Here is a 72,089-nt window from a genome sequence, read left to right as displayed (position 1 = left end):
TCATTGACTTACCATATATGCCAACTAGCAACACACCCTTATGAAATAATAACATTTGAACAAGTAACACTTGTCAATGAATATTTATTTATTATTCCCTGATAATACAAAACCTTAAAGATGTTTATATCAGTTCAAATAAATGCATTCCATTTAATTATTCTTTTATGATAATTTATTGCTGAGAAGCAGGTGTGTATAATCCATTGATGTTTCACACTGATTGTGCCACATGCTAATCGATAGCTACTGGCACTGCTGAGGGTTGTCGGCTAAAAATGCAGCTGTCAACGTATGTATCTGATATGAGTTGAGACAGAAAATAATTGCTTTGACTATGCAGCCTGAAGGAGTGATGCCTTGGTAAAGTTCATAGCCACTTACCGGGAGCTAATTTAGACAGTGCTGGAAAGCAGGCATGGAAGTCATGATGTGTGATTAATGTATACATGTTTTATCTTGCATAGGAATGACGGAAAAGTTTGTGGAGGTCGATGCAGTAATTGAATCCCCAGAATCCTGAATGCAGCTTTTCAAAAATGTTAATGTCCTCTATATGTTGTCAAGGTCAGTGATTGCAACTTCAATCACCAACTGCATCATTAGCTTGAAAAGACAAAAGCAAAAGTGGGTAGAGCTGTGATGGGAAGTTGACTGAGCTGAGGTGCATGGTTGTACCATGTTCTGTTTATAAATAAGTAGATAAATGTGTTAGTGGTTGGAGTGTGAGTAAGGTGTAATTAATATAGTGAACCTCTGCTTTATCAAAAAATGTCTATTAATCAAGGTTCAAGGTTCAAATACGTTTATTATCAAAGTATGTATACACACTGGCTGTAGCCAAAAAGGCTATTGCAATTACTTGGAAATCAGATACATATTTAAGTATAGATTGTTGGAAAAAAGAAATCTATGGCTGTATTCCATTAGAAAAAATTACTTATAATTTAAGAGATAAATATGAAACATTTTTGAAAATCTGGGGCCCTTATTTACAAAAGACAGGATTAAATATATAGGCGCTCTGAAGAGGAAATTAATGGTTACTTGGGGAAAGAAATAAATATATATACTAAAGTTATTAAGAACTCCATGGAGCATGTGGAGACCTTCCAACAACCAGGCACTCTTTCTTTCTTTTTTTTCTTTCTTTCTTAATTTTTTTTATATAGGGAAGTTAGGGGGGAGGGGTTAAGGGGAGGGGGGAAGGGACACATACTTTTTTTTTCTACACTTGTAATCATTTAAAAATGCAATTAAATAAAATTTTTTAAAAAAGTATGTATACAGTGTTGGCGCATGGCCAAGTGGTTAAGGTGTTTGTCTAGTTATCTGAAGGTTGCTAGTTCAAGCAAGGCACTTAACCACACATTGCTCTGCGGCAACACCGGTACCAAGCTGTATGGGTCCTAATGCCCTTCCCTTGGACAACATTGGTACTGTGGAGAGGGGAGACTTGCAGCTTGGGCAACAGCTGGTCTTCCATAAAAAAAAACCTTGCCCAGGCTTGTGCCCTGGAAACTTTCCACAGTGCAAATCCATGGTCTATTGAGACTAATGGAGGCCTACACACACAGTATATAACCTTGAAATTTGTCTTCTTGCAGGCAGCCACAGAACAAAGAAACATCATAGAACCTCAAGGAATTTCATAGAAAAGTTTTATAGAGTACAACAGCACGGAACCTGGCCCTTCAAACCATCTAGTACATGACCTGGTCTTCTGCCTTGTCTCATCAACCTCCACTTAGGCCATACCCCACCATTCCTCCCTCATCCATGTACCTATCCAAACTTCTGTTAAATATTACAATTGAACTTGGAATGCATCTCATTCCACACTTTCACCACCCTCTCAGAGAAGAAATTCCCCATCAGTTTCACCTTAAGTATTTCACCTTTCACCCCGTATCTGTGTAGAGATCCATAATTTCTTGCACGTGTCATCACAAGTCATAACGATAGGGTCATAACGAGGGATTTGGTACATTTGTCTTCATGAGTCGGGCTGTTCGGTATAGGAGTTAGAATGCTATGTTGAAGTTACGTAAGATGTTAGTGTGCAATCAGATAGTAAAACTGAAGACACTCTTAACTCTGAGAGAGTTCAGCCACCAGCTCAGCTACAGAACTTAGCCTACAGCCAAGATTAGCTTAGTGGTGGAATCTCCAATCTGGTGACCAACTGGGGATGAATAGAAGTAGAATAGATGCCACCTACCCAGAAGATGTGATCAGACACATTCCGTTGCTGAGAACGTACAGGAGAGCTTTAGTGGAGCGATCTGCAAGAAGTATCTGACGGATGTGCTCAATGAGAAACAGCAGAAAGCTTTCTTGTAATGTCAAGCAGATAGGCAAAGTAAATCCACAACTGCACACAGATCTTATGACCAACCCTCTCCAGTATCAAAGTGAAGGGAAACTGACCCATGTAAAGTTATATCACCAGTGCCTTAGGTTTGATTGTGCTGCCGATATTTGGGAGCTGCAGTGGAAACTGAAGCTTTCATCGTAGAACTCCTGCTTCTGCCATGCAAGTTCAGACTGCTTCCTTCCTGCTGCGACTATCGGTGCTCAAAGTGGCTCAGCTGCTGTCACAGACCGCCTGCCAGTGCTAGTTCAGTTTTTAGGAATGTGGTAGAACATTTTGTGCTATTACAAAGAAAATTCAAGACAACTGGTTTAAAACAACAAATTTCATAGCAGCCAATGACCTTATATTACATAATGGAATGGAATGTCGAAAAGAGCAAGGAGAAATTCCCAGCAAGTCTTTCAACTTCCTACAAATTTCAATTTCCTGTAAAAAGTTATTAAATCATGTCTAAATCAGACTGGAAACCGTAATTGCACGTACTGCCAGATGAATAAATCATTTTTCATGCGAACATTCTGATTATGTAAAATGATTAAGTCTCTTCCTCATTTAGAATCCAGGTGAGAAACATTGCTCTTTGGTTACGGTGTTGAACACATTGCACTGGAATCTTATGGAAGTGACTGCAACTGTTAGTTAATATCTTGTGCACATTTAGAGGACCAAGCAAAGACAAATTCTTCTGCTTGAGAAAATCTAATCAAAAAAATGTTCAGGAGCGCAGCTTCTTTTGTGTGAAAAGCTGAGCAGAGAAGATGTAATTATTTCATGTAATGGGAATATTTGCATCAAAAGTTACTTACTCATCTGGCAATGAATGCAATCACAGTTTCCAATCTGATTTAGTCATGATTTAATAATAATAATAATAATGATGATAATAATAAAAACAAAAATAACAATAATAATAAATGCTTTATTGATCCCAAGTGGGAAATTATTTCATTACAGCAAAATTATTGCAAAGTTGTTATAACCATCCAAGTAGGAATTCTAAAGAGTTACTAGGAATTTCTCACAGCTCTTTTTAACATTCCATTCCATTATACAATACAGGATCATTTGGCTTCTCTGGTGCCCATTGATTAAACGAGTTGACTAGAATTTCATTGTCATGTGGGTATAGCACAAAACATTTTTTACTGCGTCTCTATGAACTAAACTGGTACTGCCTGAAAAGCTATGACACCAACCGAGCCACTTTTATCACTGATAGATGCAGCAGGATGGAAGCAATCTGAAATTTTTGGACAACACACACAAAATGCTGGTGGAACACAGCAGGCTAGGCAGCATCTATACGAAGAAGCGCTGTCGACGTTTCGGGCCAAGACCCTTCGTCAGGACCCTATAGATGCTGCCTAGCCTGCTGTGTTCCACCAGCATTTTGTGTGTGTTGTTTGAATTTCCAGCATCTGCAGATTTCCTCGTGTTTGAAATTTTTGGAAATATTTTGCAGATCAGATGGAGAGGGTAAGTGAGTTAATGTTTAAGATTTATGTATTTGTTACGTGTACATTGAAACATACAGTGAAATGTGTCAGTTGTGTTAACAATTAACGTACTGGAAGGTGTGCTGGGGCAACTCACAGGTGTTGCCACGCGTTCTGCTGTCAACCTAGCATGTCAATAGTGTTCAAGGCAGGCAACAAGCAACAAACAACAAAAACAAGCCCCATTCTTCTCTCGCACCCACACGTATATACGGTCCTTTAACCCACCAGCAGACAAGGACTCGGGCTTCACCCTCCACAGTGGACTTTCAGAGATATTCAGACTTGGCTCTGGCCACTGAGCCTCAATCTCCAAACTTCTGACCAAGGCTCAGGCCGCGATCCTCAGGATCGATTCACACTTCAGGCGAATGACCAGAATTGGGGTAAGTTAGAAATGAAACTGGGTTTAAATTACAGAGCCAGCAAGAAGATGAAGAGGGAATGAAAGGGAAGCTCCCTCATGTTATGGAGACCAGAGGAGATTAAGTTGATGGTAGCCACATGAGGGACTGGAAATGGTCATGAAAAGGGAGGTATAAATCAGAAGAAGAGAGGAGAAAACAAAATGTTGAAATTGTGTGTTATAAATCTAGAATGGCTGATTATCTGATATTGTTGAATTTTATGTTGAGTTCTGAAAGCTCTATATGGTTCTACAGTGCAAGTTAGGAGCTGAGAGACTCCTACTTGAGATTGCATTGACTGGAAAGTGCAGCAAGTTGAAGTACAGCAAGGCCAGAGTAGGAATGGGAAGTGATGGATAACTGGAATCTCATGGTCAAGTAAACCAGGGTTTGGACATTTGGGCTAAGCCAAGCTGTTTTGCTACTAAACAGGGCAGTGCTTTCCTGGTTGTCAGATCAACATTGTTGGACTTCAAAATGAGTGATTTTAATTCTGAATGCTCTGAAGGTGAATATAATTTTCAAAATTATATTATAATAAATGCAAGAAAGTCTGCAGATGCTGGAAATCCAAAGCAACACTCACAAAATGCTGGAGGAACTCAGCAGGTCTGGCAGCTTCTGTGGAATTAAATAGATGGTCGATGTTTCGGGCCGAGACCCTTCTTTAGTCCTGGCCTGCTGTATGGCTTTCTTTAGTCCTGAAGAAAGGTCTTGGCCATAGATGCTGCCTGATCTGTTGAGTTCCTCCAGCATTTTGTGTGTGTTGCTTTGCATTATTAATGCATTTCAGTGCTGCATATTTCAAAGTTCTACAACTACCATGTATGCATTTACTGTCTGAATTATTTTGGATTACTTCACATTTGGAAAATTGAATGTGATTTTAAGTGGCCCATTAAAGGACAGTGGAATCCAGAACAAAGGAGCACAATATTCTTTTATAAAAGGTACTTGAACATGTACTTAGATAGGTAATGCGTAAAGGGATGGGGCTGATGCAAGCAATTGTATTAATGTAGATATATGTCATGGTCAGCATGGATGAGCTGGATTGATAGTATCTGTCTTGGAGAGTCCTGATGAAGAGACTTGGCATGAAACATCGACTCTTTATTCCTTTCTGTTGATGCCGTCTGGCCTGCTGAGTTCCTCCAGCATTTTGTGTGTGTTGCTATGGATTTCTGCAGAACCTCGTGTGTTCATGAGCTGTCTCTGTGCCGCACGACACTATAAATCATAGCATTAGAGCCAAGCCACCCACGATTATAATTAGTACGTGAAAATCAGAAATTTTTAAAAAACACAGAAAATACTATTTTATAAAGGAACAGAAAGTACTAGCCGCAGTAGTGTAGTAATTAGCGTGATGCTATTACAGCCCGGGATGTCGGATTTCGGAGTTTAATTCTGACGTCATCTGTACATCCTCCTAGTGGAATGCATGGGCTTTCTCTGGGTGTTCTGGTTTCCTCCCATGATCCAAAGATGTACTGGGTGGATTAATTTACTATTGTAAATTGTCCAGTGCTTAGTGTAGGGTTAAATTGGGGTTGTCAGGGGCTGCCTGGGAGGTGTGGCTTGAAGGGCTAGAAAGGCCTATTTAACAAATAAAAAAATGCTCAGCAGGACAGACGGTCTCTGTATGAGGAGAAATAAAGTGAACACTTCAGATCAATGACCTTTCATTAGAACTGGAAAAGAGAGAATATGTTTATATTGTAACACACAAAATGCTGGAGGAACTCAGCAGGTCAGGCAGCATCTATTGAAATGAATAAACAGTCGACGCTTCGAGCCGAGATCCTTCTTCGGGACTGAGAAGAAAGGGCGAAGATGCCAGAGTAAAAAGCTATGGGGGGTGGGAACGGGGGCTAGCTGGCAGGTGATAGGTGAAACCAGGTGGGTCAAGGGTTGCAGAAGAAGGATTCAGATAGGACAGGTGAGTGGACTGTAGGAGAAAGGGAAGGAGGAGGGGGCCCAGGGGAAGTAATAGGCAGGTAAGAAGAGGTAAAAGGACAGATTAGGGAATAGGGGAATGGAGAGTCGGGGAAGTTTATATTTCAGAGACATGGAGAAGAAAGAAAGTGCCTGTGAGTAGGGTACAGAAATCAAGAAAGGCATTCTTACACACACTGAAGAATTCTGAAAGAATTTTTCCAAAAGATTGCGGATGCTGATTTAATTTTGTCTTTCAAGGATGTGATTGAATAATTGTTCTTTGGTAATGGAACCAGGGTTGGCAAATGAGGTGGAAATAGAGTACAATCATCCATGTCACAATGGTACAGTAGAATCGAGACCGAATGGCCTGCAGATATTTCAAAAGCATTTCCTTATCCTTTCCTAATGGTGAGACACCTTGCCAACGGTTAGATAATGCATCTCATTTTGCATGAATTGCCAGGGACTCTGTGACACAGTTGGCTGCTATATCACATGTGATAAACGGACATACATATCCTTGCTGATGAAGCCAGCTTGGGACTTAAAGCGACAAAAATAAATGATTCAAACTACCTTGTGGGACTATGAACATAATAAATATGAGCAATTTAAGTAAAATGATGCTCCAGTAGCACCCCTGATTTTCAATGCAAATCTTCAGAGCTCTGTTCCTTAATTTGTAGTGCCCACACTATATGAGTTAACATATTGGATACAAGTAAGAGTTGCTGCTTTGATCTATCAGTTATTGTAATGCTGTCACAGTATTGTTTAACTTTGACCAAATATGGCTACACCCAGGCAACATATTTTCAAGAACAGTGATGATCAAATGAGAAGCAGAACACCTGTAAAGCTGGTCTTGCATAATAGCGACATAACTATTCTCATTATAACTAATTTAACACAAAATTGCTAGGGCAACTATATCAAAGAATTTCTGTCTTTCTCTGTGTTGAAATATGGTTTAACCACTGGACCTTAATGCTTTAAAAATCAAATTAAAATAATTATGACTCAATTCAAAATTGTTTTTCTTTCTTACCTCTACCTTAATTTTAATTTTGAGGAGTGAAACAACAGACACTAATGATGTCATCTGGTTGCCAGTCTTACAAAGTGGGAGCTACATTAACATCAGCTGTTTCATTAACCCAGACTGCTTCAGGAGGTGTCACTTCAGCAAAGAGATCCATTCATCTTCCTAATGCTATTGCATTCAATGGCTCCTTTAAGTTAGTCCTCCAAAATGTGTAAGCAGCACTGTCATGGCAACACCATTATTCTAAATCTGTTGCAGAAATAAGGAAGGATATATACAGCAACACACACAAAATACTGGAGGAACTCAGCAAGTCAGGTTGTGGAGAAGAAATAAACTGTTGACGTTTCAAGCCGAGATCCTTCTTCAAGACTGAGAAAGAAGAGGGAAGATGCCAGAATAAAAAGGTGGGGAGAGGGGGAGGGAAGGGAGGATAGCTATAAGGTGATAGACGAAGCCAGGTGGGTGGGAAAGGTCAAGGGTTAGAGAGGAAGAAATCTGATAGGAGAGGAGAGTGGGCCATAGGAGAAAGGGACATCCTTGTTTTATATTCTAGCATTGAAATAAATGCTAACATTGTATTTGCCTTCAGTACCACTGACAACCTGCAAATTAACCTTTATGGAATCCTACATAAGAACCTCAAAGTCCCTTTGCACCTCTAATTTTTGAATTTTCTCCCCTTTTAGAAAATAGTCTATGCCTTTGTTCCTTCTTCCAAAGTACATGACTTTCCTACACTATATTCCATCTGAAACTTCCTTTCCCATTCTCCCAATCTGTCCGAGTACTTCTGCAGACTCCCTGCTTCCTTAACACTGTCCCTCACCCTGTCTTTGTATCATCTGCAAAATTGGCCACAACACCATCAATTCATTCATCCAAATCATTGAAAAGTAAATCAGTGAAAAGAAGAAGTCCCAACACCAACCTGTGGGGAACACCACTAGTCACCAGCAGCCAACCAGAATAGGCCTCCTTCTCATTCTTCATCTTCTGCCAGTCAGCTAATCTTCTATCAATGCTAATATCTTTCCTGTAATACCATGTTGTTAAGCTGCCTTATGTGCAGCACCTTGAATTTAGTGATTCTTGTCAGATAACTACCAATGGCTCCACAATTTCTTTTAGCTATGCTACCTCTTTCAGAACTCTGGGGTGTTGTCCATCTGACCCAGGTGGGGTATCTACCTTCAGACCTTTCAGCTTTGTAAGTACCTTCTCTTTAGTAATGGCAACTGTCACTTCTGCCTCTGACCCTCTTGAATTTCTGGCATATTACTAGTGCTTTACACAGTGAAGACTGGCACAAAATACTTATTACGTTTGTCCACCATTTCTTTGTCCTACTTTAGTATCTCCCCAGCGTCATTTTCCAGTGGTCCAATATCCACTCTCGCTTCTCCTTTACTCTTTATATATCTGAAAAATAAATTTGTATCCTTTGTCATATTATTGGTGAGCATACTTTTAGACAATCTTTTCTCTCCTCATGGCTTTTTTAGTTGCCTTCTGTTGTTTTTTAAAAACTTCCTAATCCTCTAACTTGCCACTAATATTTGGAATAGTATATGGTCTCTGTTTTGCTTTTGTGCTGTCTTTCACTTTCCTTGTCAGCCACAGTTGCCTCATCCTCCTTTAGAATACATCTTCATCTTTGGGATGCATCTATCCTGTGCCTTTTCCAATTGCCCCCAGAAACTCCAGCCCTTGCGGTTCTGCCATCATCCCTGGCAGTGCCCCCTTCTAATCAAATTTCACCAGCTCCTAGCTCATGCCCCTGTAATTCTCTTTACACAGCAATACAGTTTCCTCTCAAACTACAAGGTAAATTCTGTCACTGGCTCCTAAAGATTCCTTTATCTTAAGCACCTTAATCAAATCCAGTTCATTACACAACACTCAATCGAGAATTGCCCTTTTCCTTAGTGAACTTAAACATAGCTGCTCTGAAAAGCCATCTAAATTCCCTCTCTTGAGATCCTGCACCAACCTGATTTCCCCAATCTACCTGCATATTGAAATCCCCCATGACTATCGTAACATTGCCCTTTTGACAAAGCTTTTCTATCTCCCATTGTAATTTGCATCCCTCACCCTAGCTACTGTTTGGACTCCTGCATATAACTCCCATCAGGGTCTTTTTATCCTTGCAGCTTCTTCAACTCTACCCTCAGGGATTCTACATCTTCTGATGCTACGTCCCCACTTTTCTAAGGATTTGATTTAATATTTTACCCACCCTAACTGCCTGTCCTATCGATACAATGTGTACCCTTGGATGTTAGGCTCTCAACTAAAGTCTTCATTCAGCCATGGCTTAGTGATGCCCACAACATCGTACCAATCTCTAACTGCACTACAAGATCATCCACCTTATTCCATATACTGTGTGCATTCAAATATAACACCTTAAGTCTTGTTTTTATCATCCTTTTTGATTTTGCCCTCATCTTACACTTCAACTCATCCCACTGACTGAATTTTGCCTTGTCATCTGCCTTTCTCACAGTCTCACGACACACTACATCAAGCTTTACAACAACTGCCACATCCTCAGCCTAACATTGCAGTGCCCATCCCCCTGCCAAATTAGTTTAAGCACTCCCCAACAGCTCTAGCAAACCTGCTCCCAATGACATTAGTGCCCCTTGAGTTCAGGTGTAACCCGTCCTTTTTGTGCAGGTCATAAATTCCCCAGAAGAGATTCCAATGATCCAGAAATATGAAACATGCACCATGCACCCATGTGTGCAACAACTTACTGGTAGTTCAAAAGGCAAAGCATTTGGCTAAAAACATTACTAATAACACCTTTTCTGAAGTAAATTGTGGTCAACTACTATCGCTGCAAACAAAGAAGAAGCAAGCAGGGGCAACTTTGATTCGAAGGATGTGGAAGGGCTGTGTGGGCGCATCACAAAGCCAAAACGCAACATGTTCAAAATGGTGTCACAGATGGAGTTGGTTTTGCTGTCACTACTGGAGTGAGTGATTTGGAGAGGTGTTGATGTGGAAGAGTTTCGATGGCCATCCACCTAACCCAGGTGCAAAGTCGGATTGCTCCAAGTACCGAGCTGATTTGGTGAGATTGAGAACAGCTTCGGGCTGTGCAGCCGGAGTATGTCACTGCGCCAGGATTCGGGTCCTAAAGCGGGGCACTACCCAGTGCTTGGACAATTTAAAAGCTGGTCCTGATGGACTGGAAAGCCCAGGGTCAGAATGATTATGTTTGCTTTTATGTTATGCGAGCTGGAGGGGGGCTTTGGGGCTCTAATGCTTAACTGTCATTCATTCTTTGGGCACTCTGTTTTTGTGGATGGTTGCGAAGAAAAAGAATTTCAGGATGTATATTGTATACATTTCTCGGACATTAAATGTAGCTATTGAATTTCCAAGGAACAAGCATGGCTAGTAATATGCATAAATTATTGCCGGAGAAAGGCCAACAATATCATGATGGAACCCATTCACCCCGCCTATGAGCTGTATGTCCCACTTCCATATGGGAAGAGTCTAAACAGCATCCACACCAGGACCATCAGACTCAAAAACAGTTACTTGCCCCAACTGATTAACACCTCCACCCATTACCCAACCCCATCTCCACTACTTTATCATTTCCTGTCAGGGGCATCTTATGTACAGACACTCCAGTGCCTAGTGTCACTTTATGTACCTATGATCAGTCTATGTATAAAAGCTAATCTTATGTATTTAGATTTATTGCGTTTTTAGTGTGTTCTTTATGCTTCTACTTCTTACTGTGTTTTTATGCCACATTGGAATAACAATCATTTCGTTCTCCTTTACACTTGTACTGAAGAATGACAATAAACAATATTGAATTTTGAAATACCCATTTTTCATGTTTGCTCAGGAACTGCCAAGAGTATTGCACAAAGAATTACATTTCACTAAAAAAATCATCACAATTATGTATAAATAGAGTTAGTTACATTCCAAGACAACAGCCAACAGGCTTGTATCTATTTGAATGAGTCATATTTTCCTTTGCTGGATATTATAAGGCAGAATGCATAATGACAGCAAATCAGAGCATTTGCACTACAGATATACAAGCGTAAGAAACAGAAGCAGGTGTGGGCCATGTATTTTGTGCCTGCTCCATTGTTCAATAAGATGATAGCTGCTTTCCTACACTAACTTCACATCCCTTGATTCCATTAACATTAAAAAGTCCGTCCCTGTCTTACAGACTCATTCTCAAGGATTCTTCACAACTCATATATTTTTAACACAGTTTTCTTTTTTTGCATGTAGTTTGTCTGTGTGTGCATAAGCTTTTGTAAATTTTATTGTATTTCTTGTCTCCTCTCTAAATGCCTGCAAGAAAAAGATTTCAAGATCATATATGGTAACCTTTATCTATGTAGTTAATGAATTTACTTTGAACTTTGAACTCATCATCACCAGTATCATTCATCAGGTACCCCCGCCACCCAGAACGTGCTCTCTTCTCGCTGCTGTCATCAGGAAAAAGGTACAAGAGCCGCAGGACTCACACCACCGGGCTTAGGAAGAGTTACTACCCCTCAACCTTCAGGCTTTTGAACAGACTTCGCTTGCCCCATCATTGATATGTTCCCACAATCTTGGACTCACTTTCAAGGACTCTTCATCTCACATTCACGACATTTATTGCACATTTATTTGTAGTATTGTTTCTTCTTTTTGCATTTGCACAGTTCATAGCCTTCTGCACTCTAGTTGAAAACCCTAGTTGGGCATTCTTTCACTGATTTTGTTATAATTATTTTTCTATAGATTGGTTGAGTTTGCTGACAAGAAAATGAATGCCAGGATTGTATATGGTGACATATGTGCACTTTGATAACAAAATTTACTTTGAACTTTGAACTCAGCTGCCCTCTTGAACAGAGAATTCCAAATGTTCACTAGCTGGATAAAGACAATCCTTTTCTCCTTAGTCCTGAATGGCCGACTCATTATCTCAAGACTTACTCAAGAGAATAGGCTGCATTTCTTTACTATATCAACAAACGAGAACCTGACAACACCTACTGTATGAGAGATGGTAAGGAGTATGCGCATTCTCCCCAAGAACAAGTGGGTTTCCTCTGGGTGCTCCGGTCCTTCCACAGTCAAAAGACGTACTGGTAGTAGCTTAATTGGCCATTGTAAATTGCCTCATGATTAGGCTAGGATTAAATCGTGGGATTGGTGGGCAGCACAGCTCGAAGGGCCTGAATGGCCTGTTCTGCACTGAACCTCAATAAATAGATAAAATAAATAAATTTTCTCCTTCGCATGTTTCTTGAATGCAACATTTCAGCTCGGCACATGATCAAGCAGTCTTGCAAGTAAACAAGTTTTTTCTTTCTTTATTTGGATCAAGTCACCTATCCACCCTGGTAAATTTTAAAATCTGTATTACCTTCCTCTGAATGAATAAATAACACTACAATGCATGTGTAGAGTGAATTTAATGCTGTAAAAAGCCTGAAGCACTTTACAATGTATTATCTGACATTTCAACAGTGAGGCCCATAAAGTTATATTAGGGTGAGGACGCAAAACCTTACAGCGGTAGATTTAAATCAGTATCTTAAAGGAGGTTAGGGAGGTGGATAGAAAATTTCCCAGTTCAGAGCTTGGGCTCAACACACTTAAAGCATGACTACCAATTATGGGTGGAAGATGAATGGGTGCCCGAGAGCCCAGATCTGGAGCAGCACAGAACGTGAAGTGGAGGGTGGGGAGTGGTGGGAAGCTGTTGGTGGTGAAGCTGTGTGAGGCCATAAAGAGACATGAACATAAAAGCACGTAAAGGTCTGAAGAAAGGGATAAGTATTGCAGACTTGAGGCATTACTGGATTGGCTCATTAATCCTTATAGTGAATATGGAGGATTTTACAGAGACAATGTTAATGCTATTTTGCCAGTGCCCATGACAGATGCAGTAAGCAGTATTTTGGCGGGCAAGGATCATGGTGTACAGATGGACTTCAAGCCACAACCTGCGGACACCGTATGGGAGATAGGGAGTAAGGGTCTAGAGGAGTTCACGAGAATGATTCTGGGAATGAAAAGGTTAAATTTGAGCAGTGTTTGACTGCTCTGGGCCTGTACCCACTGGAGTTTTGAAGAATAAGAGGGTATCATATTGAAGTATATTTAAATATTGAAAGGGCTAAATAGAGTGGATGTAGAGAGGATGTTTCCTCTAGTGGCTGAGTCTAGGACAAGAGAACACAGACTCAGAATAATAGATGTACATAGATTTAGAACAAAGATGAGAAGGAATTTCTTTAGCCAGAGGATGGTGAATCGATGGAATTCATTGGCACAGACAGCTGTGGAGACCAAATCATTAAGATTACATAAAGGTAATAGGTTCTTAGTTTGGGGGGGGGGGGGAAACAAAGGTTATGCGGGAAAAGGTAGGAAATGGGGTTGAGAGTAATAACAAATCAACAATGATGGAATGCCGAGCAGATTTGATGGGGTAAGTGAGCTAATGCTGCTCGTATGTCTTACGGTGTCACTACCACGGATCCGGCAGCGCAGTAGATACGGCAATTGCGCTTGAGAAGTTGCACGTGTCAGGCAATTATTATTTAATCGTGTTAGTATTTAACTACATTCTTGTTGTCGTAGTGCTTGTCGAGACTTGGACAGAGCATAGCAAAGCTTCACTGCTGTTTTGCCTTCGGCCTTCCCTGAGCCATTGGATTTTCAAAATCAACTGACTCTGGAGACTAGCAGTATTCGTTTAAAGTTTAGACATTCTTTCTGGCCGCATTGTAGGCTTTGTTTCCCTTTTGAGAGTTTTAGTTAACGGCCCTCTTTGGCCCAGCGTTTATTGTTTTCTTTTCCTTTTTTTGAATTAAAGCCTGGGGAATATCGACCTGCGTCAGTGTCTCTCACTCCACACGTGGACCATATCCGAACCATGGTGACATATGGTCTTAGGTGTTGTCTGAGAAGAGCCAGGTATGTGGGATCCTTGATGATAATATTTCAGGGCTGGGTTGATGACGATGACAGTATAGGTTAGGCAGTGGTGTGTCCAACAGTCATGGGTGCCTGTTAAGCTGTGTGGGTGATGTGGAGGTCCTTGTCATCCATCATTTGAATGATGATTTAATCTAGTAGGTTCTGAGTTTGGATTGGTGGTATTGTCATCATGTTTTGAGCTTGTCTCTCTAACAAAACAAGATATTTATTATGACGTGGTTGTGTGTAAAGAATTCATCAGTGGAAGAATCACTTAGGAATCAGCCTTCCTTCCTCTGTCCATGTTGATCATATCTTCTCAAAGCATGGTTTCCCTTATTATCCCAGTGTTGAAGTCAGCCGGGGGATCAGAAGGCCTTCTCTCAGGGTTGTGGACCAAGATTTTTTTTGAAGATCAGAGTAGAAGTCCTCCTTGTCATCATCCAAAGCTTCAGGAATTGAGATGTTAGCACTTGTAACTGTTTTCGACCATAAGACATAGGAGCAGGGCCATTCAGCCCAATAAGTCTACTCCATTCCATCATGGTTGATTTATTATCCCTCTCAACCCCATTCTCCCATGTTCTCCCTGTGGCCTTTGACTGCCTACTAATTCAGAACTTATCAAGTTGTACTTTAAATATACCCAATGACTTGGCCTCCACATCCGTCTCACAACATTCCAAGTGCGGTCTGACCAATGCCTTATAAAGCCTCAGTTTTACATCCTTGCTTTTATATTCTAGTTCTCTCAAAATGATTGCAACATTGCATGTGCCTTCCCCAACACCGAGTCAACCCCCAAGCGAACCTTTGGGGAATCCTGCACAAGGATTCAAACTCCATTTGTCCCTCTGATTTCTGAATTTCCACCCTACTTAGAAAATAAGATTTCATGTTTCTGTGTTGAAATGAAGCAAAGGTGAAGGGTGGGTGCCGGGTCAATTCGGAAGGGTGGGTGCCGAGTCAGAATTAGCTCATTCTCGATAGCAAAGTTCATTTGATAAAGCTGCCATTCCTCTTCCACTGTGGCCAATGTCTTGTTCCTTCAATTGGTCATGCCCTGCTCGTCATGTCTCACTTGGTGTCAATGCGGAAGGTGCTCAAGTGGAATTGCATTCAGCTCTTTCACTATTGGGATTATCTATGAGTTTGCCAAAGGAAGGTCTTAATCCAGCAACAAGAGATTAGCTTCACCATTAGATGCACCATACTGCAGTCAGCAATGTCAATTTACCTAATTAAGGTGAAAGCATTTTTCTGCTGTAAATGTGGTTAATTCTCTTGCCAAGGTCAGGCTTTGAATGACTTTTCCACACGTCTTTAAATGTAAATACGATATAATTGTACATCTATGTTCTTCACAATGGAGAAAATAATGAGCTTATTGTGTTCAGCACATTTCTTTGCCAGAATCAGGCTTAGCGAGATAAGAGGATGCAGTTGCCCCTAGCAAAATGCCACTGTCAGAGCTCACTAATTTCCATTTGAAACTGCTTTATTTCGATTATTTTGTGTATTAAATAACAGAATCAGATTTAATATCATTGGCATATGTTGTGAAATTTGTGGCTTTGTAGCAACACTTTGCAATACATAATAATAAAAACCATTAAGTGCAATAAGTTTATATAAAATAAATTACATACATAATGCAAAAAGAGAGGTAAAATACTGAGGTAGTGTACATGGGTTCATGACCATCTGAAATATGACAGAGGAGGGGAAGAAAATATTCCTAAAATACTGAGAGTGTAACTTCAGGCTCTTGTACATCCTCCCTAATGGCACCAAGAGAAGAGGGCATGTCCTGGGTAATAGGGTCCTTAATGACAGATTATGCCTTTTTGAGGCATCAACTTTTGAAGGTGCCCTGGAGGCTAGTGCCCATGGTGGAGCTGGCTGAGTTCACGTCTTTCTGCAGCTTTACCTGATCCTGTGCAGAGGTAATTAAAGTTTCAGTGTAAGACTCTCCCAGATGTAAAAGATTATTTTCAAGAAAGGCAAGAGAAGTTGGCACTGACTAGAGGGGCTGAAGTGCCAGTTTCTGTGCTGTAGTGTTAAATGACTCTAAGTCCATCCCCAAAATTAATATAACATTAATTTAAAGATTACACATACAGTACATTAATGTATCTGGACTTTGTGGAATTTGTATGATTTGTACTCACTTGGGTTGTGTTCAAATTCTATTCAAATTCCTTTCTTTGTAATAATTGGTGCAAACTAAGATTCAAAAAGAATTTCCTGCTTTTCATGTCACTCTTCCTTCATTTCAACAATGACTGCATTTTACCTCAGGCCACAAATGACTTTGGTCATGAACGACATTACATAGACTGTGAGGTATTAACTCAATGTCTCTCAGTATAGATGCTGACTGACCTACTGAGCATTTCCATCAACTTGTTTTATTTAAAATATAGCACGCAATCCTTTATTTCGTGTTAACCAAAGGTTTTCATATCTTGAATTGTTTAAGTGACATTGTATCAGGTTTCGTATTCAAGGGCAGATTGGACGATTTCGATTGGCTATATTCCCTTACTATAGCGGGCGCGGAGCCAATAAAATGCCTGCGTTCTATCCCCTAAGGGAAGTTATCCATTTATTTAATATTTTCATGGCCGTGTCATAACATTAAATGATTATGGCATCGCCGCCAATATTTTTAGCTGCTGTCGTCTATAATGTAAGTTTTTTTTGTGTGAATGGAAAAACGCCCCCGCCCCTTCACCGTAACTTCCTATTACCCCTTAGTCTCTCCACGCATCCATCCTGATCACGAGCCTTCCGTATATTCCTTCTTTAGCCGGTAAACCTTAGCTGTCATCAAAGATCATCCACGCTAAAACTTGATCTGTTTTGCTCATGTCGGCAGACTGGCTGAATATTTGTAGTATTTACTGTTCGTGGCTGGGGATTTTTTTTTTGGTCTGCCGTATCCAAATGCCATTTCCATTGAAACCACGCGGAAAAAGAAATTGCACTTATTTCTACATTGCTGCCGCCCAGGCCTGGTGACGGGTATTTCCCGGCTCTCGCTGCTTCCAGAAAACACATTCCTTCCAATGTGTCTATTAAAGGCGTTTTGATCTCACACTTCCGAACCCAAAGTCTGTGCTCTGTCATCAGTTTAATTACTTCCCGCACAAAGCTGCTTCGATTTATAATTAAACCTCTTGGTCCAAACTCCAGATTGAGAATAGATGCGCCGCTTTTGTTTTTCTTTGTGCTTGGTTCCCTTCGCAATTCTGGTTTAGTGTTATTGTCCAGCAGACCTACCGATCTTCTCGTGCTCCGATCGCAGACGGAAGAGGGCGACAGTTAAATACGCTTTACCCCGACTCCCACATTATTCGAAATGCTCCTTGCGAACGTCGTGGCAGAAACGTGTCTGGGCAAACCACTCATCTTCTAACTGGTTTTACAAGTAGCGCCTAGAATCTTAAACTTTCAATCTGTCTGGAAAATTCTGCGTTCACCACCGCACGTTGTGTGAAATCCTGCAGATCCACCTTCCTCCCCCACCCCCCCCCCCCCCCCATTTCAGGCGCGATTCTTGTTTAAAAGTTTTACCTTTAGGATTATTTTCCACTACTTAATCCTAGGATTAAGATTGTTCTGTTTGGTGAAGCCGTCCTGTTCTGATTTACATATAAAAACTAGAAACTGATAGTCTATTTATTAGAACCAAATGTAAAAATGTCTAACTCGGATAGTGCTTAAGATATGAAAATTAGTGTGAAAGTATATTGGTACTACAGTACTCTGTGCGTCGCATAATAAAGGTGTATCAGGGCTTACCACATACAATGCACATTTCCTCCAATGTTCTGCAAAGCTATATATCGTGGCGACCCTTTTGTGATAATGCAAACTAAGCCGTGTGCATCCAGACCAGTACTTAGCATGGGTGAATAAAACTATAGGCATGGAAACATTATCAGCACAAGATATACCTCCCTATGTCGAAACAGTAGGAATGAAATGCATTTTTTTACAATAGCAATATCGGTAACATTTAAAATTAATGGAAGCGTATCCGAAGCTAGGAAAATATACAGAATGGCAGGAACACAGGCTGTCTGCTCCTCGCTGACAGGTCACGTTCAACGCACCAGATTGATTGACAGGCAGAGTGACCAAGCGGCTCACCCTGCGAATTGGAGGAAGGCGGGCACTACAACATTCTCAATGGAATTGGTAGAGAGCCAATCAGCGTTTGGCGGAGGCGGGACTTGGCGTCGGGCCGGAATATGATGGAACGCGGTGTCTTTCGGGAGTTGTAGTTGATATAGCTTTTCTCATCGTGACAAAGGCTGAGTATCTGACTACTGTACCCAGCGCGGCATGAGTCATCCCTGTATTTCAATGCTCACCGAATAGAGCAAATATAAAGCGCACTACAATCCTTATATGGGAAGAAGGCGGGGACTAATTGTTACCCATCTCAGTGACGGAGCTCTCGGATTGGCAGTGAGATGTTATATTAGGAGGTGCACACCGCCCAAGTAAGTAACAGTTGTGGGTAGTTACAGAGGTAGGGAACAGGTATAGGCAGGCAGGTCTGGAGCTCTCTATTTGCTGGACGAAATCACCCTTGTTTCTCCGTACAATCCAGCGAAAATTTATTGTTTTAACACCCCCTCCAAATCCACGTCAATGAAGGAAAGAAGATCAAGCCAGAAACACACCAAAAACGCGATGGATAGTCAAACTGTGAAATGCAAAATAGTTGTGGTGGGCGATAGTCAATGTGGAAAAACTGCGTTGTTACACGTTTTTGCTAAGGATTGCTTCCCAGAGGTATGTTACCCATCCGGTTTACTGGGCGGCTGCATGATTTCTGAATAAATCTTGTAGCGCACCTGTTTGAGGACTCACCTAATTTTATACTGTTTTGTTATTATTTCACACTACCAGGTCCTATTTTTACTATTTTTTTAGCCATCTTTTTAGTGATAATTATATATATTCTTCAATTTAAAACAAAATTGTTACGCGAAGGCTTATTTTTAAGTATTTGTTAGTGTTTGAGTTAATTTAATTGAATTTGAATTTTTAATCGATATTTTAAAGCCTTTCCTATTCTTTGTGTTTAGAGTTACGTACCCACGGTCTTCGAAAATTACACAGCGAGTTTTGAAATTGAAACGCAGAGAATAGAACTAAGTCTCTGGGATACTTCAGGTAAGAAGCATGCCGGCTTCTGGATTCATTTTGTAACAAGTTCCGTCTTCCTCGCGGATTTGACCTTGTATGGTGGATTTTTAAAAAAACACGAGGGATTTTAAGCATTCTTGAGTCAAACCTACGTCCGTAAAGTCCTTGGACCTCGACCAGTGGCGAAATTCAGTGTTTCCCAACTGGTATCTAACACAGATCGTGAAACTGTTAGCAGCTGAGTGTTTTTTTTTGGGGGGGGGGATTTTTTTTCCAGTTTAACGATTGTTCCTTAAACCACACTCTCACTTAGATTACGAATGTGCCAAAGATCTGCGAATAAAGACTTCCTCGGGACAAAGATAATTGTCCGGAGTGTCGTAACTGGGCTTGGAGCGTCATTTGCCGGTGGGGCCAGTTAGGAAGGGCGTGGGTAATTACGGATAATAATTCTAGATAATAGAAAGGCAGGTAGATAACCCACGTTTTCTCAGTACTTTGTAAGGGATTGCTAGTGATTGGGGGGATATTGCAGCAGGGACTCGGATATCCACGCTCCCTGCTGTTACCTATTATTCAGTCCAAAGGCATCGGGGACTGGGGAATGTGATGTTAGGAAAGAAAGGAATCCCTTTCTTTTGGTGAAACGATACTACTTTAACCACTACGTATTCACCTTCAGCCGCAGAAATGAAGTCGACATTGCTGATGGAAAATAAAATCGTTTCTCAAATTCTTGATTTCCGTAAAGGCTTTGAGATGTAAAACGAATTGGTTAATTTAAAATACTTATTGTAATATAATTAAAATCCAGATCAGTGAAGTCGTCCACTCTCCGCGCGCACGATGTATTTAATGGAGCGTTTTGTATTTCTGGGTGGCGCATTCTAAGCAGAATTTATAACACATTTTAGACAGAATGCAGTGGATGGTCCCGGATTCTTAAGCTTGCCTGTTCGGTACTAAATTGCCTTTTAAAAGGCATTAGTGCAAAGGTTAGAGGATCGTCATTAAGGCATATCAAAGAGCCGAGATAACCACCAAGGGAGTTTAATTGCTTGCAGAGGTTTGTGTCCGTCAGACATTCTTCAAATGGTTTCCATTTGTGATCCAACACTGCTGGCATTTTCCCTTTCCAGACTGGTATGCCAGGAATTGCGTTGACAACCCATAGAAACTGTCCGGAGCTTAAATCAATCTCTTTACTGGGCGAAGCGGCGGGAGAGGAATATCGCCCCCTATGCAGATTGGTTGCTATTGTGCTGGTTCTCTCTCATCCCCGCCTCTCGGCAGACTTCCTAGACGTCGGTTTCCTAACTCCTAAAAATCATCCCCGTGTCGCATCGTCTGCGTTGTTGCAAAGTCCAGAGATTAGTTACGTAGCAGTGGAATTTTCATAAAGTTGATGAGGAAATTTTCTTTCCTCCGCCACACACACACCTTTCTCTTTGCTCACACTGTGAGGTACGTCTGAGGCTCAGTTCTCTCCTTGAGAGGAAAACACTCGAAGGAGGTCCACTGGTGTTAAATACAGATTAGGAAATGGCACCAACTTCTATTTAAATTATTCATGGTATAATTGCTTCTGCTTTCTCTTGATTAAAATACCTTTTGACAACTGGCTGCATGAACAGACTGTTTAGAGACATTCCAGAGATTACTAAATTAAAAGTTGTGCATTTTAATTATTTTTTTTCTGTAGTTAGCCTTCTAGCACTGGTCGGATTTTCAGTGCCAAACCTGATTATGTAACAGCGTCATACTTCAAGCATTGGTGTGTTAGGAGTTTCAATGACTTTGAGGTCCTTCAACTGCATTCAGATTTAATTAAAAAAATCTGGATAAGTTTATTTAATCATGATTAGCTAAATTTTCATACTTTTAATTGGAGCTGGGACAGGGTTGTCAGACTGCTCCCCATTCTAGGCCAATTAATTGCGACATTTGCGAATGATTAATAATCTTCCAATGCTGCACAGTTGTACTAGCAATGGAATCCAAAACATTGCTCCGCATTGAATCAGAGCGAGCACTTTAGAAATTTTAGTTTATTATTTCAAGATTGCTTGCCTACTAGTACAGAGCAGCAGGGAGATCAAGGTTTTTATATCTGCAATCTTCAAGTTCAAAGTAAATATATGTATTTACAGTGCAAGCAGGCCACCATGTATTCCCTTGAGATTCATTTTCTTGCAAGCATTTACAGGAAAATAAAGAAATGCAGTAGAACTTGTGGAAGTTTTATAGACATACATCCAATGTACAAATAAGTTTTAAAAAAAATAATAGTGAAGCCGGAGTTGTAGGCTCCTTGAAAGAGAGTCTATAGGTTGTAGAGTCTATTCTGAAGTGAATGAAATTACCCACAGTGGTTCAGGAGCCTCATTGTTAGGCGGTATAATAGTTCCTGAGCTTCTGTTTTACAAGAGCACTAATGTGGGATTGATATTCAGGAGCTAGAGAATATTGTTGGAATTGTCCTAGATAAGAACTGTAGATAATCAAATTGTGTTGATTCATTTGCATCCATTTCACCTGGATATCAATCTGTTGGGAACAATGGCCTTATCAGTGATAGAGATATGTTCTGTTTTTATACTTGAACTTTTATTTGACTACATCAGATCACTGCTCATAGTTGCAACTTACTGGCCTTGATGTCAGAGCTGGCTTTTCTGCAAGGCTCTTCTATGTCCAATTCAATTTCTGTGAAAGACATTTAAAAAAAAATGACTGTGCAACTCTTATCTAGAACAATTCCAGCACAATATTCTCTAGCTAAGCCTTTAAATAACTGATCTGCTGTTTTGTGCAGTTAAAATGCTAAGAGTTTTTAGGAAAAGGTTTGATGACATTATTTGAATCTTAAAGCATGGTCATTCTTCTCTGGAGTTCAGTGTAATTCTCATTAGATTCTCATTAGTGGCAGTGCAAACTGCTGTTTTAATGGAAGTATTGTCAAATGCATTCAATGCAGCATACAACACAGCTTGGCTGGCAACTTAGTTTGTTGATCCAGTTTGGAGAAGTCTGTTATTAGAAAATGTAGTGGTCCCAGAAGTAAGACTCCATGTTCAGTTAAATGACTACACATACCTTAATACAGTTTGTAAGTATCAATGGCATACAGTTTGAGGCCAGCTACTTTCTAACATGTAAAACTGCAATTCTGCGCATTGTTAATATCAACTTAAAATAGTGGTCATATTTGATTGCTAATCTTATCTCAACTAGGGTCAATAAAACAGTAGTCCAAATCTATGTCCTCATCCCGTTCTCCTAACAATAAGATGGGTGAAATGTGAAAGACCCATTTCCCTTTGTCTAGAAAATGCTGATTGCTATTCAAGCAATAGGCCCTTTAGTCTAGTATTATGTTGGAATTAGTGTTTCCTTCAAATAGTGATATAATTATGAAATGCATTAATTTATTTTAAGCAGATTACTGCAAAATGTGCTTGTACAACAGCATAAGATAATGTGTAAACACTAGCCACTTGATACCTGTACATTGCATTAGCAAAGAATTTGATTATCAATGTGTAAAGAGGGCAGATTCTTGAGTTCACAAGATTATTGAATTTTCCTCATGATCCACAACTAATGTACTGAGTATAATTCATTCCTTCTTCCTGGAATGAATGTTTTTGGGTTGGGTACTGGTTAGATTGGCTGCATGACATTCGATAAAGCAGTCTGAAAAACAAAGTTGAGATGACAGTTCTTATATACTATCATGGGTTTGATTAATTGCTGTTGAAATTCAAAATTCTATGAAGCTAAGAAGGAAATCCAATTATTTTATAGATAGCAGTGCTTGATATGATTTCATTTGAAAGTGACTGAGAGAATTAGGATTGGAGATATCTAATAACACTGCTTGTACGAACAAGTGTGCTCTGCAGAGAAGTTCAAATTGCCCTTTCAAAAACAATCATTTTGTTTAGCAACTGTTGGGTCTTTTTGTCAGTTTCACTGTCAATCAGCCTTTATTGACCATCCAAAAACAATTTGCTAATCCTGAGTGACAGTTGAGTCAATCGTGATTCTGTGGATCAGGGTTCATCTACATCAGAATGGTTAAGAAATTAGGTTTTCCTTTCCTGAAAAAAACACATTAGAACAGGAGAAATTTTGTAATTTCAGAAGTGGTCACTGTTTCTGATTCTGGCTTTTATTTTATTCAACATTTATTTAGCTGCAGTTGTGAAGCTGAGATTGGAGCACACATCTTTTTTTAAAAAAAATTAAAGATTGGTTTTATTTGTGATTTGTACATTGAAACATGCAGTGAAATGCATTGTTTGCGTCAGTAACCAACAGTCTGGCAATGTGCTGGGGGTGCCGTGCCCTTCTGTGCCATCATTAGCATGCTTTGGAGTTTGGGAGGAAACCAGAGCACTTGGAGGAAACCCTCATGGCCATGGAGAGAATGTTTAAACTCCTTGCAGATGGCAGTGGAGTGAAATGGGTCTCTGGTGCTGTACTTTTAACTGCTGCACATCAGTAATCCAGTTCTTTGTATTTTGCCCTGTAATTTAACTGCTATGTATCTGCATCCTATGAGAAGCATTTAGGTATTGACTCATGGACCTTAGAGGTATGGTGGAGGAGGCTCTATTTTATGTACTAGCAGAATTACCAGCTGTGATAAATGTTGGCTTTTTAAACGTGCTGCAATACCGAACTACATTGCAATTTTGTTCCCTTTGTCAAGATGAAGCCTGCTTTTTATCCATTTTAACTTCTGGAACAATTCTCCCAGTTGTGAGATCTCTGATCTTTGTATCAATATTCTAAAATCTATTTGTGAAACCCACTGATCTCCTATTTCCTCAGTAAATCCTTGTTTAGTTTCAGGACTGAAAGGAAGGGGGAAGATGCCAGAATACAAAGGTGGGGGGGGGGAGGGGAAGGTTCATATGAGCATTGTTCCCTCAAGCCTATGAGTGAGCGCACTGCGCTGGGCCCTGTGAAGCTGCCTGTTGCTTGTTTGCATGTTAAAATTGTGCCCATTCATCTGCATGGAGAGTGCAGCTTGTGCCTCCCTTTCTCCCATGGCTCGTATGCCTCTCCTGTTAGATTCCTTCTCCAACCCTTTACCTTTTCCACCTTGCTGGTCTCACTGGTTTCAGATATCCTCCTTTCCCTCCCCACCTTTTTATTCTGGCATCTCCCCCCTTCCTTTCCAGCACTGAAGAAGGGTCTCAGCACTAAACACTGACCCTTCATTCATTTCCATAGATGATGCTGGCTGACCTGCTGAGTTCCTCCAGAGTCCAGCATTTTGTGTGTTGCTTTGGAGTTCCAGCATTTGCAGAATCTCTTGTGTTTATGGTTGTTAGAAGTTGTGAAATGCTAAAACCATCAGTGTTGTCCAGTGGCTTACTTTTCCTATTTAAGAGTTGGTAGCATCCATGTGTAACTGTTAAGTGCTGTTCTCGGATGATTGGTAATGAGAGATCAGGCTGCATTCAATCTCACATGGGAATGTTGGCAAAATCTAGGTAAATTAGCCTTTGCTTCACTGCAGGAATTTCAATTGCCTTGAATATGGAACAGGAAAGGTTGCATTAATTTTCAAATGATAAACAGTGAAATGAATTTTAAGGCAAAACACTTAATGCAGTTGGTGCCAGAGAAAAGGAGCCAAAAGTACATTGGGTCCTGTATTCACCAGAACACCTGAGTAAACGTTAGAAAATTTTGAGTATGCTTACGAATATATTTTCCTATTGTCCTAATGTAAGTAGTTGATGCACAAGTGCTTATCGATGTGTGGAGCGGCATCTGGTTAACAATGTGAATTTGAAACCTTAATGTTTAGTCCTTCGAAATTGATTAAGTGATTTCATTATGTCAAGTAATGAAAAAGAATTTATTAAAAATGCTATTGAGGCTGGAAATATGAAATAAAAAACAGAAAATGCAGGCAATACTCAGCAAGATGGACAACATCTTGGAGTTTTTCTAGCAAAAATCATACCTGATGAAAGATTATGGACTTGAAACATAAGTGCTTTCTCACCCCCCCCAGTATTGTGTGGGGAAGTGTTGTCATCCAGTAAAGAGCATTTCCTTCACTATGGATCCAGATTCCCAGACCTGAAAGATTCTGGACCAAAGGTAGATGAGCTTTCTTTGAACACAAGATTCTACAGATACCGGGAGTCCTCAGAAAAGCACATCAGGTGCTCGGCAAGTCAGGCAGCATCGATGAAGGGGAATAAACTACAGCAATCTGCCTTTTCCAAACAGCAAAACCTCATGCGGTTTTAAAAATTTCTTCCCCCAGGCAATTAATCCAATCGATCATTCAAGTTGGCCCTAAAATCTGTTTTATTGGTCACTGCACTGTAAACGCTTTAAACCACTTTTTATAATGTTTGCATTGTAAGTATATGCTGGTATTTATGAAGATTTTATTCCTAAAGTGTATTTCTAACATTATTTTCCTCTTCCCCTCCCCTCTTCTGTTCCCCACTCTGGCCTCTTGCCACTCAGCTGCTTATCTCCTCCCCAGGTCCCCTCCTCCTCCTTTCCTTTCTTTTATGGTCAACTCCCCTTTCCTATCACATTCCTTCCTCTCCAGTCCTTTCCCTTTCGTACCCACCTGGCTTCACCATCACCTCCTAGCTGTCCTCCTTCCCCTTTTTATTCTGGCGTTCCCCTCCACCCCCACCCCCCCCCCAGCTTTCCAGTCCTGAAGTGTCCCAGCCCAAAAACGTCGACTGTTTATTCATTTCCATAGATGCTGCCTGACCTGTTGTTACTCCAGCACTTTGTGTGTGTTGAATTTCCAGCATCTGCAGACTCTCATGTTTATTTATATAATTTTTATAATGCTCTTTTTATTGTTGCTTAATGTGTGAACGCAGCAAATTCCTATACATGTAATGTATAAGCTGAGTAAACTTGATCTTGAAACAGTCGACATTTCAGGTCCCTTGATCTTAATTTGAGCATTTAAAATACCTGTTTGATTTCCTGGCAGTAGATTCTCATGGTCTGCGTTTATTTCCCAGTAGTTGTCATTTAGATCTATGGCACATGATTATGCCTCTGCTGTTTGCAGCTTGATGCAATACAAAGGCAACTCTGTGGAGTAAACTGGTCTGACCACATTAGCTTTGTATGTACTGTTCTACTAATGACTGTAGCAAAGTTGAGAGATTAAGACTGCTTTTTGTTTAAACAAAATTCAAGTTAATTGTGTAAGATTGTCTTGGCAACTAAACAAGGATTGATGCCCTACCCACTGTACTCTTCAACCCAATGCCCACTTGGTTGGATTGATGGGTGTTACAATAGAGCTACAGCACAGAGTCGTGCTTGGAAAATGGTGGGGTGGGAGGGGGGATCCTGTGAGAATGGTGATGGTAGAGCAGTCAAAGCTCTTACCAGTAGCTTAATGACTTACCTCTCATTTAAATGTGCTTTCTAAGCCCATTCCATTAAGTTTATCCCATTGTGGTGAAGTGATAATACTGCATTTAATGGCTAATGCCAGCCTTTCAGAGCTCGACTTCACTGGGTTTACTCCTTCACTCTTGACCCACACCTGCTGCTTCGGCAAATGGCAGTGATGATTCTTCAGTCAATGCCTGACTCTGTTCCTGCAAGTAATGCGATCGCTTTCTGAAGAGGAACTTAAATGTGTTGAGCTGTAATATGAAATGGCACAGCTATGATTGGAGTGGCACATTATTCAAATACAGCACTTAAAGCATTCCGAGTGATGGCTTTGTAGAAATAGCTGTTCACAGAATCAAAATTTTGGTGATTCTGATATCATTGGAAGTTGTGTGGTTGGGTGAGAGAACAACTGAGCCAAAGAGGTTATCGGGTGAGTGAACTCAGCGGCTATCTCAGTAGGTGTCTCGTGTACCTTAAAAAAAAAGTGGTCACTGAATGTATGTTTGTGCTCTTCTTGCTGTTCCCAGCCCATCACTTCAAAGTTTGACGTGCATTGAGAGATGCTGTAGTAACACATTTGAGTTGCTGTCAGCTTGCACCAGCCTGGCCATTCTCTGACCTCGAATGAACAAGGTGTTTTCATCCACAGACCTGCCACTCACTGGATGTTTCTGTTTTTTTTTGCACCATTCTCTGTAAACTGCTGGTGAAAATCCCAGGAGATCAGCAGTTTCCGAGACTCAAACCGCAATCATTTCATGGTCAATGTCGCTTGTATCACATTTCATCCCCATTCTGATTGGTCTGAACAACAACTGAACCTCTTAACTCTGTCTGCATGCTTTTATGCTTCGAGTTGCTGCCACATGATTGCTGATTGTATATTTGCACTGAACTGGTGTACAGGTGTACCTAAAAGTGGCCACTGAGTGTATTTACCAAAAGAAGTGAGTTAAGCCAGCTTAATTTTGTCTGCAGTTGCTAGCCCTGTTTGCAATCTTGTTGATAGACTAAGGTACAGATGCTAAAACTGCTTTAATATCAGCTAAGATTCCTACACGCCCTCTTCTCAGTGCTACCATGTAGGAGGAAGGACATTCAGTGTTTTGGGAACAGCTTCTTCCCCTCTGCAATAGATTTCATAAGGACAATGAACCCATGCAGGCTGCAAAACAACAAATTTCATGACATAGGCTAGTGATATTAAACGTGATACTGTTGATGATGAGATCTGTCAATGGCTAAGACCATGAACCTGTAACATGTAGGCTACCAATCTTTGCTTCCTCTCTCATTAATCTCAGATTATACAATGCAAGTTTGTATGTGGCAATAAGTGTTAAGTGCAGACAGTTTTGTTACATGGTCATTGGTTATTTGTACCATGCCTAAAGAGAAATACTTGTGCTTCTCTTTTGTGAACTGAAATGTATCATGGTTAGTAGTTTTAGAAATAGTGTACTTTGATTTGCTCATTTTAGATAATGTAATCCTTTCTCGATTTTCATGTTAGTGATATCTCCTTTCACCTTTAACTCATGACCTCTAGTTCTAGTCTCATCTAACCTCAGTGGAAAAAGCCTATCTATACTGTAGATCTTTGTCAAATCTCTCTCTCCCCCCCCCCCCCCGCCCCCATTTTACTGCACTGCAGGGAATAAAGTCGTAATCTCTGCAAACTTTCCCATTGACCTGGGTCCTTAGGTCCTGGCAATATCTTTGTAAGTCCTCAAAATCCTCTTTGGAGATATCAACACCATCTAGATTGACACTTCAGTGTTAAGCTTTTGGTGGGAAGAGCTGTCAGTACCAACATCATGCATGGCTTTTCATTGTGATGGCATGTCCCATGAAGTATTATCAAAGGCATTTTCGGCATCAATCTATGTGTGGAAGTGAAAAGGGTGTTGGTGAGAGGTATGAAGGCTTGCAAGGGTAAGAAATTTGGAGGGGGAATTCTGGAGTTCGTGGCCAAAAACCTGCTAATTGTACAGCTGCCACTGTTGAAAAGCAGAGCAAGTGTTCAAGGGGTCAAAACTAGAAAACAGATCACAGTTTGTCTGTATTCGTATAGGTTGCAGAGCTAAAGAGGCAAGGGCAAAGTTGAAAATGAAGATTAGAATTTTAAAATGGAGGTGTCCCATCACAGTAGATCAGCACATGTAATGAGTAGGTGAGAAGAATGCACAGCACATTTAGAGTAGAGCAGCAGAGTTCTGTATGTAAATATGGGTGATGCACTGAAAGAGCATGGAATAGGCTATCCACATGTAACAAAGATAGGCTAGGCTTTTTGCATGTTCAGGTAATATAAACATACTGAAAATAGTTGGTATCTATCCCGAACATACAGTGGATTCTGTTTATTTGGGCCATTGTTAATCAGGGCAGCTGCTTATTTGGGACAACTTTTAAAGAACAAAAACAAATTGAGAAAATAGCTGGGATTCCCTTCGTTGATTTGGGACACGATGTTGCTTAATTGGGACAGAAGAGATGCTGAACAGTTTTTAAGTAGTGTTAGTCAAGTGCACTTGTGTGGCCATTAGTCACTACACAGTAATTGGACCAAATGGTTTCTAAATAGTGTCAGTTGTATTTGTTGGTGTTTGAAAAGCAGTGATTTTGTCACTAATAGTTGCTGGGGAAGAAGCAGTAAGACAATTCAGAACTGTTTTGCTTACCGCAGTTCCAAGTATTATGGCTTGGAGATGCCAGAAACAACAGGGACAGTAAATGAAACTATTTCACTGCAAGTTAGGAAATAGGAAAAAAAAGATAGCAACAATCATCTTGAATGAAGAATGAAAATCAAGATTTGGAGAATGCAATCCTCAGTTATCCATTATCTGCACTTGGTGTCTACACTGATTTAGTTCATTTACAGTCAATCGAAAGAGCATAGCAGCATACACTGAATGAATTGAACTAATGCATATGTTTACAGTACTGTGGTACTTGTAGTGTTTGAATTTGTTCTGTATTTCATTTAAATATATAAATTCTTAGTTAAAGTTGGTTTGCCTTTTTTTTATACCTTTTTAACTATTTCCAAGAAACTTCAGCTGATTGGGGCAGCCACTTAATTGGGCCAAAATGTACTGTTTCTGATGTGTCCCAATTAACCAGAATCCACTGTATTACCTAAACAGGTACCTTCATTACTTGTAGTTGACATCTGCATTTACAACCGTTTGACTGGTGTCTAAATGCTGCTATAATGGCTTTAAGAGCCTTGTTGAATCTCTTTGCTTGTGGTTTCTTAAAAGTAAATGTTATTGGAGATTTCTCCAAGAGACCCCAATTTGGGGTGTTGGGTGTTTTTTTTAAAATCAAGCCCAAACTACCTTCTTGGTACCAAGAAGTTCTGTTGCTGAGAGCTGGGAATGGATCTCCTATTTTAAGACGATGGGTGGGATGTGGGGGCGACTGTGAAGAAGTCCCTGGTGATCTAGAACAAGAAATCTTTGTAAAATGCAAATATTTGTGAATATTGCTTAATTAAGAAAAAAACTGCTTCACAGATATGGCTTTGAAAGGTGTCGGCAATTACAAACGTTTGTATTCCATTTGTTTGAAGAATCAGATTGTAATTACTCTGAAGGCTCATTTTGTGGAGTTTAACAAACATGATTTAAAGATTATTTTGTGTACAGTTCCATAAGGAACCCAATGATATCTTCACAAAAGCTTGCTGCATTTTCTTTTTCATATACTTGTCTGATTTGAACTACCATGTCTCCACTTGAAATGTATTCAAATTAAAGAACAAAAGAGCGTTGATACAAGCTGGAAGAACGCAACAGGTCAAGCGGCCTCTGTAAGGGGAAAGTGATGGTCGAGGTTGGGAAGTAGGATCTCAGCCTGAAATGCCGACCGTTTCTCATTAATGCTGCTTGACCCACTGAATTCCTCCAGTTTTGTTTTTGTCTCCAGGCTGTATTTTGCTGTGTGTGCTTTCTGCAAAATGGTGATTGTCTAACTGATTTGGGCTTGCTTTTGTGTCTAGGTTCACCCTACTACGATAATGTCCGACCGCTTTCCTACCCCGATTCTGATGCTGTTTTGATTTGCTTTGATATAAGCCGACCAGAGACCCTTGACAGCGTCCTTAAGAAGGTAAGTGTAATAGAGATGTTCCCTATTTAATTGTGATTTGGGATTAATTAATGGGCAAAACAGAATTGTAACCTGTATTCTGATGCACAAAGGAAGTTAATTGCATTTCACACCAGTGTCTCCCAAGTAGAATGGCATTCCAGCCACAGAAATGCCGTGATTGATTTTATTTGCAACCCCTTGATCAGGGGTTCACAGACTACTTGGTTAATGGTAGAGTTCCATGACATAAAGGTTGGGAACCCCTTCTCTTGATTAACCATCTATATTCAAGACTTTCTTCCAATACAAGCATTCCAACATTCATGTTGAAAACACATTCTTTGGGTGCATTGAATATTGTTCTGGCAAGTCAAAATCCTTGACTGTGTAGAGAATGCTAGCTCCTTTGAAGTTGGTATGAATCCATTTCCCCAAAGGAGTCTGAGTAACTGTTGGCTCAGTTTCAGAGCCAGTGACAGCATGGATCTGGTACTCCCCGGAAATGAGCTGACCTTAGTGGAACGTGGTGATGTAATAGAAAGAGAAATGTCAACACAGCTGTGTCTGCCTTTACGCTGACAACTAATCAAAAAGAGCGGAACACAAAGATAATCAGCAGCACTGAAGGAAAGGCACATTGGGATTCCATAATTTCTTTACAATAAATAAGATAGCCAAGAGTACTATGTGAGCCTGTTAATAATTTTTTTTGATGTTGATTGACTGAGACTCATGATCTATATTTTAGAAATCTATTTAGTTTTTCCTTTAACATTTAACTTCTCCCATTTTTTAAACAAAAAAATAAAAATAAGCCAAAATGGTATGAGCAAAAACCGATGAATTCCAATGATCTAGATTAAATTCAAACATTATAACAGCAGCAAATATCACTAGGAGTTCAAATGGCTGATGTTCACTTCATAGTGGGGGGGAAACAGATGTACCTTTCTAAATGAGCATTTAGAATGACAGCTTTGTGTACACTGTCTGGAATGCTGTACCGCTGAAGAGGCTGGAGTTTGTTTGCAGACTTCTGCGTACCTGTTAAACTTGATTCACATGAAGTGTGAGTGAGTCATCAGAATGACGAGGTTGGCCACTATGGCTAATAAAACAGCTGCTAGATCTTTCAAACTTGGGTATCACTGCGTTGGCAATTATGATAAAGGATGTTTATAACTGATTTGGGGTTCAGCACAGATGACTCACATTTTTAAAATGCTTATGAAATGCAATAACTCTTGGCTTTCAATATATGTGTGATGGTCCTATTCATTTGGAATAATAACATTTGAAAGGGAAAAATGTAATCTTTTTATATAGTCATTAAACCATTGACTAATGTTCTAAGCCTCTCCAGTGGCTGCCTGTTGGTATTACTTATACAGTGCAAGTTTTGAGGCTAATAGGAAAAATGTTCTTCAGCTTCCAAACCTCCCACATACCATTTGTTCTTCTAAACATCCAGTTGGCTTTGAACCTAATAGTATGATCCCTCTTGTGTTTCTGCTGTCTTTCACGTGACCTGTATGATGGTCTTGGTGGAAGTTTGGCTGCTGTATCTCTGCCATTATAGTTATATTTCCTACTGTTTCTCATACATGACCAATATCTTGGCTTGAAAGACCTGGCCAGCAGTTAACAGTAGACTCTTGGCAATGGCACATTTTGTAATCAATTTACCCATTACATTATTAAAAGATATTTTCGGACTTTGAACAATTCATTATGTGTGGAGAAAAATGTTAACAAATGGAGTATTGCCAATTATTTGTGATAGTAAATCACTTTATCACTTTTGGACCAGTTCAGTCATTGTACTCGTCACCCTTGAGCACCTTTTTGTACCTCACGTGATTTGAGGATACCTGAGTTTGCCAGGACTGTAAAATTTAAGCTACAAGGAAAGAATGGATTTGCTGGGATTATTTTCTTTGCAACAGTTAAGGCAAAGTTGAAATTGAGTTCAAGGACCTCTTAAGAAGGACAAGTTAAAGTTAAAAGTTCCTTCTAACAAGTTCAAAACCAGGGTGCAGCTCCCAAGCAGAGGATTTAAAATTCTGTGGCTGATAAGGTGCTGGAAACAGATGTTATTAATGCATATAAAAAGTTCTTGGCTAATTATAAACTGTAGGGCTAGAGTCTCAGTGCCTGAACATGTTTTGTCTGCAACATGCAAGGCTAGCTGGAGGGCTGCTGTGTCAGGCTCAGGCTTTGTTACTACCAGAGCTCACCTCTGATCTCAGGTCCTCCATTACAAAGTTCAAAGTAACATTTCATCATCAAAGTACATATGTCACCATTTACAACCCTGAGATTCATGATTCATGTGGGCATACTCAACAAACCTATAGAATAATTATTAAAAATCAATGAAAGATCACCCATAAGAAAGAAAATAAATAAGCAATAAAAATCAAGAACGTGAGATGAAGAATCCTTGAAAAGTGAGTCCATTGGTTTTGGGAACATTTCAACAATGGGGCTAATGAAGTTATTTCCTCTAGATGCTGACTTTTAGCTCTAGTGTGGGGAGAATTTGGTGGTTCAAGAGGGAAGTGGAGAGTTGATGTTTCGGGTCAAGACCCTTCATCTGAACTGGCCCTCTATAGTTCCCTAACACTTCCTTCCGCTCCCATTTCCCTGCTGCTGCAGCCTGCATTCCTGTTCTTTGATTCTCCAGATTAAACTAATTCAGCTCTCCAGCCTTGCAACTTCAATAAATTAGTGTTTGTTAAATTCCACATCCTGCATCCTTGGCCTTTCTGGCTTTCATTCATTAGTATCTGATTTTCGATGACATTTTAAAAGCTTGGAACCCAGTGTTTGCCGGGTAGACAATCTCTGAAGAGTATTGATAATATCTGGGGTCACCCATCTTGTAAAAACGCTGCCCAGAAGAAGGCAATGTAGAAAAATTTTCTACTTCTGTAGAACAAATTGCTAGGAACAATCACGGTCATGGGAAGATCATCATTACTTATATCATATGGCACGACAAATGGTGTGTTCAAATCCATCTGTCATCTGAAACCTACCTACTTTACAAACCTAGTTTAAAGTCGTCAAACATTTGCCAGTGACTCCAAACCCCAGAGCACTGCATTAGGCACCTAAACTATCTTTTGTTCTGATTATATTGACATGAAGTGCTTTTCGCATGGGTCTCCAATATAAAAGTAAATACTGAGCAGACTATAACTTGTACGGCTGCTGTCAAATTCCCAACATGTATACTATTCTGAGCTCTGTCATAGGAGCAGAGGGAGAGGTTGAGAGTTTCCTTGAAGTGTAGAACTCCCCACTGATTGATTCCATGGCAACCTCTGGTCCATGACTGTTCAGTGGAGATGTACCAGTCAGGATGGAATTGAGACCTTGGCCATGAATTGAAAAACACCAAGTTTCTCAAAACCAGAGTACAAACAAGTCATCCTAGATTTTGAGAGACTAAGAACCCTGAAATTGTACAGTGAGACATGTACAGTAACTGGGATTCAGTACAGTTCACAGTAACAACAAAAGCACAATCAGTTGTAACTTTAATTGCAGTCTTATTTGTACATGCAGCAAGTTACTAAAAACTTCCTGACATTTTAAATATTTATTAACCTGGCTGTGCACTGTACAAGTTTTATGGGTCAAATGGATATAATTTGATTTGTGTACAGGTTCTGTTTGGCAGAAAGATGTGCAGTGCCTTGTTTTCTTACCTTCTGGAATGGTTTGAAAAATACTAGCTCGGTACATTGGATGTATGTCTATAAAACTTCCACAAGTTCTACTGCATTTCTTTATTTTCCTGCAAATGCTTGCAAGAAAATGAATCTCAAGGGAATACATGGTGGCCTGCTTGCACTGTAAATACATATATTTACTTTGAACTTGAAGATTGCAGATTTAAAAACCTTGATCTCCCTGCTGCTCTGTACTAGCAGGCAAGCAATCTTGAAATAATAAACTAAAATTTCTAAAGTGCTCGCTCTGGTTCAAGCAGAAAGGTATGCTTCCCTTTTACAGTGGCACACGTCAAAAGAACCAACATACGCTAAATCCATGCTGAACTCAAAAGAATTTCATTCAGAATCAGGTTTATTATCACCGGCATGTGTCGTGAGATTTGTTAACTTAGTAGCTGTAGTTCAATGCGATATATAATGAAGAGGAAGAGAGAATAAAATAATAAATAAAACAATAATTACAGTATGCATATATTGAATAGATTAAAAACATGTAAAAAAACAAAATATATATTAAAAAAAAAAGTTGAACTATACCTGCACAATTCCACCTGCAGTATATTGTCACAACTGTTGGCATGCTACTGTAATGTTCTGTAATTGTTTAATATTGCATTTGAGAACCACATGCTACCTTGGCAGGTGACTCAGTGTATGGATAAGCTCACCATTTTGTTTGTTTTTTTCCAGTGGAAAGGCGAGATCCAAGAATTCTGCCCAAACACGAAAACCTTGTTGGTTGGCTGCAAATCAGATCTGCGTACAGACCTGACCACATTAGTGGAGTTGTCCAATCACCGACAGAATCCAGTGTCCTATGATCAGGTAGGTCTTGATTACTTAGTCGCGACCATTGTTCTGGCACAGAGAAGTGTGGGTGGTATGCACACAAAACAAATGCTTGGGAATAATGAATTCAACCCACGACACCTCTAGCATGACAAGGTTGCCATGGGGACATCCCATGAGTTTTTGTTGTGCCAGTTTAAAGGTGAAGCAGCAGCCTTGCTGCTCCCATCACCCGGGTTCAATCCAAACCTGAAATGCTGCCTGTGTGGAGTTTGTACATGACAGTTTGAATTTCTGCTGAGTAATCCTGTTTCCTCCCACATCCCAACGACATGGTATGTTAATTGGCCCTGTACATTACTCTTCGTTTTCATGTGAGTGATAGAATTTGAAGATAGTTGATGAGAATGTGGAAAAAAAAAATTAAAGCAGGATTAGAGAAGGTTGATGCTTAGTGACAGGCATGAAGTCTGTGTGCTAAAGGGTTGGTTTGACTTCAGTTATGCAGCCTGGAAATAGGCCCTGAAACATGGCATGTCCATGATTATCTGAGATGGCCCAACTTGCCTGCATGTGGTCCTCATCCCCCTTCTGTCAGAATCACCTTCAACCTGATGGCATGAAAATAGTTTTCTCCATCCAGTAAATAAATCCTCCCCACTCTTCTCACCTGTCGATGACTTCCCCCGCGTCCCCTCCTCCTTCCCTTTCTCCCATGGTCCACTCCTCTCCAATCAGATTCCTTCTACTCCAGCCTGTGACCTTTCCCGCCCACCTGCTTCACCTATCAACAAGCTATCCTCTGTCCCCTCTACCACTTTTTTTTTATTCTGGCATCTTCCCCCTTCTCAGTCCTAAAGAAGGGCCTCGGCCCAAAATGTCAGCTATCTAATCATTTCCATGCATGCTGCCTGACCTGCTGAGTTCCTCCAGCATTTTGTGTGTTGCTCTGGATTTCCAGCATCTGCAGAATATCTCGGTGACTTGTCCCTCTAACCCCGATAGTCAAGATTTCAGTCTTTCTTTCCTTTCTATGCTGTATGGCATCGGATCCGGAGTAACACTTATTTCATTCTCCTGTACTAGAAATGACATTAAGCAATTTTGAATTTTTTTCAAAGTTTTGCATACTTTGGTATATTCAGAAAAAAATTATAAATATTCTTATCAATGTTTTATATGGGAGAAGAGAGGAATCACCAACAGTATAATGAACTCATAACAGATCATAAGACTGAGTTCCAGTGTGAGTTAAATCAAGTAGCATTATCTGGGAGTCTAGGCTCCGTAAATAGTAATATTTATCATTATTTTACTCTTACTGTTTACATTTATCCAAATGTAGGTCCAAACTGATTAAAATCCCCATAACAGGATATTGATCATAGAATATGCTTTTTGCCAGCAGTGCCTGAATTATACAAGCTACTGAATTGACTGTTTTAAAAGATTACACTTTAAAACCTAAAGTTTAAACATTGATTCTTGAACATTATATCTTGGCCATGTTTCAGTCCTTTGTTAATTCAAAATGATGAGGTGTGTCAATAGGGGAAAATGCAAGCAGGCTTTTTCTGCTGAGGTTGGGTGAGACTGTAACGAGAAGTCATAAGAAATAGGAGCATGCTTCACCATTGAATAAGATCATGGCTGATATGACCACCTCCACCTACCTGCCTTTTGCCGATAACCCTTAATTCCCCTACTTTGCAACAATCTATCCAACCTTGTCTTAAATATGTTTACTGAGGTAGCTTCCACTGTTTCATTGGGCAGAGAATTCCACAGATTCACAACTCTCTGGGACAAGCAGTTCCTCCTCATCTGTCTTAAATCTGCTCCCACTGAATCTTGAGGTTATGTCCCCTAGTTCTAGTCTCGCCTACCAGTGGAAACAACTATCCTGTCTCTATCTTATCAATTCCTTTCATAACTTTGTTTCTATAATATCTCCTTACATCCTTCTGAATTCTAGTGAGTACAGTCCCAGGCAACTCAATCTCTCCTCATAGTCTAACCCCCCTCATCTCTGGAATCAACCTGGTGAACTTCCTCTGTACCACCTCCAAAGCCAGTATATCCTTCAAGTGAGGAGACCAGAACCGTACGCAGTACTCCAGGTGCAGCCTCACCATAAACTCCCTGCTCTTAAATTCAATCCTCTAGCAATGAAGGCCAACATTCCATTTGATAGCCTGCTGTACCTGCAAACCAACCTTTTGTGATTCACGCACAAAGCATTCCCAAGTCGCTCTGCACAGCAACATCTTTTACTATAATAATAATCTGATCATGGGATAAGGGTGAAAGGCAAGCTGTTTGAAGGGAACATGAGGGAGACCTCTTCACTCAGGGTGGTAAGAATGTGGAACATTCTGCCCGTGCCAGTGGTGGATATGAAGATTGGATAGGTACATGGAAGAGAGGAGTATGGGAGGGCTATGGTCCAGGTGCAGGTTGTTGGAACTAGAGAATTTAATTAGGTTGGCATGGACTAATGGTCTGTTTCTGTGCTGTCGTTTTCTTCTATAATTCATGGCTGTTTTCTCTTCAGGGCACGAACATGGCCAAACAGATTGGAGCAGCAACGTACATTGAGTGCTCATCGTTGTCATCGGAGAACAGCGTAAGAGACATTTTTCACGTGGCTACACTGGCCTGTGTAAACAAACCGAACAAAAATGTGAAGCGCAACCAATCAAAGCGGGCCACAAAGCGAATTTCACACGTGCCCAGCAGACCAGAACTGTCCTCAGTGGCTCCTGACTTACGGAAGGACAAGGCGCGAAGCTGCACTGTGATGTGAGGACAGTGGGACTGCAGGAAGCAGTTGAAGGTGGTCAGCTCAAGTTACGATGATGTGGAATGAAAGGCTATTTTGAAAAAAGAAAGGACTCCGTTCAGTGCGCAGCATCATTTACATACCAATGTGTCTCAAATCGCATTTGCAAAGATATCCTTCACCTTTTTTAATGAGTGCGACCTTGGGGTTCAACAAATGGAATGACCTGGCTTGGAATAAGCTGGGTGTAGATGCTGCCAGTGGAATTTGTGAGACAATATCCTAAAGGAATCCAGGTCAAAGACTTGCAAAGGCCTCATACCAGTTAAAGAAGGCACGTGAGCTTGTTAGGAGGGGAGGGTGAGAAAAGGAAACTGTTAAACCAGAAAGCATACTAACATCCTACTTCATTCTTGGGAGAGTTCCGAGGATGTCTTTCCAAGACCCTCTGATGGGGCCAATAATCTCCAAATAATATTGAACATGTAACAAAAGCTGTAGTTGCACTTTGTCCATTGTCATTGAAAGAATGAGGTCATTCCAATGTTTTGACACCACTGAACATTTGGTTTCTTCACTAAACAATGCTGTATGATTGGTGCATCATGATGCTTTAGGGTGGTATTATATAATGGCTGGCAAAAGCTTCTCTGTAATAGGTATTGTAACCTTTTAAATTATGTTTTCAAACTGTAGAGCGTCTTACATTTTTTTTTGAATGTTGAAGTTTGTATGTCCATTCTAATGTTTTGGCAGTATTTATTAAGGTATAGTTTTTTCCCTTGGAAAATGTAATCAAGTATTGATGTAAATTATTGCAATAATTCATTTTAAAAACCACAGTTAGAAATATTCAAGCAAACTTCTGTACCTTATCACGAAACTGTATTTTTAATCTAAGCTTATTGCGGCTTAGATCTATAAACAAAGAATACTTATTTCTTTGCCAAATAAAAAAAAAAACTCTCATCTTTTGGTTTTCTGTTGTTTGGTGTGCAGAGATATATTTCTGATTGATATATAGGTGAACTAATCCTCCATTATATAAAGAGACTGAAGAAGCAGCAGCAATTGTGAGAATAGAGGTCACAACCTTGTGGTCTGGATGCCTGTATGTCGCAATGACCTGGAGAGCTATGTTGGCTGGAGTCAGGGCTTTGTTTTCTCTTGCTAGTGTCATCCAAACAGCTCAAAGGGTAGAGGCCAGACTAAGAATAGTCCACTGGTTCTCCATGTTGGGTGGTTCAGTTCAGGACTATCAACCCTGACTAGTAAAACAAAATTGTTATGGACACAGCAATGAGGAATCCTTCCATGTTTGAGTGCAATGGTACTCCAGAGTCTCCATCCAGAACTTGCATGACTGCCGGTAGTGAAAACAGTTACTAGCATGATGAAGGAAGTCCTCTCAGGCAGAGGACCTCTATTGCTGCCTTAAATGCCAACAATGTAACAGGAAGTAGGTAGGGGTGTTCAAAGTTGAATCTACCAAAATTAAAACCTATTGAATATTGAACGGCCTTAGATAGTGGATGTAGAGAGAATGCTTACTATAGTGGGATTCTAGGCCCAGAGGCCACAGCCTTAGTATGTCCCTTTTACAAAAGAGATGAAGACTTTCTTGATTAGTCAGGGGGTGGTGAATCTGAAATTTATTGCCACAAATGGCTGTAGAAGCAAAATCAGTGGATATATTTAAAGTGAGTGTTGACGTCTTGATTAGTCAGGGTGTCAAAGGTTATATGGAGAATGGGTTTGGGGGATAATAAATCAGCCAAGCTGGAATGGTGGAGCAGAATCAATGGCTGAATGGCCTATTCTTCTGTCTCATGATCCTGAAGTATTTCAGATTCGGGCATGGGCAAGTCTGCCAGAGGACCAATGTGAAAATGCAGTGAGAGTTGAGCCAAGATGCTTGCTTGCTCTATGATGCAGTTGATGCTACTAATGGATCATGAGCTGCTAATATCAGCTGGGAATGAAATGGGCTCGGGAAAGCAAACAGGTAATCAAAACAACACAGGTAGGCTTAAGAATCTTATACCCATCTCTTCTGATAAATCAAAGTTAATAAATTTACTTCCAAAGTACACACTATGTCACCATATACAACCCTGGCATACCCATCTCTTCTGATAAATCAAAGTTAATAAATTTACTTCCAAAGTGCACACTATGTCACCATATACAACCCTGGCATTCATTTCTCATGTGGAAGTATTCAAAAAATCCAGAATAGAATAATAACCATAACAATGCCCAACTTGGATGTTCAACCAGAATGCAGAAGACAGCAAAATGCAAATACAAAAAGTAGAAAATAATAAATAAGCAATGCATATTGTGAATATGAGATCAAGGGTTCTTGAAAGTGAGTATATAGGTTGTGGGAACATTTCAGTGATTGGGTGAGTGAAGTTAGCCCCCTTCGTTCAAGAGCCTGATGCTTGAGGGGTAATAACTGTTCCTAAACCTAGTGGTCTGAGTCCTGAGGCTCTTGTACCACCTTCCTGATGGCAGCAGCGAGAAGGGGGCATTTCCTGAGTGGCGGGGGGGGGGGGGGGGGGGGGTCCCTGATGATGGATGTTGCGATCTTGCGACAGTGTTAGATGGTTAGAAAGGTGAGTAGACTATATGAATATGAGAAGCCAGCTGGAAAAAGTAGGAGATACCCAAGTCTGACTGAATACTCAGAGAACTAGAAACAAGTGAGCCACTTTGCAGACCTATAATTCAGCAGAAATTGAGTATGAGACTGCTCTCCATGAATGTAGCTGCTACGGAGATGACCACAGATGAAGAGATCTCTGTAAATTTGCAAACACGGATACGAATAATGCATGAACTCCTGTATGGAGTAAAGTGAGGTGAGTTGTACATCTGATTGAATTCAATCCACTAACAAATACAGCATGTCACACTTGACTGGTGTTACTGCATGTATTCCCACTGTGCAGGAAAATTATTACCTGGATATGGTGATTTAAAGGATTGTTAAAGATTCATGACCACTCACAGGTCTGTAACAGAAATGGATAACATTGTTGTTCAAAATGCAAAGCGTGTTTTTCTTTATATATCCTATTTAGTCTTTATCTTGAATGCTTTGATTCGGAAAGCTGCAATAATTACTCCAGCCCCAGAAAAGTTAACATGTTGGCCAACATGTCTGATCTCTTCCTGTGTACTCTGGGTGGCTTTGACCCAGAAACCATGCTTCGATTCACGGAAGAAGGGTCCAGGCCCTTTGAGCTGGGAGAGTGCCTACAGTGAAAGTATTTAGAATCGTGTGGCTATAAGCTGCAAATTTTACTCTAGAGCCGAGGTTCCCAAACCTTTTCATGCCATGTACCAATGCTATTAAGCAAGAAGTCTGTGGACGTCAGGTTGGGAAACCCTCCTCTAGAGGAGTAAACTTTTAGCTATGATGGTCTTCGTAATGAAAGTATCATATCCAATCTGATCTTCCCCACGTTACTGACCGTTGTGTATTTCTGGTTTATATAGAACTACGATGGATGTTGCGATCTTGCGACAGTGTTAGATGGTTAGAAAGGTGAGTAGACTATATGAATATGAGAAGCCAGCTGGAAAAAGTAGGAGATACCCAAGTCTGACTGAATACTCAGAGAACTAGAAACAAGTGAGCCACTTTGCAGACCTATAATTCAGCAGAAATTGAGTATGAGACTGCTCTCCATGAATGTAGCTGCTACGGAGATGACCACAGATGAAGAGATCTCTGTAAATTTGCAAACACGGATACGAATAATGCATGAACTCCTGTATGGAGTAAAGTGAGGTGAGTTGTACATCTGATTGAATTCAATCCACTAACAAATACAGCATGTCACACTTGACTGGTGTTACTGCATGTATTCCCACTGTGCAGGAAAATTATTACCTGGATATGGTGATTTAAAGGATTGTTAAAGATTCATGACCACTCACAGGTCTGTAACAGAAATGGATAACATTGTTGTTCAAAATGCAAAGCGTGTTTTTCTTTATATATCCTATTTAGTCTTTATCTTGAATGCTTTGATTCGGAAAGCTGCAATAATTACTCCAGCCCCAGAAAAGTTAACATGTTGGCCAACATGTCTGATCTCTTCCTGTGTACTCTGGGTGGCTTTGACCCAGAAACCATGCTTCGATTCACGGAAGAAGGGTCCAGGCCCTTTGAGCTGGGAGAGTGCCTACAGTGAAAGTATTTAGAATCGTGTGGCTATAAGCTGCAAATTTTACTCTAGAGCCGAGGTTCCCAAACCTTTTCATGCCGTGTACCAATGCTATTAAGCAAGAAGTCTGTGGACGTCAGGTTGGGAAACTCTCCTCTAGAGGAGTAAACTTTTAGCTATGATGGTCTTCGTAATGAAAGTATCATATCCAATCTGATCTTCCCCACGTTACTGACCGTTGTGTATTTCTGGTTTATATAGAACTAAGTAATGAAAAACAACGGAAATGCTAAGGGAAGGTAGTGTCTGTGGAATTAGTTGATATTCAAATGGAAGGGTCCTATCCAGAGTTGGGATATTCCGTATAAACAAATTGGTGAAAACATAGACAAATACTAACAGGAAAGACGTGTGAGGAAAATATCTTTGATCATGGAGTGGTTGTTGGTGCCAGATGGGGTGGTTTGAGTATCTCAGAAATTGCTGATCTCCTGGGATTTTCACACACGACAGTCTCTGGAGTTTACAGAGAATGGGGCTGAAAACAAAAAAAAAAAGCATCCAATAAACAGCAGTTCTGTGTGTGAAAACCCTTGTTAATGAGAGAGGTCAGAAGAGAATGGCCAGACTGGTTCAAGCTGACAGGAAGGCTATAGTAACTCAAATAAACACGCGTTACAACAGTGGAGTGTGGAAGAGCATCTCTGAATACACAACACGTCGAACCTTGAAATGGATGGGCTACAGCAGCGGAATATCAGGAACATGCACTCAGTTGCCACCTTATTAGGTACAGGAGACACCTAATGAGTGCCCAAGGAGTGTAAGTACATAAGTATGGGTTTTGTTTCTCTCGTTGGTACAGTCTGTTATTTAAAGCATTCACTTTAATGCTCCTCTTGAGTTAGCTAATGGTCTACAATAAAATACAAAGGAATTTGGGAGACACCAAGCTAGCAACGGGAATGTTCTGACATTGGAGAGGACTCAAAAGAGGTTCATGAAAATTATTCCAAGATTGAAAGGCTTATTATATACAGAGTATTTGATGGCTCTGGCCCTGTACTCACTGGAATTCAGAAGAATAAGGGGAGGATCTCATTGAAGCCTATTGAATATTGAAAGGCCTTGAAAGAGTGGATGTGGAGAGGATGTTTCCTATGGTGGGAAGACCAGAGGACACAGCCTCAGAATAGGATGTCCTTGTAGAATAGAGATGAGGGGGAATTTCTTTAGCCAGAGGGTGATGAATCTGTGGAATTCATTCTCACTGGTGGCTGTGGAGGCCAAGTCATTGAGTATATTTAAGACAGAGGCTGATAGATTCTTGGTTAGTCAGGACATGAAGGGACACAGGGAGAAGGCAGGAGATTGGGGCTGAGAGGGAAATCGATCAGCCATGATGAAACGGTGCAACAGACTTGATGGGCCAAATGGCCTAATTCTGCACCTGTATCTTATGGTCTTTCGGTCTATATTCCCACAGTGAAAATGATGAGTTGCATCTTCAAAGAAATCCAGCAAAATAAGTGCAAGAAGCAGCCTGTGTAACATACACTTAATGCAGCAGAAGTTGCATAAATAGGTTCATGCAAACTTAAGAAATATGAAGAAACAAGAGAAGCTAGTCAGATTGCAGAAGTTGGGTTTGGAATGCCAAAGAACAAAATGCAGTGATGCATGAGCAAATAAAGCTTTTGCTAAAAGAGGGTTTGGTCGCACTAGCTAACATCTTGGCACCATGCAGTGCAGCTGCTGTCCAGCTTAATGAGATGTTAAAGGCTCTTTCTGCTCCTGTGTACTTCAATGTTACATAGGTAATCAGTTCATGTGGGATTGTCGATTATGTTGTACACTGCCGACACCTGATGTGATGTTGTCATCCTGGAATACTTCTGGATCAGGTGTGGAAAGGCACAGGAGCTTATTGACACAAAACGCTGGTGGAACACAGCAGGCCAGGCAGCATCTTCTCGGCCTGAAACGTCAACAGTGCTTCTTCCTGTAAATGCGGCCTGGCCTGCTGTGTTCCACCAGCATTTTGTGTGTGTTGCTTGAACTTCCAGCATCTACAGATTTCCTTGTGCAGGAGCTATTGATTAGCTTTTAAATACATCACAGCTCAGTTTGTGGGATTGCTCTTCCAATAAAGATGGCCCAGAAGAACAAAAAGGAAGCCTGAGCCAGTTTGAAGAGTCAGTGGGCCGTCGAATCCACCTATCATTAATAAAGCAATTGATCACGGATTTGCTTTGCATTTCATATGTTGTGTCAGTAGACTTCCAGGAGTAGCCTGCACTTGTGCAACCACTGTCGGCTAAGCGGAACTGTAATGGTAAACGTTCTGATTAAAACTGAGCTTTGGTGTGTCACCCTAGTAACGGGGATTGTTACTTATCAGAATTTCAATAGGACACCATTGTGACAATATATTGTGAGTGCAGTCAGAGGCTATTAAAGATCCAGGGAGAAATAATGTGCATGTTTTAACAATGATAGAGAGATAAGGTTACCGATGATTAGGTACAGAGCCTTTGAATAGGCTGGGCATGAATCTGCACTATGAACATAGAACTGTGACTGAATAAACTGCTGATGCAATGCATGCATTTGTTTATTTTTTTAATATTGTGACATTGTTGGTGCAGAGCTCAAATCCGAGCCACCAGGACCTTTCTGTGACAAGCCCAGACCTGATTTTTGACAGAACAAGTGAGAGAGGAATGTAAAAGATGGAACAACATGGGGTTTTGGTTGAATCCAACATATTGAGTGGACAACACATTATCTCAAAATCAGATAAAGTGGTGCATTTATGAGATAATTACACATTTTCTCTGAACGTTAATAATGAAATGTTCTGCTTCGGTCTATCTTCTGCTGGTTTGAGTCAGGGCTAGGCACCAGCATGCACGTATGGTCTCTTTGGAAGACTAAACAGACTCCAAAATATTTTGAGGTGGTTATCCTGCAAAAATATTCATTTAAAGATGTTCACACCCAGTACATAGGCATGGTCCACATTAAGTTAAAGGGTTCATCTTTTGGCCAGAGTTTGACCACAATATTAAGCATCTGGTTAATGTTTGTGTAATGTGTTGTGTCTGCAAGAGTGCAGTCAGCTAGAACTCTCATTCAGCTCTGGGAAAGGTCCACTCAACAACTGTAGACAGTACATTCAGATTATTTTCCCCAATGGCCTCAAGGCATTGACTTCAAGAAGCTGAATTGCAGTTCTATCAAACTATGGTTAGAACGCATCAGGAATATTGCACTCAGTTCTGATTGCTCCATTATAAGAAAGATATGGAGAAGACAGGGAAAAGATTTACCAGGATGCTGCCTGGCAGGTGTTCTGAGGAGAGGTTAGACAAACTTGCAATGTTTTCTCTGGAGTTGTGGAGACTGAGGGAGACCCATCAGAAGGTTAAAAGATTATGTGTGGTGGAGAAAAGTACATTTCAAAGTACATTTATTATCAAAATATTAATACTATGTACCACCTTGACGTCCATCTTCTTTCAGGCAGCCACAAAACAAAGAAACCCAACTGAATCCAGTGAAAAAGACCGTCAAACACCCAATGTGTGAAAAAGGAGCAAATTGTACAAACAATAAAAAGTAACCAAATAACGTTCAGAACTATAGTTCACGAAAGTGGATCCACAGCCATGAAGTTAATTCTTTGCTGCAATCATTCCAGGAGCTACTAGTTGCAGGCACAGAGACAAATAAACTTCATGGAGCAGTGAGCTGAGCTGAGCAATGGCCTGTCCATCGCTTCTGGCCCCAACACCCTGATCTTTTCAATCTGGCCCAGCACTCAAATCAGCCGAATATCGGCTCGTTCCTCACTCTCGGACCTGGGCATTGTTGTTTTCGATTTGTCCCTCAGTCAGCTCCAGCAATGGCCAAAGCTCCAAAATGGCTCAGCCCTTGCTCTCGGGACAACTCTGAAAGGGAAGTCACAGGCTCATGATTGCAGTGATCATTGTCCAGAAAGATCTGCAGATATCCTTCTCTCAGGATCAAATTGTCTAATATTGAGGATCATGCATTTAATGTGCAAAAGGTCAAGTTCAAAGGTGGGTGCCTGGAATGAGTTGCCAGGAGTAGTAGTGGAGGCCAATTCAATAGAGATACTTAAGAGGCTCTTAGATAGATACATGAATCAAAAAGGCACAACAGCGCCTTTATTTCCTGTGAGGCATCAAGAAAGCTCACCTCTGTCCCAGTATACTGACGGGCTTTTACCACTGTACCAGCTGCATCTCAGTGTGGTATGGCAATTGTCCTGTATTGGACCGCAAAGCACTCCAGTGTGTGTTGAAAACTGCCCAGCGGATTTTCGGCACCCAATTGCCCACCATTGAGAACGTCTATCATAAACGTTGCCTGGGCAGGGTGAAAAGCATTATCAAGGATGCATCTCACCCTAACCATGGACTTTTTACTCTCCTCCCATCCGGTAGGCACTACAGGAGCCTCCAGTCCCGTACCAACAGGCACAGGAAGAGCTTCTTCCCTGAGGCTGTGACCCTGCTGAACCTCACATCACAGCGCTAAGCAGTATTGCACCCATATTGTACTGTCTCAGTACTTTTATATTTGTGTCCTGAAGCACTTACTTTTTATTCACAATTATTTTGTAAATAACACTATTCTTTGCATTTCTGGTTAGGTGCTAACTGCATTTCATTTTCTCATTCAGGCAGAAGGCCACTCAGAATGGTTTGAAGTGTTGTCAATGGGGCCTATCAAAGCATGCAGTCAATCACTGAGGCACCATCATTATTCCTTTGCATTCATAACCTTGCAGAAAATTTGGTCTCTGATAAGGCACAGTGGCAATGCAAAGTTTTACATCCTTTGTGGACTCGGTGCAATTTAGTGCAGTTTGATGTTTCCTTATTGAACAGTGACCAGCAGTGAGGCTAAATGGTCAGTATGAACAGTGAAGGAGATGTTGAAAACAAACTCAGTTGGTCAAGAGAGACAATCAATCAGTGATCTACAGTATGGGCGCACATAATTCCTTTTCCTGTACAGAAATGGTCCCTCAGTTTAGTCCAGTATATCCTAATTTGGAACAAAGGAAGAACAGCCAGATGGACCAGTTTCTGGCTCAGAGTCAAGACATAGGTAGGAGTCCAGGAGACCAAGCTCTGACTTTTAGGGCAAATGCCATTGTCAAGGTGGATCCATGGAATCATTGTAGAGTGCTTTGAATTGTAACTTTTAGTAAATTGGGGGACTACTTTATCAAGCTCCTGCACTCTATTCCCACTTTAACGTGTTGGTCCATGGCCTCCTTTTGTGCCACAATGGGGCCACCTTCAGGGTAAGGATCAACATCTCATATTCCATCTGGGTAGCCCCCAACCTGATGGCATGAATATAGATTTCTCCTTCCAGTAAATAAAATTTCCCACCCCTCTCCTCTTCTCCTGTTCCCCATATTGGCCTCTTATCTCTTCACCCTACCTATCACCTCCTCCTGGACCTCCTCCTCCTTCCTTTTCTCTTGTCGTCCACTCTCCTCTCCTATCAGATTCCTTCCTCTTCAGCCCTTTATCTTTCCTACCCACCTGGCTTCACCCATCACCTTGTAGCCACCTTCCTTCCCCTCTCCCTACCTTCTTATTCTGGCATCTTCCCTCTTCCATTACAGTCCTGAAGAAGGGTCTCAGCCCAAAATGTCAACTGTTTGTTCACTTCCATAGATGCTGCCTGACCTGCTGAGTTTCTCCAGCATTTTGCATGTGTTGCTTTGGATTTCCAGCATCCACAGAATCTCTTGTGTTTATAGTTAAGGCAGCTGAATTACATTTAATGTTGCCACTGCACTATAGGAAGGATTGGAGAGGATGCAGAAGAGATTTACCAGGATGCTGCTGGATTAAAGGGCAAGTGTTATAATAAGAAGGTGGACAGACAGCGTTGTTTTTTCTGGAGTGGCAGAGGCTGAAGGGAGATCTGACAGAATTTATAAGATGGTGAGAGACATAGATACAGAGCTGATATCTTTTTCTCATGATATATATACCTAATATAATGCCATACATTTAAGGTGAGATGGGCTAAGTTCAAAGGCAAGACCTTCATAAATCTTCATATTGAGTACAGGAGAAGGGTTGATATGTTGAAGTTGTATAAGACATTAGTAAGCCCTAATTTGGAGTGTTGTGTGCAGTTTTGGTCACCTACCTACAGGACAGATAGCAATGAGATTGAAAGAGTTCAGAGAAAATTTCTAGGGATGCTGCCAGGCCTTGAGGACCTGAGTTATAGGGGAAGGTTGAATGGGCTAGGACCTCATTGCCTGGAATGTAGGGAAATGAGCAGAGGTTGAGTGGAGGTATACAAAATTATGAGGGGTATAGAGAGAGTAAATGAAAGTGGGCTTTTTCCCACTGAGGTCCTGGGTTAAGGGTGAAAGGCGAAATGTTTAACAGGGACATGTGGGAGAAACTTCTTCACTCAGAGGGAGGTGAGAGTGTTTGTGACGAGCCGTCAGCAGAAATGGTGGATATAGCTTTGATTTCAACATTTAAGAGAAATTTGGATAGGTACATGGATGGGAGGAAAGTGGAGGGTTATGTTCCAGGTCCAGGCCAATGGGACTAGGCAGAATAAAAGATTGACACTGACTAGATAGGCGAAAAGGCCCGTCTCTGTGCTATAGTGCTCTCTTGCTCTTTGACTCTCTGGCTCTATGTGCAGCACAAAGTATTTCACACAGAGAGCTGTGGGTGACTGGAATGCACTTCAAGTGGTGGGGGTGGAGGCAAATGTGACAGAGGCATTTCAGAGACACACAAATGTGCAAAGAATGGAAAGATATGGACATTATGCAGGCACAATGGATTAACTTAGTTTAATTAGTTTGGCACAACACTATAGGCTGGAGGGCCTGTTCCTTTGCTGTACTGTCATCTTCTACAACAGCATCCGAGAAGTATCACTGTAAGGAACAAGCAACCAGCATGACCAGCATTTAGATGCGAGGTAAACATAAAACATATCTGCTTTGTTAATAAGGTATCAGGGAATTAAAATCATCCTTTGCCATGCATAAATCTCCAATTATATAAAGCACTTCTTGAATGTAAACCAGCACTGTTCATGTTTTCAAAGGAGAAAGCAGTGTGACCATTAGTCATTATACATGCCAGTGGAAAGGTTGATGGGAATCAATAGTACCTTCAGAAATTTGGTCACACAGCTCTCCACTTGGCCTTAGGCGAGAACATCTTCAAACGGTGATGCCTCAGAAAGAGGGCAAATATCATTAAGGACCCCCATCACTCAGGACGTACCCTTTTCTCATTGCTACCATCAAGTAGGAGGTACAGAAGCCTGAAGGCACACACTCAACATTTCAGGATCAGCTCTTCCCCACTGATTTTTGAGTGGACAGTGCACAAACACTTCCTCAATACTTCCCCCTTTTCTTTTCCACAGCTTATTTAATTTAATTTTTAAAATATTTTTAATTGTAATTTATAGTTTTAAAAAATATATATGACTATGTATTGCAATGTACAGCTGCCACTAAACAGCAAATCTCATGGCAGTGATAGTAAACCTGATTCTGAATTATTACAGCATTGTATATAGCATGCTTTAGATTCAGTTGGGACTCATGTGCCTCAATAAATAGATATTTCCTTACAACTCCCAGTCTAAATGGGCTATTTGATATTCCACAGTACAGTACAAGTATGCTTTACAGTGATCAGCTGGAACAGTTGAATTCAGTAATGAATTATAAGATGAATTACTGTGCCTTAAGTTTTTGTTGAGCTGTGTTGGAGTGGTGTGGGAAAATGAGAACAATGAACTGAAACTGGTCCTTATAGGGATTGGTGACTGGAAATTCAGAGTCTTATTTGTGGATAAAGTTGTTCCACGAAGTTGTCACCACATTCATACTTGGTAATGCTTAAACCATTACATTCACTGTTGGTTCTGCTTACATCTAAAGAAACAATTACGGTGTATATATGTGCTCATCACCTGATTGTCATCTTGCAATGGTTTAATGGTTCACTTTAATATCAGAGAATGTATATAGTATAGAACCTGAAATTCTTACTCTTCACAGACAGCCACAAAACAGAAAAATACCCAAAGAACAAATGACAGAAAACATTAGAACCTCAGAGCCCCCTCCTACCAAGCACAAGCAGCAGCAGAAGCATTAACTCTTCCCCCTCCTTTGCCCCCACTTGCTCCAGCAAAAGTATCAATCCCCACCACCTACCATGCAAGCAGTAGCAAAGCCCCCTTTAAGAGGTTAGGCAGATTTTTCCCAAGACATGCATTTCCTTTGACTTTTGTTTCTTCTCAGAAATTATATGACTGGCAATGGAGTGAATTGCACAATGACAGTTTTGGATTAACCCAACATGCCAGAGAATCTTTCCCTGTCCTTTAATTTCACATAATAACTTAGTGGGTTTTTTTTCTGAGCTTGTTTCCTCATTCCACATCCTTGAATCCTCTGCTGGAGGGAATATTGTATAATTTTCTCTGTCAGAATAGTTTGTATTTTTAAAGGTTTTTAATTAAACTGTTCTCACTTTGCATTACTTGTATGGGAATATTCCAATGTCTAAAGTAACTTCACATCTCCTTAGAAAATGAAGCAGTTTTTATTTGCATGAAGCAAGATCGGGAAAATTTTCAAGCCTGGCTCAATCATTGGTAAATAATGTTCACACTGAAAGATCACTTTCATGAGAGTGTATTGAACCAGCCACCCTCGACATTCAGTGGCACTGCCATTATTGAGTTCCTCATCATTAACATGCTGGAAGTAATCGCTGACCAGAAACTCAGGTAAGCTAGGTCGTTAAATATTGTGGATACAAGATTCAGGAATAGCTCCTTCTCCTCTGCCATCCAATTTCTTAAAGGACATTGACTCATAAACACTACCTTATTATTTCTTTTTTTCACACTACTTATTTAATTTAACTATTTACTTGTTACTGCAGTTAATGACTGTAACTCACAGTTCCTTTCCCTTTGTTATTATGTACTGCCGCCACAAAGACAACAAATTTCACAACACTTGCTGGTGGTATTAAATCTGATTCTGAAGAGCAGTGAGCATCTGGGTATCCTGCGGTGAGTATTTTACCTCATTGACAAGGCATAGGACAGGAGAATTTGCTCTATGACTCTGTGATTAATACAGTGCCAACAGCTTTCAAGAGTTGGAAGACCTTCAAGGCAAACCACTCCACAGATGGCACCTCATCTCTTGCCCTAAACATCTATTCCATTAACTCTCTGCACACAATGTATTCACCGACTACTATCTACAAAATGCACAGCAATTTTGCACACTGGCTATCCAACTGTCATCTCTCAATGAACTTTCCTGTTTGAAAGGACATGGACATCAGGTAAATGGGATCAATACTACCTGGAAGTTTATTTCCAAGTAACACAGCTTTGGAAAATACCACTGATGCTTCATTGGTACACCGTCTAGTGCAAGAACTTTATCTGCTTCAGGAGACTATGGGAGTACCTTCACGGGCCAGATTGTAATGCTTTAGGAAACACTATCTTCTCAAGTCAAGTAAATTATGTTGCAGCAGCTCAACACATGAATGCATTCAGTTTTGGGTCAAGAGGTTCAGTTGTTATTCAGACCAAGCATCAGAATGGGGAAGAAATATAATCTAAATGCAAACAGACTTTATTTCACTGAGATTGGGTGGGACTACAACTAAAGTTTAAGGATGAAAGGTGAAAAGTTTAACAGGAACATAAGGGGAAACTTCTTCACTCAGAGGGCCGTGAGAGTGTGGAATGAGCTGCTAGTGCAAGTGGTGCATGCAAGCTTGATTTCAATGTTTCAAAGAAGTTTGGATAGGTACATGGATGGTAGAGGTATGGAGGATTATGGTCCAGGTGTATATCGATGGGACTAGGCAATTTAAATGGTTTGGCATGGTCTAGATGGGCCGAAGGGCCTAATTCTCTGCTGTATTTTTCTATGACTCTATAACTCTATGTGACTTTGACTGTGGAATGATAGTTGGTGAAAAATGGTGTGGTTTGAGTATCTCAGAAACTGCTGATTTCCTGGAATTTTTGCGCACAACAGAACAGTGCCAAAAACAAAAAAAAATGCAGTTAGTGGCAGTACTGACGGTGACAACACCTTGCAATGAAAGAGGTCATAGGAGAATGGCCAGACTGGGTCAAACTGACAGGAAGGTGACAGTAACTCAAATAACCACCCATTCCAACAGTGCTGTGCAGAGGAGTGCACAGTATTCTGTACACTCTCTCAATATGAGGCACCCAGATCTGCTCACAGCTCTCTGACTGTGGCCTTCACTTCACTTTAGATTTATTGTGGACTCCTCAGTATTTTTGTACATTTGTGTTTGCTACATGTCAGCTTGGCTTGGCTGGAAGGTCTGACTCACTGAATTTCACAGAAGAGAGATTCAGTGATTCAGAGAAATTCAGCTGTTCAGCTTTGTGGTCTGGGAAAAAAATAAATGAGAGTGTCAAAGGATACGAAATTACATGAATTCTGCAAGAAAAATTACTGAGTTTAACGTTTGTGGCTGAGTCAGGAGGCTGATGGTTTGAACTCCATTCTTAAACATGTACGCAGGGTCAATGTTTCAGCAATGTTGATAAGAATGTTGCATTGTCACAGACAGCTGCATGCTTGATGGGGCCCTATATCCTTACTGTGGTTTAGGGAGGATTTAAAGGTTCCCATACATAATCAAAGAACCTTCTTGGGCAACATTTTCCCAGCATTAGACCGGCATTTGTGGTCAGTTATATAATAATGGTAACCACAGTAGAAAGTCATTCATTGTATATTGAAAGGCAGAAGGAGAACAATATCCATCTTAAAGGAGGTACAAAGAGCAGCAAGTTGGCTGACCTCTAGAGTCATAGAATGAAGCTGTTAAGGAATTCATCCATAATCTTTAACTCTCACTGTGGGATTTGAATCATAATCCACTTGTCAGAATAACGCAACAAATTCAGGACTGTACACTTGTGAGAAGGACATTAAGTCACTTATTTCATCATTAAATATTTCCCCTCAGATTATAGAGTGCTGAAAGTTATATTTGTATCCAATCACTCCGGAACAAATATCTACATCTGGTTTTATTTCATTGTTGTTTGGTCCTACTTGAGGGGGAAGTGGAGTGAATAAAGGAAATGTTTCCCTCTCCATAGATGCTGCCTGACTCGTTGAGTTCCCCCAGCATTATGAGAGTGTTGCTCAAGATTTCCAGCATCTGTGGAATCTCCTGTGTCCATAGTTTTCCCTTTTGTTCTCTCCACCTTTCCCTCTTTGCAATCTTAAAAAGTATTTGTTTCCTCCTTTTTCAGGTCAGCTTGAATCTCTCTCTCTCTGCTGCTGACCTGTTAAATATCCCTGCCTTTTATTTTTTACTTTTTGATAATGCTTTGAGTCCTCTTCCAGAGACTTAAATGCAGAAATCTAGACTGACTTTCCAGAGTTGACATTGGTGGCTCTGTCCACATCCAGACAGAGAACTAGGATGAATTAGAGTAAGAGGAATACTTAATATTTACCCCTTAACCAACTGCTGAAGTAGATAATCCAGCCATTATCACATTGAAAGTTTGTTGTAAGTGAATTGGCAATGGTGTTTTCTTCACCAATTATTACAAACTGGGGAAGTACATTGTTGAACACCTCCGCTCCATCTGCCAAAAGCTGACTATCCCAGTGACCAACCATTTTAATTCCTATACCCACTCCCGTTCTGATGTGTTGGTCCTCTTTTGCCATGATGAGGCCACTCATGTGGAAGGAACAATACATCTTATTCTGTAGCCTCCAGCCTGCTGGCGTACACATCGATTTCTCCTTCTGTTAAATTTTGTTTCCTTGCCCTTCCCTCTTCTATCCTCCTCCCTGGCCTCTTACCTCTTCACCTCCCACTGCTGCCCCTCCTGCTTCCCTTTCTTCCATGGTCCACTCTCCTATCAGATTCCTTCTTTTCCTGCCCTTGACCTTTCCCACCCACCTGACTTCCCCTACCATTTTCTAGCTCGTCCGTCTTCCCCTCCCTCCACCTTTTTATTCTGCCATCTTCTCCTTGCCTTTCCAGTCCTGGTGAAGGTTCTCAGCCCGAAACATCGACTGTTTCATTCATTTCCATAGATGTTGCCTGACCTGCTGAGCTCCTCCGGCATTTTGAGTGTGTTACAATCGAATCCACCAGCTCTGCCATCAGCTCATTCCACACTCTTGCCACTCTCTGAGTGAAGGAGTTTCCTCTCAGTCAGGTTCCCCCTTAAATATTTCACCTTTCACCCTTAGCCCATGATCTCTCTTTCTAGTCTCATCTAACCTCAGTGGAAAAACCCTATCTATACTCGTAATTCTGTAGATCTTTATCAAATCTGTCCCCCCCCCCCCCCCCCCCACCACCCCATTTTCCTACACTGTAGGGAATAAAGTCCCAATCTCTGCAAACTTTCCCATTGACTTGGGTCCTTAAGTCCTGGCAATATCCTTGTAAATCTTCAAAGTCCACCTTGAAGATATCAACACCTTCTAGGGTGACACTTCAGTGTTAGGGTTTTGGTGGGAAAGAAGAGCTGACAGTACCAACCTCAGTGTGAAAAATCTGCTTGCATTAACCCCTCATAATTATGTTTATCCCTATCAAATCTCCCCTCATTCTCCCACACACCAACACAATATCAATGCAGTTGAAGGAACTGCAGAACCCCTTCTTCATTGAAGGGGTTATGTAATCTGGTGGATTGTATTTGATCCAGCCCGTAATACAGATTTGCAAACCCTGGAGCCTGCCCAGTCTGGGAAGATTCAAAGCAGGCTAAAACTCTGCACGAGGTGAGTCATACTCAGCTGGCCCGCTGCTGAGGCACCTCTTAAAGCCAATTAAACCTTATTCAAGTAGATTTATATGACTAAAACATAATAAGAAAATACATATATAACTGAAAACATGTTGAAATACTAACAAATGGTTGAAAATATAAATACACAGGTGAAAACTAAATAATGCACTCATCTTCATGCAAATGGTCCAAGTTCAAGTTTATTGCCACTCAACAGTACACATGTAGACCACCAAGTGAAACAACGTTCCCTGGGACCAAGGTGCACAGCACAATACATATGACTCACACACATAACACATAGAGTAATATTACCACAAATAATAAGGTGCACATATGATACAAGTAAAAAGTAAACTGTATAATGCTGCTGGCGCCTCATGCAGAATGAGACCTGGGTAGTGACAGGGAGTGTAATGGTCAGCTAAACGCTTTACAGTACCAGCGACCAGGATTCAATTCCTGCCCACTACCTGTATGGAGTTTGTACGTTCTCCCTGTGACCATGGGGGGTTTCCTCCGGGTGCTCCGCTTTCCTCCCACGGTCCAAAGACGTAGCAGTTGGTAGGTTAATTGGTCATTGTAAATTGTCCTGTGATGGGCTAGGATTAAGCCGGGGGTTGATGGGCAGCATGGCTCAAAGGTCCTGAAAAGTCCATTTCGTGCTGCATCTCACGGTCAGTGGGGAAGAAGCCATTCCCTATCCTAATGCTACGGTACCTCCTGTCTGATGGTGGGGGGGGGGGGGGTGGTCAAAGAGATTATTGGACAGACGAGAAGGATCATTGACAATGCTAATGGCCCTGAGTATACATTGCTCCTGATAAATATCTCAAATGGGTGGAAGAGAGAGCCCAATGATCCTCTCAGCGGTCCTCACAATCATCGGCACCCAACTGAGTGACAGATTTCAATCAACCATAGAACAGCCAGCTCTGGTGTGTAACTGAGGGACTTGCTATAAATCGTGTTCAGCCCCTTTCTCCAGCACATCAATTTTGTGAAATGGTTAACCAGAGAAATGGGAGCTTTTGGAATAAATATACTGCAATAGAAAGTAACTATGCAGGAACCTTGAATTACTATCTTCTGTGTTGTATCAAAAAAAATTGCCCTTCACCTAATTGGTGAAGGACAAAGTGAACAGATCAGGCTGGGACAGTGGATTTATCAAAGACAAAACTTCTTACAGGGCCTGCAGTATGGGATTGGTAAAGCAACAATAAAGGAAACATGTACAAGTTCCTGCCAATGAGGAGAACACAGCCTACATAAGCAATCAGGAATGTGTCACACACTGATCGTGTTCCCACCACCATTAGATAATCAGGATACTGCTGTCAGAGGAATAGCTGATCTAATTGGTAGGCAAGTGCAATGTTAGCATTCATTTCAAAAGGACTAGAGTATAAAAGCAAGCATGTAATGTTGAGGCTCTATAAAGCATTGGTCAGATAACAATTAGAATATTGTAAGCAGTTTTGGGCCCCACATCAAAGGAGGGATGTGCTAGCATTGGAGAGGGTCCAGACGGGGTTTACGAGAATGATCCTGGGAACATTATAGTTAATGTATGAAAAGCTTTTAATGTCTCTGGGCCTGTACTTGCTGGAGTTTAGAAGAATAAGGATCTCAGTGAAATCTACTGCATATTGAAAGGCCTAGATACAGTGTACTTGGATAAGGTATTTCTAATAGTGGGAGAGTCTAGGACCAGAGTGCACAGCATCAAAATAAGAGGATGTCCATTTAGAACAGAGATTAGGGGCAATTCCTTTTAATGTAGGCCACAACATGGCAGGTAATGTATTTCTCTTCCATTACCTCACAGATAAATTGGTGCTTATCCATGATAAATCCCTTGAAGAGCTACCATTGGACAGATCTCATTGGGAAGTCCATTGTCGTCATATTGGAATTGGAGGAAACATTTTTAGATCAGAACGATGGGCTCAAAGTTTTCACCTGGGTGTTAGTAGAAAAGATTGTTTGTTATTCCTTTTCATGTCTTGTGGCACATTGGGTGGCAGCCTTGCTGTTCTTCTTAGCATCTTGACTGTTTTTTTAATGAGGGCAAGTTTCTAACTTGATGCTCAGCCCAACACAAATGGAAAGCGTGGAAGGGGCCAGATGGATTCGAACCCAGGACTACTCACCTTGAAGTCCAGTGCTGATGCTACTACACCATTGGCCGGAAATAATAGAAAAGAAGATCAGGAAGAACAGCACAACAACACTTTTACCTTATTAGGACACATGCAGGAACAAGAAATTATTTGCTGGAGGAATTCAACTGGTTAAGCACCATCTGAGGGACAGAAGGAACTGTCAACTTTTCAGGTCGAAATCCAGCACCAGGATTTCCCTTATTTTTATCCTATATCCAACTGGTTGTCCAGCCCAATAAAAGAGGGAATAAAATATATTGTTTTTATTGAGAAATAGTTTATACGTCTTAATTTATTAGCGTGATGGAACCATAGAGATATATAACACAGGAAAAGATCCTTCACAATACCAGTCTGCACTGAAAATCAAATGCCATTTCTCCAAATCCTCGACATCCCATTTTTATCCCCCCAACTCTCTCACTGAATTCTACTATTCACCCACACATGACCCACAATGAGCAACCAATTAACCTACTAACCTACTGATGATTTTAGTTTTTATCAGAAGGTTTGCAAGTATGATGAAAATTTAAAATTACACAGTTGGCATAACTTTACATCTGCATGCACTTGTTTTTTGGCATCAATATAAACTGAAGCTTTAGTGTTTACTCAGTGAAACGTTAATGTAAATTAATTGAAATAATTCTGCCTTCTATTTTGTTGGAGTAGATAATAACAACACCCAGCATAGAAATAAGCTGCATAATGGATTCAATGCTGGGTTTTTTCAGATTGTGGAATGATATTTGAAACTCAACCAGATCCTGTTTGTACAGTTCCACAAACAGATATGGAAAGCCAGCTTAAGAGAGAAAGTGCTGGAAAATCCTCGGCAGGTCAGATGGTGTCTGTGGAAGGAGAAGCAGTCTGTATTGATAGTTAACAGAACCAATTCAGGTGAGAACCTGAAAGCTTTTTCTTTCTACTGCTGCTGCCTGGTCTGCTGAGATTTTCTAGAAATTTTCCATTCAATTTTGTAAAAATATTCCATTTTAGAGTTCCAGCATCTGCGATTATTTTTATTATTCATGACAAGACAGTTCTGCTCTTGAAGATGCTGTGCTCTCAATCCTTTTATTGAGCAGTGATGATCTAGGCACTATCAGCACTCTTTTAGTGGGCCATAATAGAAATGATTCCTTATTTGGCACCAACTGGAACTGTCTTTGTTTGAAATGGTTTGAAGTTGAAGTAAGAAACATACAATTAGATTGGTGCAATACAAATTATCTTCCAGATTTGGAGATCTCTATATATTGTTGTGCTAGAGGAGAACTTTACCTTGAATCAAACCATGTATTTTATTAAAGTCAAAGTTCTAAATAAATTTATTATCAAAGTACAAATATATCACCATATAGAATCATGAGATTAATTTTTTTGTGGGCATACTCGATAAATCCATAATAGAATAGAAACCCTAACAAAATCAATGAAGGACCATACCAAGTTGGGTCTTCACCAGTGTGCAAAAGACAACAGACCGTGCAAATATAAAAAGAGAGAAATAATAAAAATAAATAAATAAATAAATAAATATCAAAAACAGGAGTTGAAGAGTCCATAGGTTGTGGGAACATTTTAATGCTGGGGCAAGTGAAGTTGCGTGAAGTTATCCCCTTTGGTTCAAGAGCTTGATGGTTGAGAGGTAATAATCGTTCTTGAACCTGGTGATGTGAGTCCTGAGACTCCTGTACTTTCTTCATGATGGCAGCAGCGAGAAGTGAATATGGCCTGGATGGTGCAGGTCCCTGATGATGGACATTGCTTTTCTGTGACAGAGCTCTGTATGGACGTGCTGAATGGTTGGGAGGGCTTTAACCTTGATAGACTGGACCATATCCACTACCTTTTTCTGTCATTCAAGTAACCATAAGTATGCCACTGGGTTATGTATGTATATTTACATACTGTATATATGTACTACAAGATAGCATTTATTGCTTTTCCTTAATTGCCTTAGGAGATGGGAATGGGCCACCTACTTGAACTGCTGAATTCCTTTATCTGAAAGGAGTTCCAGAATCCTATGATCTAAACCCAGTAAAGCTGAAGGTTGGTGTTATATTTCTAAGCCAATACCAGATGCATGCATTGAAGGTGAGAGGAGGTAGGTCCAAAGGCGAAGTGAGAGGTAAGTTTTTTTTTGTGTAGAGAGTGACTGTTGCATCAAGGGATATGGTGAGACAGCAGGTGTATGGGGTTGAATGGGATCTGGGATCAGCCATGATGAAATGGCAGAGCAGATTCGATGGGCTGAATGGCCTAATCCTGCTCCTATGTCTTATGCTCTTATCGTGGAAGCCTGGAATGCCCTCCCTAGTATGGTGGTAGAGACAAATAAATTAGAGGTTTTTAAGAGATGTTTTGATAGGCACATAAATATGAGGAAGATGGAAAGATATGGACATGGTGTAGGTAGGAGGGATTACTTTTTGGGGATTTTTGATTTGCTTTTTAGCTGGTTCGGTAAAGCACTGTGGGCTGTTTGACTTGGAGGGGAACCTATGGGTGTAGGTCTTCTCAACTTTGTCCTTCTTTCAGTGAAGCTCATGGGTTTGGTAGGCACTGTCAAACCTAGAGAACGACTGCAGTAAGTGTGTAAGTAATGCAAATGACTTTGATGCGCCCAGTTCCAGTGCATATTCTATTCACCCTCCTGTGCACAGACTTGCAATAATTCAATTCCATCTGAATTCAGGCAGGCTTATGTCTAGAGTTTCTACTAGAGACAATAAAGTTAAGGTGAAAGGGGAACATTTTAGAGAGGGCCTGCGAGGCAGAGAGTGGTGGGTATTCAGACCAAGCTGACAGAGGAAACCGCGTGGTTAAAATTAAAAGACATTTACACAGGTACGCGCATAGAAAAGTCTTGGTTGGGCCAAGTGCTCAGACAGACATTTTGTCACAGTGTGCCCTTGGAGGACTGGACTCAGGTGAGGAGGAACAGCAGGCTTTCTTTGTCACGCAATCTAATTTAAATATATGTTCAGTATACCCAAATCTACCATTTCAAAATATTCACACCTGCTAAAATAACATAGATGTCAATAAGTTCAAATTTATAATGAGTGTAATTAATCGTACTCTTCTGCACTGCTTGCAATGAGTCTATATGTTTTCCTTTGTACCACCACGATGTACTTATATACAGAATGATGTGTCTGGGTGGCGTGCAACAAAAGCTTTTCGCTCTTTCTCAGTAGGTCTGACAATAATAAACCATTTCCAGATTGCTGACATGTTTGCAATCATTTTCTTAAACATCCTGGTGTAGTTAATATGCCAGCTCTATTCTCGTTGTGTCATACTGTGATCTAAACACAACTGTGTGATCACTGTGGATGGAGCAAAGAAAACATTAAATACTGTGGGCACAGCAGCGGTGTTAGTGCAACGTACTGTTGCCCAGGGCGTCGGAGTTCGGAGTTCACCTCTGACGTCATCTGCAAGGAGCCTATCTGTCCTCCGTGTGGAACATGCATCGGTTTTCTCTGGGTGCTCTGGTTCAATTCCAACGTCATCTGTAAGGAGTCTGTACATCCTCCCTGTGGAATGCGTAGGTCTTCTCCATGTGCTCCGGTTTCCTCCCACATTGCAAAGACATACCTGTTACAGGGTTAATTGGTCATTTGAAATTGTCCTGACGTTAATTGGTTATTTTAGTTGCTTAGGCCAGGGCTAAATCGGAGATTATTGGACAGCGGAACTCAAAGGGCCAGAAGGACCGATTCCGCGCAGTATCTCGATAAATAAGTAAACACGACCGAAATAAATGCTGTTTTCATGCTTTTATTACGATCTAAATTTAGTAATCAAATCTCCCAAGACTTGATGCAAACAAAATGCATTAAGAATGTTATATTGAATAAAGAACATGGAGGTTTCAGTTCAGATGTTCTGAAGCCGCATCAACAAAGTAGCTGTCTAATTGCCTGAGGCACCGAGGTACCTAGCCAAAAGCAATGTAGTTACAGTGCCAAGACTGGAGAGGCTGAGGGGGGCTTTATGCATCCCGAATGCAATGCTGACACTGCTGTAAGTTGAGGCAAAACTGTTGGTGGCCTGCCAGTAAGTTCTTTGGTAAGAATAACACTTCATTCCCTAGATCTTCTACTGTTGTTTGACAACAGCTGCTGCCAAAATGGAGATTCTTCGGTTGTGTGCATTTGCCATTGTTAGGCATGGCTAGAAGTTATTCTGCATGGAAATTCTGTCTCGTTTTACTTCACAGGCACGGTACATAGCGGCTAGCACAACACTTTACAGTACAGGTGACTCAGTTCAATGTCTGCCACTGCCGGTAAGGAGTTTGTACGTTCTCCCCATAACTGTGTTTCCTCCCACAGTCCAAAGAGTTACCAGTTGGTAAGCTAATTGGTCTTTGTAAGTTGTCCTGTGATTAAGCAAGGGTTGCTGGGTGGTGTATGTCAAAGGGCCCAAGGGCTGTGTCTCAATAAATAAACATATTCTGCTCATATGTAATGTTGGAGTATCAGATTGACTTGTTCTCTGACTGAACTATTTTAATGGCAGCAGGTTTTAATGCTTTTCAATTTGGCCACTAGTGTGGTAACTGCTATTAACGATTAATGTTGCATGTGAGGTTTCTGCAAACTGTAGCGAACGTGACATTGGCCTTCAGCATAGATAAGTGTTAACATTCCCACAGAAAGGATAATCTCGCACCCTCCTCTCTTCTTCTATTCCCCACTCAAACTTTTTACTTCTTCTCATCTGTCTATAACCTCTCCCCGGTGCCCTCCTCTTTCCCTTTTTCCTATAGCTCATCCTCCTCTCCTAACAGATTCCTTCCCCTCTTGTACTTTACCTTTCCTACCTACCTGGCTTCACCTATCGCCTTCTAGGTACCGTCCTTCCCCTCTGCCCACCTTCTTATTCTGGCATCTTCCCCCCTTCCTTTCCAGTCCCGATGAAGGGTTTCGAGCCGGAACATTGATGGTTTATTCATTTCCATTGACGTTGTCTGACTTACAGAGTTACTCCAGCAATTTGTATGTGTTGCTTAAGCTAATTCAGCAGTTACTGAAAAACTGAGTGGCTTAGTTAAACCAAAAAGCAGTTTTAATTATCTCTGGGCATGGCTGAGACCAACAAATATCTGTGCATTAACAGCATATTTTCATAATTGTATTCTGTCCATTTGATATAGTTTTGAACATATTTTGGAGACAAAGGATTGATCCACAGGCACATAAGCCTCGAATGCTTGCTTCATGCCCAGCAAGAGCTGCTTTTTCCTATCTGTAATTAATGTTCAGAGCCAGCTGCCCAGTGAGAAGGAACCACAGATACAGGCCCTGACTTGGCGGCCTGATTAGGGACATTTCTCACACTCCTTCCATCTGGCCAACCTGCAGTCCATGTGATCATTGCACAGCTGGGGTTCTTTGAGGCAGTTCTGGCTGTGGTTCAAGCTGCAATGATGTTGGGGTCACTGAAAATCATATTCACTTGCATATTACTGTCAGCGATGATGAAAAGATCTCATGCTGGCATTTGTGTGGCCTCGGCCTAAATATTTTAGATTGTTAAATTGGCAGAAGCAAGATTTAACGTGATAATGCATTTAATTGTTCTTCTTAACACCACAGGGAGGCCAAATTATAAAACCTCTAAACCACGACGTTTATTGTTTCATTTTATTTAGAGATACAGCGCAGAAAAGGCCCTTTGAGCTGTTCTGCCCATCAACTCCCAACAGCTCCAATTTAACCCTAACTTAATACTGGACAATTTATAATCACCAATCAGCCCTGAAGAGGGTCCGGCCCGAAACTTCGCCTGTTCACTCTTTTCCGTAGATGCTGCCTGACCTGCTGAGGTTCTCCAGCATTTTGTGTGTGTTGCAACTGGTTGATCTACCTGGTGTGTATTTGGAATCTGGGTGGAAGCTGGAGGACCTGAAGTAGATCCACACATTCCACGGGGAGGACATACACAGACTCCTCATGGTGGATGCCAGGATTGAACTTTGAACTCCGTCGACCTGAGCTATAGTAGCAACACGCAAAGCGCAGCGCCCAAAATGAAGGACCATGTTAAGTTCTCACTCGACAGCTTAACATTCTTTACAATATCTGACTTCTCTTGAATGCATATGTTTTTATTTAGCAGCTCTTTATATCACATGAAGGAAAAGCAAATCACAGAAAAGCTAATACATAGATGAAAGGTAGCAAATGTTATAGAATTTTAGAAATAAAAAGTGCGGTACCACATGAGTGAACTAATAAAGACACTGGCAAAATGCTAGAACATGGGTCCTTTATGTATTTACTAATGAATAGCATTGACTCAGAAGTTATTTTGCTGCATTGCCTTCAATAGAACTAATGTACTGTACTGGTTTTATACAGAGTAGTATAAATTGACACTCTCTTAGCCAAATTCTACAATAGCCTCAACTGCTATTAACACTTAATTGGGCCACTTGTACTGATTGTGATTATGGTATATGTCTGAGCAGGGAGCTGGAATATTTTTCTGGAGACAACACGCTATGTGATTGCATTGGAGATATGGCTGTTTAATTGTCTGCCTTGAACATTTTTGTTCCCTTTATGAACTGTTCATCATCACAAAATTAACTTTCATTTTCAAGACTGGATAATGTGATTCAGAAAAGTCTGAGAGACTGTATCAGTGCAGTCAATTAATCTGTGCTTTTATTGGTATGTGTGTCACTGTTTCTTCCTGTCTCTCATACAATGTAGGAGCAGATTTAGACCACTTGGCCCATCGAGTCTGCTCTACCATGGTTGAGATATCTTCAACCCCATTCTGCTGCCTTCTCCCTATAACCGTTGATACCCTTACTGATTAAGAGCCTAAATATACCCAACGACTTGGCCTCCACAGCAGCCTGTGGCAATAACTTCCACAGATTCACCACCTTCTGGCTAAATAAATTCCTCCTCATCTCTGTTCTAAAGGGATGTCCTTCTATTCTGAGGCTGTACCCTCTGGTCCTAGATTCCCTCTGTTGAATACATCTTCTCTTCAACCACTCTATCCAGGCCTTCATTCTCCTAAATTCCAGTGAGTATAAACTCAGATCCATCCTTGGACATTTACCCTTTCATCCCAAGAAAATTTTCGTAAACCTTCTCTGGACCCTCTGCAATGGCAGCACGTGCTTTCTTAGATGTAATTCCAAAGCTGCACAGAATTCTTCAAATGCTGTCTGATCAATGCCTTATAAAGCCTCAGCATTGCATCCTTGATTTTATATTTTATTGCTCTTATAATGAATGCTAAAACTGCATTTTCCTTGTTGGTATTGACTCAAGCCCCCTTGAGTTAACCTTTAGTGAACTCTGCACTCAGACTGCCAAGTGCACGTCTGATTTCTGAATTTGCTCCTTGTTCAGAAATAGTGCCTGTCTTGATTCTTTCTAGCAAGGTGCATGCACCTCCCTACACTGTGTTCCAGCTGATTCTTAATTTCTCATTCTCCTACTCTGTCCAGGTCCTTCGGCAGACACCCCAGCTCCTTAACAGTACCGGCACCTCCACCTATCTCTACATGGACTTGCCCATTAGCAATTGGTTCCATTATCCATATCATTGACATACAGTATTATGTGAAAAGTGGCAGTCCCAACATTGACCCCTGCGGAACACCAGCAGCCAACCAGAAACGGCCTACTTTTTGCCTTCTGACAGTCAGCCAATCCAGTATCTTTCCTGTAATATAATGGAATCTTATCTAGTTTTGCAGGCTCCTGTGACTGGAACATCATTCCTTCACAAGAGTCCAGTCTTCAACAGGTTGCTAGGAACTTCTGAAAAATAGAAAAGCAAGCAGGAGATGTCTAGTAGCCCTCTTAGCCCGCATATCTCACGCCTTCACCATTGTTCAGTATTGTTCACGTCCATATTTATAATTTAGAAAATATGGAAAATTAATGGAATAATTCTTGGGATCTTAACTTTCTGTGTTTCTGGTACCAGGAATGAAAGGGGGCTGTCATTATGCATGCAGAGGTGACAAGCTTGAGATCTTGCCCTTCCTTGGTATCCACCCCCTCTGAATATTTCTTTGTCCTATCTGGGACACAGGACATATCTTCCACCTATCACTCTGACAGCCTGTCAGCACTTAATACATTGGTCATATATGGATGGAACTATCGTAGCAAAGACATCATTTAATGTATTTCCCATTATTTATGCTGCAGGAGAGCTGCATCCCAGAGATATTGATAGCTTCAGTATACTGCATTGCTATGGCAACAGAAAGGTGATTTACTCTCTTAAATTCCAAAAGAATGTGTCATCAATCAATAGAACATTAAACAAATTAGTTGTAATGAATTTGTCAATGCCAGTTTTGCTCCACTGCCACATTTACCAAGGTTATTTTTTAAATTCAGTTTTTGGTCACTGGCAAGGCAGGAATTCATTGCTCATTCATGGATTCTTTGAGAATGTGGTTCCAACTGAGTCATGCAATTTATGTGTGTTTGTGTGTGTGTGGAGGAGGGATGTCAATTCAGTCCAACTATCCCTACAATCCTCATCACTGCATGTTTATCGCGGGGATCTCAGATGTGGAAGTTCTCTCAGCCTCACAAGATGGTGGGTTAAGTGGAATGATCCAGAAGTAATCATAATTGTGTTTTGCTCAAGGAAAACAAAATCCATTGTGAATTGTATAATGCACAAAACAAAACAAAAAAACTCTAGACACTTCTATTCCACCTGTTTCTTTCTTTGGCTATTCCTTCAATGAAACCTCACGTGTTTACTCCAGTGTTGAATATTCCAGGCTATTCTGATTTATCCTCCATATGGTCCCTCCATAGACGTCTGGTCATATGAGAGTCTATATTTTGTATTGAACCAAGCTATAAATTCCCTAAAATTACATTGGCTCTGAATCTGTCAGATATTCCAATCTTGCACAGTCCTCCATCCCCTTAACTTCGTGACCTATAACTCCCCTGATACTTTCTGATCTTCTGTTACCAACCATTTTTGCAAGTCCTTCTTTCACCATGTCATTGGCAACTATCTGGGAGTAATTCTCCAGATTTCCCTCCTTTAACTTAGCAGCACCTCTGAGCTGCTGTTCCCTTCTTTGCAATAGTCCTTGGATCCAAATTCTTTGCTCAGTTAATTGTTGTTACATTTTTTCTGATTCTGATTTAGACTTGTTTATTTATCACATGTACATTGAGACATACAGTGAAATGTGTTGTTTGTGTGAACAACCAACACACGCAAGGACTTGCAAGTGTTGCCACACATTCCAGCGCCAGCATAGCATGCCCACAATGTTCCGCAGAACAAAAACACTACACACAACAATACAAAGAGCAGCAGCAACAACAACAGGAACACAACCGCCTTTCCCACCCTCCCACCCTCTTGCAAACACTGGCCTCCTACATCCAAGTTGTTTTCAGATGTGAAATTGCTTACTTTCTGCCCATTATGCTGCTGGCATTTTGGACAGCAACGAACGTCCTCCATCTCTGTTCAGATGTGAAACACGCTATAATATTGTATCTCGTTATTGGAGGTGTTTAATGTAATTGTTCATTGGATATGAATACCACTGTCAAAGCCACCATGTGTTTGCTCATCCAGTGGTTAGTTTAGAATTAACAGTATTGTTATCGTTTATACTCACATATAAATCAGACGGTGTAAAAATGGCAGATTTCCTTCCGAAGGGGATATCAATGCACCAGACACATTTTTAATGACAGTCTGGTGATTTATAGCCAACTCAACTCACATTAGCTTTTTATTCCAGATTTATCTAATTATTTGAATTTGAATTTTCCAATATAGCGGCGGGATCTGGAATAATACTCTAGGCTTCCAGTCAAGTCTGCTAATTCAATTACTCCTTTACCAAATAGTGAGTTGATTTTTCTGTAAACAAAAGGGGCTAAGTATAACTCATTTGATGGCTATAATCAGTTAAGACTCACCATTCCCTCTTTGGAGTTTCAGTCATTGTTTCTAAAAGTGAAAAGAAGTTTATTCTAAATTTATCCTCCTGCATTGGCTTCCTTCAGTATTAAACTTTTCTCAAGGCATTGAGACCTGAGAGGAATGTTCAGTAACTTCTGAAAATGAGTCCCCAAGGTTTGGATTTGGAATATGGTACACGGATACTTCAGACACATATTGGTAACAGGAATAAAGCAAACATCATCATTTCGATGCTATCTTTTGTTAGCTATGTGGTTGTTCTATGCTGGAGTATAGAAGAGTACAGCACAGGACCAGGCCCTTCAGTCCACAGTGTTGTGCTGAACCAGTTAAATTAGTAGTCAAATGGCTAGTTAAACCAGTCCCAATGCCTGTAACCTTCCACTTCCCCTCACAGTCACGTGCTTGTCTAAACGTCTCTTAAACGTCCCTGAGGTATCTGCTGCTACCACCACCCCAGGCAGTGCATCTCAGGCACCCACCACTCTGTGTAAAAACTTACCCCTCACATCTCCTTTTGAACTTAACCCCTCTCACCTTAAATACATGCCGTCTGTTATTGGACATTTCAACTCTGGGAAACAGATACTGTCTGCTTCCTCTATCTATGCCTCTCATAATCTTATAAACCTCAATCTCCACTTAGCTTCTGTCGCTCCAGAGAAAACCACACAAGTTTGTCAAAACTCTTGTTATAGCACATGCCCTCTAATTCAGAGCAGTGTGACAAAAACTTGTAATGAAATGACAAGCTTCTCCTAGAGTTAACATAGCGAAACTCTCACAGTGAATTGAAAAAGTGGATAATTGAAGTTGGAATAATGGACGGTTACTATATGCCTTATTAATACTTAGACCTTGAAGTTTGAAATTCAGTGTCTCCAGCCTCGAAATGACACTGATTTAAGTAATTTGTTCCTCTCTGCTCTTTCCGAGCGACTGCCTCTAATTAAGTACAATGTTTCTGAATCCACTAATGTGCACATCACTCGAGTTGGCTTCTTCAGCTGCAAGGGTGTCATCTATCATCACTGTAATGCTGATTGTCACATTGGTTACACGTAGACCTGTGTGGTAGTGAGAAAGAGGCCTCGATATTCTCCCAAGCATGCACACTCTATTTTGAAATAAAGATTGAATAACTCCAAGAGTCTTTTCATTCCTTTGATTAATCAATAACAAATATTCCATGAGTATGTTAGACAGTGCAAAATTTATGATTTTGAAACAAGTCATTAAATAAAAGCTTCCTCAACTCATCTATCAGATTAATGAAGGAAATCAATCATCATTTAAAATCTGATAAAAATATTAATTATGCCGGGTGCTCAGTGTCAATGATACCTAGATTCTCAGGTGAAGAGGTAATGGAGATAAATTCTGGCTTAGATCTCTCCTTTAATAAGGTGAATTTAACTTCAATTGTTTTAACAGAAGCCGCTTATTAAAAAAAGAGCTTGACTGAGATTTTAGCTCATAAGAAATCTGACATATGGATGCTGAGCTGGATAACTATCTTTGAAGAGAACAAAACCCCTTTAATACGCTTTGAAAGCCATGGGGGTTGGCAAAGAGGAGCAGATGCTGTGTCGAATTCTGAGTTTGTTCTGGTGCACAGCCGCAGTGGTTTAGTTGGGTCTAACTCACTCACCCCGCAGTAACAAAACGAGCTCTGGCCAGCTCCACGCTCCCTCCCTGTGCATGCATTTCACTCTCAAGAAATGAATCTAGGTATCCACTCAAATGTGTCCTTATCTGAGAGTTGTAGCGTCATGATAGAGAGTGTTCTTTCTATTATTTAATCTGCTTGTGTGTAACCAGTGATGAGCAATTTTGCTACTTGACAGTATCTTTGTTTCAGCTGCTCCACATTGTTACACAGCCCATGAAAAATCAGCATTGAAGCCATGAGAACCTTTGTCATTCGAAACCCTGATAGAATAAAGGCTTCTGCGCTCCCTTCCATCAAAACCAAGGGAGTCCTTTCCTGTTAATTATCATGAGAGATGCAGGATCTGATGCATGACAGACCTCAACGCACCAAACAAATGGTGGTAGTTATTCAAAGGTCTAACTGGTACCTATTTATAAAGTATAGCTCTTAGATTCAATTCATTCCCATTCATCTCAGTGTTACTTATGATAATTTTACATGCGGTTATTCAATGTCGTGCTGAAAATGTTCGCCTGTTACTATGATGAGGGAAAAAAGCCAATTCAAAGCTCTATCACTTTTACTCATTGATAATGATGGTTTAATAAAATATTGATGAAGACCTGTGACCCTTTGAGAGTTACTCTTTGCAACTACTTGAAGCCTAGCTGCTGCCAGTATGACATAATTCCATGAAATCAAATGTATTAAATTAATCTTCAGAATAATATTAAATCAAAAATTACTTAGGCATAAATTTTTACTTGTTCCAGACAAAATTTTCTCCTGTCACCCACAGTCTATTCACCCTAGCATCTTTTCCCTACCTGAATGGGACTGCTAAGGTGATTGGAGGAGAGTATAGCGGGATGTCAGAGGTAGGGTTTTTGCACAGAGATGGGAAGCAGAGTGATGGTAGAGGCAGGGACATTAGGGACATTTAAAAGATTCTTATATAGGCAGATGAATGAAAGAAAAATGGAGGGCTATATGGGAGGGAAGGGTTTGATTGATTTTGGACCACAGAACGACAAGACATCGGAGCAGAATTAGGTCATTCAGTCTATCAAGTCTGCTCTACCATTCCATCAAGGCTGATTTATTATCCCTCTAAACTCCATTCTCCCTTCCTTATCCCTATAACCCTTGATGCCCTGACTGATCAAGATTCTATCAACCCCTGCTTTAAATGTACCCAAACACTTGGTCTCCACAGCCATCTGTGGTAACAAATTCCACAGATTCACCACCCTCTGGCTACAGAAATTATTCCTCATCTCTGTTCTAAATGGATGTCCCTCTTTTCTGAGGCTATGCCCTCTGGTCCTAGACTCTCCCACTGTCAGAAATATCCTCACCATGCCCACTCTATCTAGCCTTTTCAATATTCAATAGGTTTTAATGAGATTCTCCCTCTATCTTCTAAACTCCAGTACATTCCACATACATTAACCCTTTCGTTCCTGGGATCTTACATTTTCTGAACCTTCTCCCTGGTAATGGCAACTACACTTACTTCTGCCCCCTGAAATAGGTTAAAAGATTGGCATAACAAGATGGGCCAAAGGGCCATGCTGTAGTGTGCTGTTCTACGTTCTCTGTTCTCAATCCCTTTATTAATCATTGGATAGAATGGATTCCTGTCCACTACCAGATTTTGTCTGTCAGTTGAGTTTGTTACCACATGCACACATATACTGTATGTATGCACAGGCAGAAAGAATAATCTATTTGCTGCAACATCACATGTACATACAATCACTGGGCACAGATTTCCAGTGTTAAGTAATAATAAACCTACATTTATGGAAAAGAGTCATCGCTTCAGGCCGAGACCCTTCATCACCGTTCTTTTGAAGAGTCTCAGCCCGAAAACGTCAGCTGTTTACTCTTTCCCATAGATACTGCCTGGCCTGCTGAGATCCTCCAGTATTATGTGTGTGCGTTGCTCGGATTTCCAGCAACTGCAGATTTTCTCTTGTTTGTGATTAAACCTACTTTTGTCCATTTTGAAGTATTGAGCTGCAACTAGAAGGAGCATGATTGAGTTTCATCATCATTATGTGCCATGGGTGATCATGGTCTACCATCAGTCTTTAAGCTGAGAAATTCTAATGAACTCTTCAAAACTTTTGCCTGTCCTCCCTTAATGTAACTCATGAATGCTAGGCGCTGTCAACCATGACATTTTCTTCCAGCAGTTTTTCCCATCACTGCAAGATGTTCGAGCTTCTCTTTCCTCAGTACATGTCCCAGAAATTCCAGCTGTCATTTCTTGATTGATGGTATCAGCTTTATTGAGTTTAGAACACAAAAACCAGAAGAAAACTAACAAGTAGGAGTCTGTCAGGTGACCCCTCAAGCCTAACCCATCGTTTTATGTGACCCCAGGCCTCACTCTTCCCCTCTTCCAGATCCCCATAACAACTTGGCCGTCAATCTTTCAAACTTTTATCTTCCACTTTCAATGTATCTAATTAATGGCCTGCACACACTCTGGGGGAGAGAGTTCCCGAGATTCACCGTTACCCGTGATAAGATATTTCTCCGTACCTTTGCTTTAATGACCTTTCTCTGTTTTGAAGCTATGTGCCCTTGTTAAAGGTTCTCCCAAATTGTTTGCTATATTTCCTGTGGTACACATCAGGAAATTATAAAAGCTGCAATGTGACACGAAAACATTTTAAAAATTATTTTAATTAATATTTGCATTTATGTCTAGTCACAATCCAGCAATTGGTTCACAGTCTTCACAGATTGCTAGGAAACAGGGAAACCTTCCTAAATTACTTTCAGAAGGAAGGCTATATTTCATTAGGAGTTTGGTATGTCAACAAAGACACTCACAAATTTCTACAGATGTACCGTGGAGAGCATTCTAGCTAACTGCATCACCGTATGGGGTGCAGGATAGAAATAAACTGAAGAGAGTTGTAAACTTAGTCATCTTCATTCTGGACA

The 72,089-nt window shown here is 40.7% G+C and overlaps 1 protein-coding gene across 1 annotated transcript; it reads left to right on the top strand.

Moving 5' to 3' along the window:
• Positions 1–18,758: 18,758 nt before the first annotated feature.
• rnd3b (Rho family GTPase 3b) lies at positions 18,759–39,216 on the top strand. Its single transcript, XM_073026282.1, has 5 exons — positions 18,759–19,059; positions 19,356–19,443; positions 30,842–30,951; positions 35,367–35,501; positions 38,020–39,216. The coding sequence occupies exons 1-5, from the start codon at positions 18,916–18,918 to the stop codon at positions 38,269–38,271; spliced, it is 729 nt and encodes a 242-aa protein (XP_072882383.1). The 5' UTR covers positions 18,759–18,915; the 3' UTR covers positions 38,272–39,216.
• The last annotated feature ends 32,873 nt before the right edge of the window (positions 39,217–72,089 follow it).

The sequence above is a fragment of the Hemitrygon akajei genome, chromosome 2 (assembly GCF_048418815.1).
Source record: "Hemitrygon akajei chromosome 2, sHemAka1.3, whole genome shotgun sequence".
Classification (NCBI taxonomy): domain Eukaryota; kingdom Metazoa; phylum Chordata; class Chondrichthyes; order Myliobatiformes; family Dasyatidae; genus Hemitrygon; species Hemitrygon akajei.
Note: the sequence above shows the minus strand (reverse complement) of the source record. Positions and strands in the feature narration are given on the sequence as shown.

Coding starts and splice junctions, on each gene's coding strand:
- rnd3b (XM_073026282.1), top strand. CDS start 18,916: ATGAAGGAAAGAAGATCAAGCCAGAAACACACCAAAAACGCGATGGAT. Junction 19,060..19,355: donor CTAAGGATTGCTTCCCAGAG/GTATGTTACCCA, acceptor CTTTGTGTTTAG/AGTTACGTACCCACGGTCTT. Junction 19,444..30,841: donor AAGTCTCTGGGATACTTCAG/GTAAGAAGCATG, acceptor TTTTGTGTCTAG/GTTCACCCTACTACGATAAT.